This window comes from Lontra canadensis, unplaced genomic scaffold (assembly GCF_010015895.1).
Source record: "Lontra canadensis isolate GAN:19392208 unplaced genomic scaffold, GSC_riverotter_1.0 scaffold21, whole genome shotgun sequence".
NCBI classification, from domain to species: Eukaryota; Metazoa; Chordata; class Mammalia; order Carnivora; family Mustelidae; genus Lontra; species Lontra canadensis.
In genome coordinates, this window is record NW_022631015.1 from 10,365,022 (window position 1) to 10,437,110 (window position 72,089).

General features: G+C 39.5%; 1 protein-coding gene across 3 annotated transcripts; it reads right to left on the reverse strand.

Annotated features, from left to right (window-relative positions):
- Nucleotides 1–4,012: 4,012 nt before the first annotated feature.
- On the reverse strand, nt 4,013–55,452 carry MAK (male germ cell associated kinase). 3 transcript variants are annotated; one of them, XM_032861559.1, is made up of 14 exons: nt 55,271–55,452; nt 43,582–43,636; nt 42,760–42,881; nt 38,945–39,024; nt 35,917–36,049; nt 32,379–32,550; nt 31,314–31,481; nt 27,453–27,764; nt 22,569–22,741; nt 19,631–19,779; nt 12,794–12,925; nt 11,037–11,111; nt 8,504–8,623; nt 4,013–4,481 (listed from the first exon to the last, which is right to left on the reverse strand). In XM_032861559.1, exons 1-14 carry the CDS (start codon nt 55,369–55,371, stop codon nt 4,327–4,329), a joined length of 1,947 nt encoding a protein of 648 aa, XP_032717450.1. In that variant the 5' UTR covers nt 55,372–55,452; the 3' UTR covers nt 4,013–4,326. The 3 variants fall into 3 exon arrangements, 2 of the variants coding, with proteins under 2 accessions (XP_032717450.1, XP_032717451.1); XM_032861560.1 differs by lacking the exon at nt 11,037–11,111; XR_004383153.1 differs by lacking the exons at nt 4,013–4,481; nt 11,037–11,111 and adding an exon at nt 12,095–12,212 and having other exon boundaries at nt 8,577–8,623.
- Between the last annotated feature and the right edge of the window lie 16,637 nt (nt 55,453–72,089).

Here is a 72,089-nt window from a genome sequence, read left to right on the forward strand (position 1 = left end):
TCTTTTCCATCTCCACTTTAAGTCTGCATGTGTCTTTAGATCTGAACTGAGTCTCTTGTAGACAGTATGATGGGTCTTGGTTTTTTTTTTTTTTTAATCCATTCAGCCACCCTGTGTGGTTTTTGTTGTTGTTGTTGTTGTTGTTGTTTTAAATCTTTTCACCCTGTGTGTTTTGATTGGAGCATTAAGGCCAATTAAAGTAACTTAAAGTAATTATTGATACATCCTTGTTACCATTTTGTACATTGTTTTCTGGTTGTTAGTTTTGTTTCTAATGTCTTCATATTTTAGAGTTACATTCATTTAGTTTTTTGTATTTCTGTTAAGATTGTAGGGTATTTGAGCTTTTGTTACTATGATGAATGGAACCTTTTTCATACGTATTTTTAAATTAGGTAACAGTCTGAGCAAATTTAATTTGACAGTAATATAAGTACTTTTTGACTCACAAGAGCATATTATGTGCCTTAGGTTCTTATTAGCTACCATTTATTTAGTCTTGTGGCTTTATGTTAAAGTTAAAAATAATCATATATTTGCTGCTACCGACAAGATCAACATTGTTCTAGAGACACCAGACAAAACAATAAAACATGAGAAATAAATAAGTATAAATGCTGGAAAAATCAAGAAATTAAACATTTTAAACAGTTAATATATTTATCTATCTAGAAAACCCAAGACAAGCAGTTAAAAGCATACTGAAGAAAGTTCTGTAAAGCAGCAAGAAAGAGTAACACTAAGACCCAGTAGCTTTCTATTAACAGTCATACTTACTCTGCTCCATATAATTGCCAATACATAAGTCTAAGCCTCACCATTTTTTAATTTTCTAGTAGGACTCCTTGTTTTCATGGTTTGGCTCAACAATTCTTTCTCTACCCAGCAGGTGAGGCATATTTCAAGTATATTTTGACTCTTACACTTAAAACCATTCAGTTGTCTCTCAACATTTAGATTTCTTCTTTAGTCTCCCTAATGTCCTGCTTTTTTTTTCTTAACCCCATCATACTTTGCCAGTATACAATGTCATATGTGTTTGTTTAATGTCTACCTCCAGAATATTTGTTCTATGAGGTCAGAGAAAATGACATTTTGTCACTACTATATATACTATACTTAGTACTTAGTAGGCATTTAGTAAATATTGCTGGATTTATAAATTGATCAAATCTTCTTTTTAAAAATACACTTTTTAGGACCATTTTGAGAAGACAGTACAGAGTTCCCACATACCCCACACCTAGTTTTCCCTATCATTAATACCTTAGTTTAGCATGAAATAATTGTTAGAACTTATGAATCAATATTGGTAAATTAATTGAAGTCCGTATTTTATTCAGATTTTCTAAGTTCTTAAAAACTGATACTGTTTTTCTTTTATGGGATCTCACCTAAGATCCCATGTTACAATTACATGTCATGTCTCCTTAAGCTCTCTTGGCTATGACTGTTTCTCAGATTTGCCTTGTTTTTGATGACTCTGATAGTTTTGAGGAGTACAGACCACGTCTTTCGTAGAATGCTTTTCTGTTAGAATTTGTCTAGTGTTTCCCTTATGGTTAGTCTGGAGTTAGGAAATTGTAGGAGGAAGACCACAGAGTTAAAATGCTGTTTTCATCACAGAATATTAAGGTGACACATATGACCGAGGTATTATTGCTGTTGACCTTGATCATCTGGCTTCAGGTAGTATTCAGACTTCCCCACTGTGAAGTTATTCCTCTCCCCCCCTTCCCATACTGTACTCTTTGAAAGGAAGTCACTGTGCACATTCTGTACTTAAGGACTAGGGAGTTGAACTCTTCCTCCTTGAGGGCAGAGTGTATAAATTATTTGGGATTCTGCATAGGAGATTTGTCTCTTTTCCCTACTCAGTTATTTACTTATTTATATCAGTATGGACTCCAGGATATGTATTTCCCACTTTGGGTTATAATACAATTACTTCTTCATTTTCTTTCTCAAATTGTTGCAGTTTGGGCCATTAGAAGCTCTTCCGTTAGGAGCTCCTCTGTCTTTTACCTAGACTATCAGTGTGGGCTGCTTCTGCTTGTTGGCTTTTTGGTTTTGTTTTTTGTACTTTCTGACACTATAAGATCTCCAGTATCAGCTTGTTTATTTCACGCTCAGTACTAGAAGCAGCCATCTCTCCAGAAAGCCCTGGTTCCTTTTACTGGACGGTGGTACTAGAATTCAAGATCTGGATGCTAGATTGCTACTGGGGTGAGCGGCTTTATTCATAATTGCCCAGACTTCAAAACAAGGTGTTCTTCAGTGGGTGAATGGATAAACAAACTGTGGTGCATATATACCATGAAATACTAGTTAGAAATAAACAGACATGAGCTATCGAGCTAAGAAAAGACGTGGAAAAAACTTAAATGCGTCTTGCTAAATGAAAGAAGCTGGTGTATGATTCCAGCTATGTGACATTCTGGAACAGGAGCCCAGTGGAGATGAAAAGATTGGTGGGTTGTTAAAGGTTTGGGGGGTGGGAGAGAAGGATGAATGGGTGGAACATGGGATTTTTAGGACAATGAAACTAATTTCTAGGATACTGTAATGGTGGATACATGCCATGTATTTTGTCAAAACCCACAGAATATACAACACAAAGCATGAACCTTACTGTCAACTGTGAACTAAAGTTGTACTGATACTGGCTCATCAGTTCCAGCAAATGTCCCACACTAGTGCAAGATGTTAATAATAGGGAAAATTTGGGGAGGGGCCTGAAGGGGGGTATATGGAAACTCTGTACTTTGCAGAGAATTTTTCCATAAACCTAAAACTGCTAGAAAAACAAAAGTCAATAATGAAAATGACATATAGCCCTCAGAGTATAAGTATAAAGTTTTTAAAAGTATAAAGAAAACATACCAGTTAACCATATTTATTTTAATATCTCTTGAGAAGTATAAAAGCTTCCCAGTAACACAAAATAATTTTTTAGCTTTGAGACATTAATTAGAACTGTACAAATATATATAACCATTACCATCAACATAAATAACTCTTCAGATTTTAACATTTTTCAACAAGGTGAGCTGCATCTTCTATACAAAAATAACCATATTACTGTCATTTTATGATGTCTTTGGATAACGTCCACAAGATGATACCAATTACATTAGGATTTGTTACAAAGTCAGAAAATACATAAATAATAATAACATTATTATTCTTTAAAAAGAATATACAGTACTAATGTCCAGTCCATAAAATGGCAGGTTTAAATAGAGTAGTCCCGAGTTCAAAATGTGTATTTTAAGTACCAGTTTAGAAACTAAAGGGAAAACAAAATTGTACTAAGTGAAATCACCGCTATAGCAACTGAATGCATTTGCTCCTCAGAGTTAATGTCAAGGTCAGAGCCAGGTCAGTGATCTGCAGCAGCAGCAGTTTGCTTCGGGGGACAAGCTGGCCCACCTCATTTTTGTGTCTAGTAGGAACATGGAAGCAAAGTATTTTGAAAGTGAACTTTCAAATATATATGAATATATGAAATATATGAAAAAAGCTTTCAAAGTATGGTGAACATACATCACAGTTTCAAGAACGTTCTTAATGATGTGAAGATGAGAGAACCTTGACTTGGTTGATCTGGGAGTCTTCAAGCCATTGGGTTTGATAGTCACCATGAGTTCATAGGAGTTGTGTTGGTCAAAATCAAACAACAGACTCTCCACTAAAATTGGGTGACATAATTTTGAGATCTTTGTTATTAAAGGTAAATTTATTCCTAGGAAAGATATCCTGCTCAAGATGGAATTAACCATCGCTTCCATAATTTCAAAGTAGAAAAGCATATGATAAATGAGCGTCTTTTGCCATTGCCAGACTGGTAGGGTAGAGCCTTAGCCAGATAAGAACCATAACTGACAGCCCACAGAAGTCCACCTAATTGCTATTAAAAAAAAATCCTTTGAGGCCAACTGAGGAAATTTTAAATTAGTTTAGCAAAAACAGATGAAACACTCTAAACACTTTCTGAAGGCCTTTTTTAAAAAAAAAAAAAGGATTCTTACCATACTTAGTAACTATTAATTTGTAGATCAAATACTTGATACTTTGGCAAATACTTTATTCAATACTTTGTAAAGTCCTACCCGTATATGAGCACTGTGGGCAACCAATGCTAAGAATATGCATTTCATTTCTAGGAAAGAAAATAGGAGATGGTTTTTGCTCTTCAAAGTACCCACTACTGCATATTCCTTCCAGAACTCAGTAGAAATAGACATGACATCTGTAGACATTTCCTAGGGTCAGGGGACTTGCAGGGCTCCTTGGAGCAGTGCTGCGGGGCTTCACACGAGACTCCTACCGGTGGCCGCCATACTTGGCCACCCAGTCTGTCCTTCCATGCACCGAGGGAACCGGCTGTGCACGGTTCACAATATTTAGATTCTTGGCCGTAGGATTGTAAGTACGTCCTGAAAACTGCCCCCGACCAGGTTTTGTGTTCCAGGTATATTCTGGAAGAAATAAGAATTGGAAGTTGGAATTTTATTCATTTCATTAACAAATTTAAAATCAGGGAATTTATCTTTTTTATTTGATGGGGGAATCCAGAGTTTATCTTTAAAAGATTAGTTCAGTGGTCTCTAATATTTTTTTCTAAATATCACAACTAAAAATTCTAGTATACTCTGCTGTTGATACAGAATTCTTAGTAGCTTAAGAGCCAATATTTCTGGTTTACAGTTCTGATACTGCTGCCGCTTCTTTTTTGGGTTTACTCAAATGCCTTAACACATTTAGGTAGGCAACATCAACCAGGATGACCAAGAAATTCTGGGTCAGGTTCAACAGGTAGTACCCACAGTGCCAGTGACTTTGTAAAGTCACACAGTGGTTACATCTGACTAATACTCAAATGTAATACCCACTACAGAAAATTTATTTGTAATTATGAATCCTCTAAGTCTCTGGCTTCATGGAGCTACAGGGATGGGATCGCATTGTAGATTTCTTTTAAACATGAAAATGGGGTCTTTAGAGGCAAGAAACTTTTTTAATTGGGAAAATGATGGATGAAAACAATTCCTTTAAAAGGTGAGCCATTCCTAAGATCCCAAACCTTCGTGCAATTTTAATTTGTTAAATATTTGTTGTTACCTGAACAATTTACAAGCTAAACTCGCTTAAACATCTCAGTGACAAAGCAGTAAATCATTTTGTAGAGAACTTCAATCTCGTCCCCAGTCCTTCACTCACCCGCCCTCACTTCACATTTACAGCGGATTGTCAGGTGTTCTCAGCTCTCAAAAGGATGTTTGATCTGTCCATTTGAGATTTAAGTATCTTCACACTGTGTGGTGGCTGTCGCACTTGGATTAAACTCCTAAGTGTCAATTTTGAAATGAGTCTAACCCTTTTGTACACCTAGCACTATACCATATTCACGTACATGGTTTCCCTGTTTTTGTTGTTGCTTATATCTATACTTTCTCTAAACCTGGTAGTAGAGGGAACATTATAGGAGCAGTATGGGTCCATTGTCCCTCTGACCTCCGCTCAACGGGGAATAGCATTAAGTGAGGAACTGCCCAGGGAACACCCTGTCCTGTCCTCTCACTCTTACCAGGTTTAAAGTTCTCTGGGTTGAAGCTAATAGAAAGCTACCTAATGAAGCAGGGACAGAGTGTTTAGAAGAGCCAATCAACCCTTAACTGTTAAGGAAAAACTGATGAAACCACTAACCAAGTTTTCCAGGAATGGCCCTTTACTTCTAACCCACGGGAGTGTAGAAAAGCGCCATTGTGTTAAATTTGTGAACCCAAACCTGAGGTCTATAGGCCAAAATGGTACTGGGCATGGATGATAGCACTGGTGGGGAGGGTAGGAGGGGAGAGAGACAGGCCATAAGCCCTGGTGATTCAGAGAAACCCTTCGGCTAATAGGGTGAGGCCCTTGGGGTACAAAATGAGGGATTTGGGGAGTAACAGCTTTTTCTCCAGGTCATGACATAGCTGCGTCAAGTCCTAAATGAATTTGAAACCCTGTCCAGGCAGATACTTTTGAAACCTTCTTGGAAGAGGGGATTGTTTTGCCAAGAAGTATATAGTGTTGACATTTAGATTCCTATCTGAAAGATAATAGTTTTAGGATTCAAGCACCTGTTGCTGAAGAACTTAGGCCCTAACAAAGGATCCGAGATCTCGTGGGAGGGCAGGAAATGCTTTTGTGTCTTTGCCAGACCAGACCCGGAAGTCCTGAGCATAGGGCAGAGAAGCCTCTAAGGTTTGCTGTGCATTTAAGAACCACATGTGTCCTATCAGGGGCATTTAACTTCTTGTAAAAATAATGTGTGCTGAAGGAAAGATGTTCACCTGTAGTTAAGAATTTAATCAGTGCCACCACTGTGTCACTTTTAGCAAGAAGCAGAACCTCTAAAACAGATCATGATAATAGTACTTTCCGTAGTCAAGTTAATGAATGAAGTGCACTTAGATCAGGGTCCTCCCTGCCCTTGTAAAGGGTGGCTGTCCAGGAAAGAAGTCCCTCCTTAAAGTCCTTGTTACCATCAGAGCAAGGGGAGGTGGCGGCGTTAGGAAGTCTGGGATGAGAGATTACATGGGAAAGCTGGAAGCAATTAATTTGCATTTTCTTCTCAAAACATGAGAGTGAGGACAAGGAGGAGCAGAGAGGGAGGCAGGCTACATGAGAAGGGGAAATAGTTGAGTAAAAAAGGTAATGACCTGGTTTTGTTTTCTTGTGGGAAACTGCCACCCGGGTGGGAGTGCTGGAGGACTCATCTCTTACAGAACAGTGGTTTCCTAAGCATTTGCCTTGACCACGAGAATGATTAATATTTACTTCTTTTTTTTTACCTATCCTCCTACCACCATCTGTAGGAAAATCTGATGAGCAGAGTAAATGAAGAGATAAAAAGTTATGAGAGCATTTACTAAAAAAAATGTAGATAGGACTATGCATGCTAATGTGACAGAATACTTAACATGTAAAGGCCTTCAGTATCTTATAAAAATAGTCTTTTTAAAAAAAAATATTTTATTTATTTATTTGTCAGAGAGAAGGAGAGAGAGAGAGAGCACACAAGCAGGCAGAGGCGGAGAGAGAAGCAGGTTCCCTGCCGAGCAAGGAGCCCATGCGGGACTCCATCCCAGGACCCTGGGATCATGACTTGAGCCGAAGGCTGACGCTTAACCCACTAAGCTACCCAGGCGTCCCTAAAAATAGTCTTAAAGACACCTACTTTCACTTTGTAAGAGCAGGTACTCAGATAACAAAATAATTTGATACATTATGATTTTCTGCTTTTATTTTAAAATTGCTATTAAGCCATGGCTGGTGACTTACCATAAGGTTGGCTTAAAATACCTGAGGCTTTGAACAAAAAAAGCAACAACAACATAGCTGTATATCGAGTGTTCACTTAACATATTTTGTTTCAGCAGAGGGATAAGGAAGCAATTCTTCACAGATAAGGTAACTAAGTACTATTTATTTCTACTCTGTGTTAAGGGAGAGTAAATTATAGACGTCCAGTGCTTTTTACAGTTTAGCTCCAACAGTGTGACCTTTAAAGACTGGCAGCTTGGATCAGGAGTTCTAACATAAGCCCCTGGCTAGGACACAACCCAAGATTACTTTTCAAGTGAACTTCGCTATTACACTACAACTTTGTATCTTACCAAACTTCTATCTGCCTTCGCCTTTAGGCACTTTCATGAGGACCTCTATTTTAGATTAGAATAATTTCGAGAATTATTGTGAACAGCCAGATCTAGTCAAGCTCAAGTACAGAATCATGACCCTGGTCTCTGGCCATACCACCCTGAACGCACCCCATCTCGTCTAATCTTGGAAGCTAAGCAGGGTCGGGCCTGGTTAGTACTTGGATGGGAGAATCACGACCCTGATGATCGAGGGCATACCCCTGAACGTGGCTGTCCTGCCACGCTACCGAGGAATCAACCCTTCACCACTCACTGTTGCAAAGCCAGTGTGGTGTGGAAGTCCGGCCACCATTCGGTTCAGTACAGTGGAACTGCAGAGGAAATGGCACACGGACAGTGTCTCAGCATTGGTTAAACTTCCCCTCTGGGCTAGGTGCCAGGTGGGAAGCTCTGAAGGATGCCACCTTCCGTCTCGTTGGCTAGCACAGCATGTTCCTTGGAATTACCCAGACCCAGTTGCTGTCCCGGCCGCACCGTTGACCAGCTGTGTGACCCTAGGTAAACTGCTTCATGTCAGTTTCCTCCTCTGTAGAAGGGCTCCCTCGTCCAGTCTTGTGAAGAGTAAACGGCATAATGTGCGCCTGGCAGAGAGGAGCCATTTAGGCAGAGGGAGCACTTAGGACAGACCCTCAGACCACAGCTTCAGAAGAAGAAAGGACATTTTGCCAAAAACGATTAGAACTGTGTTAATGAGACTGATTTAAGAGTCTTCACTTGGGGCAAGTGATGGTATAAACTTCAAAAGAGCTCCTTTCTGATCAGAAATCTCAAAAACTATGTAAAGTCGTTCTTACCTGATGTTGTTGCAGTGAGAGGTGCTAAGTGTATCCTCTGGCCAGCTGAGCCCACTTCTTTTTTGAGAAAGGAAGGAATATATCCTGACTGATTGTAAGTAGCATAGCTTCCAAGATTTCCTGGTGACGCATCATAAAGTTTCATAGTCAGAAGGTGAATATTTTAAAGCACCAGGGAGTAACGAATACTACACCCCTCCCAATTCTGGATTCCGTTTTTCGAGTATTGACTCTATTTCAAGCGCTGCACAATAGCTTTACAGATAATCCTGCTGAGTCCGTATAATGCCCCTTCACATGCCTATTTTATCCACACGTTGTGGCTCTTAGAACCTGCTTAAATGATCACCGTAAGTGACCAAGCTAGAATGTGAACCCAAGGCTGTCTGCCCTGAACATACCAGGTTTTTTTTTGTTGTTTTTTTTTTTTATGACTTCTTTCTTAACCTGAGTGTGTTTCCTGCCAGGAGGCCCCCGGCCCTCCTGTGCTCTCTGCTTTTCTTCATTCTGTAAAATCACTATAGTAACTGTACCTGTTCTCATAGGGTTGCTGTAGAGAGTGAATGAAATGTATGCAAAGCACTTAGCATAGAATCTGGTGTTCAGTAAATGTCAGCTGTCATCAACCTCATCCTCATCACTGTTAGTGAATGATCGGCCTTGGGGCAGTAGATGATGGGCTGAAGGGGGAAAAGCTAAAGGCAGAAGACAGGAGGTCACTGCTCGAGCTGAAATGAGAGTCTGAACTAAGGGAGTCACAAAGGCAATGGAGAAGAGAACTAAGTGGGTGTATGGGGTAGGCAGGGTAGGGAAAGAGGAATACAAACCCCTCAGTTTGTATCTTAGGTGACTAAGAACAGCAACAGGTTTGTTGGAAAGATATGGTGCCTGTGGGATACCGGAGTTGTGGTTAAACCGGCCTGGAGACAGAATTAGCCAGGGATGGCGGTTACGGGGCTATGGCTTGGAGGAGCCAGCTCGGAGGGCTTGTGGGCTATGCAAAGGTCCAGAACAGAGGCCCAGGGAACACCAGCATTAAGAGACAGGAAAGAAGAGGACCTGCAGAGGAGAGGGAAGAGAGAGGGTGGTCGATGATAGGACGAGCAGGATCTGAACGTCCAGGAGCACACAGTGTGTGAAGAAAGGAGGAAGACCGAAGGAGGCAGCGATCTGATGGGATTAGCCTGGCTGGGGGATCTGGCCACTAGGATCATGTCAGGACCTGGCAGGAGCGGTTTCAGTGGCCTGAGTCCAGGTGAGGACAGACCACAGTGAGCTGAGAAGCAAACTGGAAATAAGAGGAAAAGGAATATAATTTTCTTTCAAGGAGCCTTCCTATGCAGGAAAGAAGACACATTTGTCAGCAAGGAGGTAGACCAGGACTCTGACGGTGATGGTGAGCTATGACTGAAGCATCTCTTACAGCGCTACTGGTTCACACGTCTGGCCTCTGAACCTCTTGTCTCTGACGTCTCTCACAGCGCTCTGCACAGGAGGCCCTCAGTAAGTGTGTGCTCTTGAACCAACAAATGCCAGGCAGCAGTGTCACCGCAGAAGGGAGACTTTAGACAGTGAACACGTCGGTTTGTACAGTTTTTAGCACTACAGAATTCTGCATATGCACAACTGCCTAATTTGACCTTTCTTTTAGCTCTTGAGTACCCATTTCTAAATCACTCATCAGCCTTTTACATCAAAAGATGTTTGAAAGGCAGTTCACGGCAGTGATCCCATTCAGCGGCAGCTCCGGCTCTCCGCCTCCTCAGAGTAGACGCTACATGCTTACGGTGACAAAAATCCTAGGGATGGCTACATAGTAATAACCTTGGTAAATATCATGTCCTTCATTTGCTACACAGGGAAACTGACTTAGGGAGCCTAATTGACTTGTCCACAATCACAAGGCTACTGAGTGACAGAATGGGGATGGGATAGGTCAGATTCTAAAAGCCATGAGCTGAGCAGGTAATGGGCTGTAGGGAGAAAGTTGCAAGGAAAAATGAACAAAAAATTCATTATTTTGGCTTATTTAGAAGTACCTTGTGAGCTTCAAAGTTTCAGGCTGAAGCCAATAGTTAGCACTGTTTAAACCAGCAACAGTGAATCTCTAGGAAATCCACCATTTCTATTAACCTGGTTAACTTTTAAGTGATTGTTAATGCGTAAGAAATGAGTTTCAGAACTTTAAAAAAGATTTTCCAGGAATACTGATTACAAATTAGAAAATATTCTTTTAATTTTTACTCTCAGTAGATTTGCTTCATTTATATAAAGTGTCATTATTAATTTAAGAAGATGAGCTTAGAGCTTTAAGAGCAAGTTAGTTTAGAATCCTGACTGCTAAAGAACGGTGTTCTTGAGGACGTGGAGTGCTTTTCTTTCTCCCAGCTCTGATCTAACTTCTAAAAGCAGGCAACCTTGATTGGCCTTCATAGTGGCCTTGTATGACAGGATTCAGGGCAAATGTGGAAAAGAAAATTGGACAAGATATTCAAAGAACAAGTTGTACTCATCTACAATGGCCAGAAATTACCTTGTGAGTCCTCTAATTTTTCAGGAAAACTTTCATTGCATGATAGTTTTTCAATTGGTTTAATTATGCTTTCCTCTGATGAGAAGGCAAGTGGAAAGAAAGAATGAAGAAGAAGAATGTTTTAGGAAAAGCAGAGAAACAATGGTTAGATGATTAATGAAAAAAATCAGGAAGGACATAAGAAACTGTTCTCACATGTGGTCACAGCTTTCCTTTGATGCCAGCCAATTCTGTATTCCCCCGAGACGCAAAGTTGTAGTGGGATCATTTAAACTCGTGTACTTAACCAGCTGGTTCAGTGAATATTATTTTAAAATAGTGGAAAAATATAAGTAAATTAGTGCTGCAGTGTCTGATACCTCAGCACTATTAAACAGATAAATTGAGTCCTCAGAGCATCTGGAAAACTTAAAATGTCCAGAGTGTGTTGTCACATCTCAGAACACCCCAGTAGACTACTCACTTGCTGCATCAGTGATCTCAGATATTTTTGGATCCAGTTCTCTATCTGTCTATATTAAGAACTCTACTTCTTCATACACTTTAAACTGTTGTGTAAAATTTTTCATTGTAAGTTTTATAGTTCGTAAAGTTGTCATTTGTGGGATATTATAGACATTTTAAAATAAAACTATTACATCTCTAACTTAACGTTAAGCAATGGGATTTAAATACCATGGTGATTTTATGCCTACCAATACTGACTTACAAAATACATAAATACATTTCTTTTAACCATTGGAAATTTCACTTTAATCTCATTTCTCTCTAAAATTTTATTTTCATTCATGTCAGCTCCCAAATTTTATCCAAATATAGTTTTAGGCTTAAAAGTCTTTAAGTTGACCGCTGAAAAGTATGTGTAAATTGAAACCTTAAAGAAATTTTTTTATAGCCATAAGTATGTTAAAATACCTTTTCCTAGATTAGGTTCATTATAATTACAATAATTCATTGCATATAATTAATCAAAAAAGATGGATACTATAAATTTTGATTACTGAACATTGAAAGGTATTATTTTTTGGAGAAATTCATCTCACTGAGAAAGATGGCACCTTTTCAGGCTGTCCTTGTATCCACAAATGAGTATTGCTTATTGCTAAAATCAGGTTTCAGCACCAGTTCTCTTCCTTTTTCTCTTGTTCCTTTTTGGAGATGGAAGCACTGAGAAACCTTGTTTAACGTAAACAGATAGTTGGGAATGAAAGGTGTTCTGTTATAGCTTTGTCACAACAGTCTTTGAACTCTATTCAGAGTTCTAGACCAAAAATCATACAGTGATTTTGAAAATGAGTTTTCATTATCTGTCAGCTGATAATTCAATTAGGCTAAGAACTGGAAGCCACATGACTTAAACAGGATTTGTTCCCCAGTCATCAAGAGTTACTCACTTTATCAACATTGATCCCAACATATGAAACTGTGTCTTTGACTGGCACCCCAGAGATTTTTATTCTTTGGGGAAATAGGAAACATACCCTAGTAAACAGAATTTGTCTTTTCTTTTGTAAAGTCAGAGAATAGAGACCCATTGTTCAGGAAGATGCATTTTTTTAGGACAGAATCCATATGGAAGTTGAGATCTAGCAAATGATTGCCTTTAAATGATCTGTGCTAAAGTACCAGTTAGAAAGCTTTTGTGTACCCCCAAAATCATCTCCATTGGAAGAAGGCAGCTTGCAATGTAGTTAAAAGTAAAAATCTGCAGAAGAAAAACAATGTAAAATTATACTTTAAATGTATTTTTGCTTTACCTGCATTACTCCTTTTGAAAGCAAGTTCTGCCCCCACGTGTCCCAATGACTTAGGAAATAACTGAGTACTCCAAGTATATGGTTTTATATCCTTTCCACTGGCTACCAAGGACACATTCTTGGGATTTACACCTTAGAAGAGCAAAATAGTCATTTCAGAGGTTAGCATGTGATCATTAACTTGAAGGAAAAATATATAATACATTTCAGATAAAGACCAGAAATAACATGGAGAAGGAGAATGGAAATAAATTTATGTTGCAATGTAGCAGATAATTGCCTTAACCTGAAATACTTCCAATAACCTGGAATCCTCACAGTGTATTTTATAAACATAAGATGTTTTCTGTCATACAAGAAATAATAGGTTAAACATAGCCAAATGTCTTACAAAAATGGAGATGGTAACAACATTTTCTTCAAAAAGATACTTCCTTGTCATTTACTTGTTTTCAGTATGAACTCTGGGCCAGACCCTGGAGGAACACTTAGTGTGGCCAGGAAAACAGACGTGTGACCAAGAACTCAAGGGAATTTAAAGTTTGGAAGCAGATATGTCAGCATCTATCTATGAAGCTTATTTGTATATGAGACCTAGTAAAATTTAAACAAAGTAGTTCTGATTTTCTGAAATCTGTGAAACGTGGAGTCAACTTTGGACTCTGGTACTAGTGGTCAAAGGGTGGTGTTTCAACTTTTTAAGATATTTGAAAGTTTTCTGAACTTGCTTTCTTTTTACTGACCATAAGTTGGATGTAACATACGGGACGGTAAAGACCTCACACCATCAAAGCCTCTGGGTTGGACATGAGTGTTTTCTTCAGCTAATACAAGAAAAATCCTCACTGGGAACTACCAATAATATAGGAAATTAGCAATTTTTTTCCAGGTGGGACAATCTCTTGCTTTTCAGAATGAACTCCTTAGCAAAGTTTCCCATTTATGAGGCATGTAATAATATCCCTAGTTCTGAAGACAGAAAAAAACCAGGTTGCTTTGTACCTCAAGGTTACTGGTCACCAGTTCTCTAATGAAACACTCTGCCAGGTAAATAATTTGCCTTTCTTATGGCATATAGCTCCATATGGATTTTGGTTTCTTTTTCTTTTTTTTTTTTTTTAAAGATTTTATTTATTTAATTATTTGACAGACAGAGATCACAAGCTGGCAGAGAGACAGGCAGAGAGAGAGGAAACGAAGCAGGTACCCCGCTGAGCAGAGAGCCTGATGCGGGGCTCGATCCCAGGATCCTGGAATCATGACCTGAGCCAAAGGTAGAGGCTTTAACCCACTGAGCCACCCAGGTGCCCCCGGATTTTGGTTTCTAATAAAAACACTTAAAAATTGAACTATAGCAGGCAATTACCTGACAATAAAGAAGATGCACTTTCTAAAGAAGATAGCAATAACTCGTGAAAAAATCTTCACACACACACACAAAACTTTTTTTTTGGTAGGGGGACAAATTAAAAATCACCTTAAATGAACTGTTTTCATAAGTGTAGTTCAAAAAGAATGGGCTCTTGAGTACCTCAATTATTTTTTTAATCAAGTTAGTCTTGTGATATCCCTGATTTTTTTTTTAAAGATTTTATTTATTTATTTGAAAGAGAGGCAGTGAGAGAGAGCATGAGCGAGGAGAAGGTCAGAGGGAGAAGCAGACTCCCCGTGGAGCCGGGAGCCCGATGCGGGACTCGATCCCGGGACTCCGAGATCATGACCTGAGCCGAAAGCAGTCGTCCAACCAACTGAGCCACCCAGGCGTCCCCCTAGTTTTTTTTTTAAGTAAATATATCCATTAGCAAAGAAAATTGCTTTACTGCTGTCTTTTTGAAGATTCCAGATTTCTTGGAAATAGACACAATCTAGACTGTTAAGTCATTTACATCTTAGTTCACAAGCTTTTACTTGGCACCTTCTATATAGCAAACACTGGGATAGAGGTAGAAATGAACATACCATCATCCCTTGCCTCAGAGGAGATTAAATCAGTTAGCAAATATTTAGTGAGCACCTATCACATGCCAGGCAGTGTATATGGCATTGGACAAAATGTGGTGAACACAGCACACTAGTTTCTACTCTTGTGGCTCTTATAATTTAATGGGAAGGGAGACATTAAAAGTTATAAATAGATAATTAGTGGTATATAAATTGTTTAAAAGAATCTGGTGCTGAGGGGGGCAGGTAAATAACAGAAGCAAGTTTCTTTAAAAGGTCTATCACTCTTTCTTTAAAAAAATAGGAATTTTAAGGTGAACTGTGAATCTGATTGGGGGTCAGGAGAGGCCACAGTGTAGGCTGGGGACCCGAGATGGGGAAGCCCTGGGAGAGAGTCCGTGGACAAAGGAAGACCAGGGACTGGCACAAAATGAGGCTGGAGAGGGGAGTAGGGGTCAAGTCACATAGGGATGTGTGGGTCCTGTGAAGACATTTAAAACACGGTAGGAAAGGCAAGTGTAGAAATGGCATGGGACATTGAAGACAAGGCCAGGGGAGCAGGAAGGAGGAACAGAAGTAATAAAGGGACTCGGGAAGGAGCAGGGTTTCAAATGCGCTGTGGAGGGAGCCGGTCTCTGGGCCAGCGTGGCTGCATCCATGCATGCGGGCTGGAGTCCTGGTGCTGGGAGCAGGACGGGAGACCAGAAGGCACCTCCGAGAGATGCTTTGCGCTTGCATCGCACGCTCTACTGCAACTACCTTGCTATCATTAAATACGTAAGGCTTACAGGGTGAGCTGAGCGATGACTGCAGTCCCATTGTAAGTAACAGAAAACAGAATCTCAAAGTCTTGCTCCAGTACACAGCCGGTCAGTAGCAGGTCAGTAACTATGACTCTTGCGTCTCTCTCCCTGAAGGCCAGTGTCACAGATCTGCCAATTCTTGTATAATGTCATGCTGCCCTGAAAGTATATGGTACATTTCTGGAGCTCTCATGATCCTAAAAAAGTTGATGCTTAATAAAACCTTTTATGTTTGGATTTATAATTAAAAAAAAAAGAAAGGACCCCCAAAGATACATATTTTTTTAATCCTGAAGATACTCAGTTATAAAAATAACTTTGGATCACATATGTCAAGGATCACTTCTTATTACAGTTTCTATCCTTTGCAGTTGCTGGGTCATGATAGGTGCTCAATAAATGTTTGTCCAGGTAACTGAACTGAGCTCAGTTCTAGTTTCAAATCTCATCCAGCTCTAGAGGGGCATCCTCAAGACAAAAAAGGCCAACAGGGGAATAGTAAAGCTCAAATTGAGATTTCATGCACTTCTAATTTCAAGTCTGTTTATTAAGTTTCGGTTATAGCCATGCTTATGAACCACAGTAATTTGCGAAACTGTTACATCTCTCTTTTAAGAAGGAAGTGATCTGACCAGTCTCAGATACCCAAAATATGTCCCAGAAATCCACTTTAGGGAGCAGAAATATGAAAACAAGGTACCTTGCATCCCTTTATCCTAACAAAAATTTACAGTTGCCTTTCCCACCACCAGAGGGCTTCCTTGTATAGATAAAAATACCAATTTGCTGAGTGATTTTTGTTTTTTAACCCAAACGGAAGAGTATCCCCCATGAATTTGTGTTCTGGGAACTTTGCTACATTCCTACTTTTGCAGTCAGATCAGAACTCCCGCACAGTACCAACACCAACATTTACAAACCTCCAGGTATCTAGATAGAGATTACAAGGGAAGTGCCTTTGTTGCTTTCAAAAGTGCCGCCCCCCATGTTTTATGGTCTTAATTCCAACTCTTCTCCCCTCCTAAGGACTTCAGTCCCTCAGGCATCCCCCTCCCCTCCGGCATGATTAATGCCTCCCTCTGTAAACCATCATTCCTGTCCACATGTAGATGAGCTCCAAAGACCCAGAATCCCCACCATTGATGTGCTCCCTGAGCCGGCTCCAGTATGGCTCTGTTTTCTAAGCTCCTCTTCGCAGCAGAACATCTCCAAAGAGTAGTATGCCTGTTCAGTCGCTACTTTCTCACTTCTCATCGCTTTTCAACCCACTCATTTCAATCCCTCACCATTCCATACTGAAACTGCACGCCCAGGGTCATCAGGGACTTCTCCGTTGTCAAATGTGATTGGGCATTTCTCTCCCTTCTTATAAGCGCTCAGCAGTAAACTCTTTCAGGTAAACGCTCCCTTCTTGGCCTTTGGAAATCACCTGTGCCTGGTCTCCCCATCATCTGCCTGGCTCTTTCCTATTTCTCAGCTCCTTCTCCTCTACCGCTACCATGGTTCCCATTCCCAATCTCTCTACAGGTGATCCTAGTCAATCCATGGACTAAATACTGTCTGGGAGTTGCTGCGGACTCCTACATCTGTTCTCCTTTGCCCAGGTCCCTCCTCCGCATTCCTGGTTCTTCCCTCCTTCCATCGGAGTGGCCTCTCCACACCAACATGTTTCACAAGCATCTCAAAAACAACAGCCCACGCACAGGACTATCTACCTCTTCCCCACCCAGTTTTATTCCTCCTCACTCCCCCATCTCAGAGCACGGCACCACCACCCAGCTCGGATTCAAGCTCCAAACTCCCTTTTCCCTTCTTTTCTACCAACATCCATCAGCAAGTCCACTTCCAAAATCTATCAAGAGGTCGTCGTCATCTTTCCCCTGGAGGAGACTGCGGTAGCTTCCAGCTGGCCTCCTTGCATGTAGCCTTGCCCTGTTGCAATCCGTCCTTTACGCAGAGTCTAACACACGTGTCGTGTGTCACTCACCACCTGAGATTCCTTCAAAGGCCTCCATGGGACCTGGAACAAACCCCAAATTCCTTCCCCTGCCCTCAAGGTGCTCCCTCATCTGAGCCCTGCTGGCTCCCCCCTCCCCCACTGCTCTCCCCTCAGCCCTTTAAGCTCCAGATAGGCCGCTTGTTGATCTACTCAAGCCAGCGTCGTTCCCTCCACCTAAAACCCTTCTCTCAGCTCTCTGCTTGATCGCCTCCTCCTCCTCCTTCTGGCATCAAGTCAGAGGTGAAGGGATTGGGGAGTGCCCCCCACAGCCGCCCTCCAGGTCATCTCTCTGCTTCCACAACACTCATCACCATCTGTGAATTTGCCTTTTCTCTCTGCACTAGAACGTAAGCTTCCAGAGAGCACGCACCTTGTGTGTCTTGTTCAGTGCTATACAGATATCTCAGTGCCTCATTAAGTTCCTGGCACATACTAAGTGCTGCATATATATTGCTGAGTGAATGAATAAAACAAAGGAATGGACAGCATCCATGAATGAATGTGTGTGCTCTCCATGGGTCCCACAACGTCTTGCCCTTCCATCCACACAGAGAGACCTGCTGCTCATCCACTAACGACCAGCTGGGCCACCCCCTCTCTAAAGGCTGAAACAAAACAGACATTGAAGCCACAGATCTCCAAATACCCAGGGTTATAGTTTTAGCTCCTTCCTGGATAACTTCATACCAATCTCTTCAATCTCTCTTGGATAGGACAGTATCTTCCTTCTTAACTACTCAGCAGAGAAGTGCTGTCTGAACGCTGGCCTTGTTCTCCCTACCTTTATTTCAACTTCTTTGACACGTGTGTCTAAGCCTACACAGCCATCGTGCCTCTGTTTTCTCTCCTGTCCATTTCTAAAGCCCTTCTGTAATTTCATTTTTTTCCTTTCAATTATTGACAGTAGGAGTGGATCTCTACTGGATTCCTAAAACTGAAATTTATATGGTTGCCTAAAAGATAAATGGAAAAATGTTATGCCGCAATCTCTTGCTAACAATCCAGTTTCACCCTTGTCTTGTCTTCCTTATTCCTCCTTCCCAAATTCCTGGGAGATGAAACCATGGAAGACTTCCTCACATGAACCCAGTGGCCTTTTTACTATTCAGAAAGCTGTAAATAGCCATGCCCAGAGATGAAAACTTTATCTCTCCCTCTTTTTGGACTAAAGATATATCTATATAGATACATAGTCAATTAAAAATTGATTCCCTTTTAGACTTCATTAAATTTAAACTTCTCTTTTTAAAGTGGATTTTGAGGAGAAAAGTGCTGCTTGCAGGCACAACATAAATTCCCCACGATCTGTCTAGATCTTTCTCCCAAGCTCCAGGTTCATATATTCAGTCGTCTTAGATAGATCAACTCAGATGTTTGCTAGGCATCCCAGCCTCAACTCCAGTTTCTCCACTTCCATACCTCCTGTCCTCTCCTGATTTTCCTTTTCTCAGCTAAAGTCACCACCATCCCCCCCAGTCATTGCCACCAAAAACCCAGTAGCCAACATTAATTCCTGCTGTTTTCTATCATCATCCATGCTGGTCTGTGAGCAAGTCTTATCTTTCCACTATTGAAATACACTGAGCTTTTACCCATTTTTCTGTCTCCACGTTCGCCACTCCAGAGCAAGCCATTACCGTCTCTATCCAGACACATGCACTGGGCTCCTAACCAGCCTCCTTGCCCCTCTTGAGTGCATAGTATGCTCAACCCACCATGATCTTTCCAAACCATAATCCAGATCATTTAGGAAACAGTGTAAAATCCCACATTTTATGAAATGGTGTAACGGGGGTACAGAATTATTTTACCAAAATTTAGCACTTAAAGGCATAGCTTTGGTGGGCAAGAGTGGTATTTTTTTTGAAGCCTGTTCTCATCCTGATTTTTGACTAAGCATTTCTTGAGCAGACTTGACCGAGGCAAGAGACTGAGAAAAGTCCTTGGAGACAAGTACTGGCAAGGCAGAGCCGGCCAAGAGCACTGTGATTATACTTGTTATCTTACTGGTGCCCTTCCTACAAAAATATTCCAAGACACTTGAGCCTGACCTGTCTTCTGGTTGGCGGCAAACATTTCATTTCCACTGCTTACCTGGAAGGTATCTTGATTGCCTCAGGTAGTACTGTTTAGCTGTTGAGGCCGTTGACAGTTCAGGATCAGATTTTAGGGGAAAAGCAGCAGGTAAGCTCTTGTTTTCCCCTGCGGAGTGGTGGGAGCTGGAGGGGATGGAGTCTGGAAGCCTTGAAAATAATATAAGGCAGCATTACAATGTGAAAACATGTGACGATGACAGCTACTGTGTTCTCACCCACCCCCTGCTCATCTTTTCAAGGGCAAGGTCACCTCACTTAAATAGTTTCCATCAGAGTCCTTTTGCTGACAGGGACACTAAATGACAACTTCTCCCCCAACAGATACTGGGCTGTCCACACAATCCTTCTTAATACTAAACATTATGCAACAGAAAGCTTTATAACTGAGCAGCACACTGCCTGTGTGTAATGTTTCTAGCTTTCCGGCCACTGCTACAGTTGTGGATTTATAACAGGGGAGGACGGCACATTGAAAGGGAAGACAATCATAGCCCCCCTTACCTGTCTATGAAAGCAATGTCTGTCAGTAAGGTTGTCTGGGACTCCCTCGGACCAACCCTGTCTTGGTTGGCCCTTTGATCTTCTGGCTGCCCCAACCTGCTCTGGGGTAGCCCTAGACACAAGGAGGACCCTTTCATTAAAAACAGCCTCAATCATTTCTGGGTCCTTTCCCTCTCCCTCAGCCCACCATAGACCAACAACTGCTGAAATCCTACCCGTTTTCAAAAACTGCTCTTACCAAAAAGACTTTGCTCCTCCTCAAAGTGATCTGCCCATGAGCAGAACTCTGGAGCTCCTTAGAGCTCCTTTATTAGCAGAACCTAATACATGTTCTGTTCTTGTGTTATATATTTCCACTGTTACACATTTGATGGGATGAAGACAGACACATCCTGTTCCTACCTTTGCTTAATACCATCTAGGTGTTTAGTAACTGTCTATCGCGCATGCATACAAGTCTAAGTATAAATATCTTGTTTTTGTTTTGTTTGCTAAAAAAAATGACAGCCTAATAAATGAAAGTTTCACACTTTAGTATTTGATCCGTTGTATTTTTTTTTGAGTAAGCCTATGCAGAGAATAGCAGAGTGCATTCAATTCACCAAGTATTGTACAGGAGAGAGGCAGACATCTAGATAAGTTTTGAATTAGGCCTCATCTGACTTTAGGCTACCTGTTTATCCAACCTGACTCTCAGTATTCTGTTCTACACTATTTTTACTGGAACATGAAGATTACAAATTAAAATTTAGGTAGGTACTTAATATGTGGGAGTATATTAATAATAATCATTCTTATATGTCTAAATTATATAAAGCCATTTGAAGATACTAAAAAATAAAAATGGAAGAAATACAAGTTAAGAATTCATTGTCATACAGTTTTTCTAAAGACTTTCAAGAGAAAAGGAATAAATGTTACAGAAGACATTTACCAATTGTTCCCTTGCCAGAATTAAGTATATGGACTACAAACTTGATTTTAACTATAGATTTTGATTCAAATCTCTTCACCTAACACATGATAAAATTCAGCTGGAATTGAGATTACATAGGTTTAAAAAAAGTTTTCAAGTCATCTACATAGTATATCAATGCAGATGCAAATAATTATTTAAGAAAAAAGCAACTATGTAGCTCTCTATCTTTAACTTGACATCTATAAGTTTTAATCATAAATTAAATCATTTTCTTATTTCTTAATAGTATATAGAAAACTGAATAATTCATAAGATGAAATATGAAGATGAACTGTAATTGGAGTATTTCATGGTGCGAGTTGATAAAGTTCTAAGCACCTTATTCCATAAAACACTGAATCTTCAAAAAATTATGTACAATGTATATCTGTAGGTTCTGAAAAAAGTCAACAGTTTCACAGAACATTCTAGTACATTTAAAAGAATAAGCATCATTAGGCTCTAGTGCTTTAGTGGTTCTGAATCCCCATGCTTTCCAACACTGGCTAACATACCCAATTTCTAATGTGGGGTTTTCTTTCCCCTAAGAGAAATACGTATAGGACAACAAAGCCTTCTGAGCTGAAGATGGCAGTCTTCTGACATCCCTTTGTCTAGCATCTCAAAGGTTGTTATGCATTCATGCCACTCCAGATTCGAAATGCTGAGAGGAGTGACCCTCTGGTATAAAGTGGGAGGGGGATTAAGCATGTTTGTTCTCAAGTTCGTGTACTTTATGGAAGAGTACCTATGGAACTTGAGCATCTGGAAACCTATTGACAAAGAATTATTCAAGTGTAAGTCCTCCTAACAGAACCTTCCATGTACTTCAGAGACATGTGTGTCCCAAAGTAAATGCCATATAGTTATTAGATAAAATTCCCTGCCTCCTGCCAATATTTTTCTCCCTCTTTTGTTCCAAAGAGAAAAAAAAAAGACAATATTTTTCCAAGCTTTTGTTCATAAAATTTAACCCACCCTCACCTCAAAGTTGAAAAGTGCGCTAATGATGACTTAACTTAGAAAAGGGACTGCTGGAGATAACGAAACTTCCAGAAAAAGTTTAAGAAATGATCAAAAGAGTTTAGAATAGCAAACAAATTAGTGAATCTGAGCACCATCAGAGGAAACCGTTACTTTTATAGATTGAGCTTTGCTTTTCTTCAAATAGGCATACAGATTTCAAATGGGAATGATGGCGATCATAATTCAGTAGGGCACACTAACAACTTCACAAGAACTCTTCCCCTCCCTCTGCCCCGCCGGACACACACAACACTCAGCCATTAATACTGAGAATCATTACCGCGAGAAGTCAAGATTCTTACTTTCCCAGAGGTATGCGTAGAGATCTGGGGTATGTGGAAGAAAACAATGGTAAGCTACTTATTGTCTTTTAACATCTTCAGTTATACGTAATGAGTAATATAAGTTGATGCATGATAAAAATATATTTTCCTGGAATGTGAAATCTTACCGAAATGGAGAATCTTTTTTCCTCTTTTCTTTGAATATGTTCATGCTTGGCTTCTTGGAATGGGAGGCTCCGAGATCACAGTCCTCAAATTCTTCCCAGCTATCTCCAGACTTGAACACAGTCTGACCCCAACGCCTCCTAGCACTTTTATGACCCAGTGTGCCATTTGGCTTCTGTGGTGGAAAATCAGACATCATCATCCGTAGCATTTGCTGAGTTCCTTTTATGCGTAAGCTATTCTAGTTGATACCAAAAGTACCCATTCTCAAGGAGGATTCCATAAAGTTAAGAAGATACATATATACAGGTTGAAAAGTACTAACAAAAACAGGTAGCACATGCTAAAAATATGATAGGAGTTCAGAGGGAGGAGAGATCTCTGGATTTGGGCTGGGGTGAGACTTGAATATTTAGGATCAGAATTGACTCCTCACTGATGTATAATTTGGAAAAGTGTCATGTGTGACTGTGTCTCTTTGGTCAAGTGACTTCTCAAAGCCTTGGTGGTTTCTTCCTCCTTAAATGGAGATATGCAGTATTTCTCTAATTAGTGTTTCTGAATTTAATATAAAATATCTTGAAAGTCCTTAGGATATGGCCTAACATATAACAAGAGTTATACTAAGGTTAGGTGGTATGGTTGTTATTACTATTGTTCCAGAGTTTGGAAGAGGAAATATACAGAGTATGACTTTCTAATAGAAAAGTGCCAGGGGCACCTGAGTGGCCCAGTCAGTGAACATTCAGCTTTTAATCTTAGCTCAGGTCTTGATCTCAGGGTTGTGAGTTTGAGCCCCATGTTGGGCTCCATGTTGGGCCATGGAGCCTACTTTAAAAAAAAAAAAAAAAAAAGAAGAAGAAAGAAAAAAGAGAAAAGTGCCAGCTTGTTCCAGGAAGAAAGTGTAGACCTAGCTTATCAAAGCAGATGGTTGGTGCTGGAAGTTGTGGAGGATGGGGTTGCAAAGACAGACTGATGACAGCGTTTGACGGCCTTCAGTATGTCTAATGAGTTGCAGCTCTCCTGTGGGCAGTAAAGAACACTGGATGTCTCTGAGCTAAAAAGTGGTGAGATAAAGGCAGCATTCTAAAAGGCCAAGCTCTTCAAATAGGAAGTCTTTACAGTTATACTGGTATGGTCATGAAAGAATACATTTGCTCTTAACAAGGAATAAAAGGACTGAACTTTGCATCTCCCTGAACAGAGGTCAGAGGAGAGTGTGGCACACACTGCCAGGTTACCCATTCAGTAGCCATTCTTCCCATCTTCCTTTCAATATACCTACTTAAAATACATGAAATCCCAGCCTCCTTCACAGCTCTATGTAGCCATGTGACACAATCTAGCCAATGAGTTGTCAGTTTAATTGTACAGGAGGGACTTCCAGGAGAGCTATTTTTGGACTCCCTTGGCATGCCAGTGGCTTTCACTCTTCCCTCTTCGAAAATCCAGACGCTATCCCAAAGGAGCGGCAGTCATCTTGTGGCCAGAGGAATGAAAGCAGCCTGCTAAGTATGGCAGAACAGGAAGACGGAAGCAGTCTGGTGGTTCCTTCTATAATCTGCACCAGCCCTGGTTTGGCCCACCATCTGACTTCTTGTTACTCAAGAAAAAACCCGTTATTGTTTGAGCCTCAGTGGTCCATTTTCCATCATAAGTCACAGAAGAATGTAATCCTAATGGATGCAGACAGGAAGGGCAGGGATGACTAAAAGTTTTAGCCTGCTTGTTTCAGGATGGTGGCTCTATTGATAAAAATAAGGAATGAGGAAGAAAACCTGCCATGGACCACACAGTGGTTTTATTCAAATTTATCTGGGGCAGTTGGGGGGTACATAAATGGAAAAATCCAAAAGGCAATTGAAAATCAGGGAATTTGGAAGCATATACAACTAAGTTTCAGGCAAGATGTTTAAAGAATAGATATGCTATTGCTTGGAGCCCATGGTGCCTTAGTGATGGCTGATGACAGAAATGGTGTTTGCTGACTTCTATTATACTGTTGTTTTCTTTGCCAGGGAAAATTAACTCTAGACTAAAGAGAATGAAACAATCTAAGATCCCAGATAAGCAGAGCTAATCAAAGGTTATAGTTAGCGGAGCGTGAGCCTCTTATTTCTGTTGAGTTATTCTTTGGGGCGCTGATGCTCTAGGCTGCTGAGCCATGTCAGTAATATCAAGATGTCTGAGAAGACTGGAAAGGGGCAAATATAAATAATGTTTATAAAGTAGAAGGTGGATTTTTGCAAATTACACTTTAATATGTTTGGTATAGGATAAGGGCAAAGATCTAAACTCAGTTATTAAAGGTAAAGTTTTTGAGCACTGAGGGAAAAAATGTGGGTAGATCGTATAGGCCACCATTTTTTCTACAAAGCAAACAATGAATGTATGTGGTCTCTGTGGCCTTCAACAGAGTAGCTGAACTAGTCTTTGATGCTGTCAGTGAAATGAAGTGACAAAAGGACAACAAAGGTGGGTCAGTACTGTTACAGACTCAATGTTTATTTTCCCCCAAAATTTATATGTTGAAATTTGTACACCCCCGCAAAATTTATACCCCAAATCTAATGTGATGGTATTTGGACAAGTGGCCTTTGGGAGGTAACTAGAGATTAGATGAGGTCACGAGGATGAGACCCTCATGATGGGATTAGGGCCCTCCTGAAAGAGATTGCAGAGAGCTTGCTTTTTCTCTCTGCCTTCCCTCTCTGCCCCGTAGGGACAAGGTGAGAAGGCATTTTATACAAACCAGGAAGAAGGCCCTCACTGGGAATCAAATTGGCTAACACTCTGATCTTGGACTTCCCAGCATCTAGAAAATAAATTTCCAGCTTAAAGCCTCCCAGTCTATGGTATTTTGTTATAGCAGCCCAAGCACACAAAGTACATTATTCAGTAGTCTGACCAAGAGTACTCTCAGTGGGTCAGTGTCACTGTACAAGAAGGTCCCAGTGGCCTGCCCAAGGGCTCATTGCCATTCTGTTCATCTTGAAGGTATAGGAGGAAAAAAAGCAAACGAACAACAAAAACAAGTGCATAGTTAGTGACATGCTAGGCAGAATGGTTGAACTGACAAGACAAAATAATTTAGAAATTGGAAGGGTAAAAGTAAGGTCTTGCAATTTTTTGAATCCTAGAGATCACACTTTGTAATTTGCAAAAATCCCCCACACAAGAAAGAAGTAAAGAATATGTGATTTAGCAAAAGCACTTGTAGAAAATAGACTTGGGAATTTTAGTTGACAGATGTTCAATCCCTTCTCTGGAACCTATTAGCTATCTAAAAATTGAGCACTAGGTTACTGGGTCGATAACTTAGTGAATGCATACAAGGCCTTAGCATAGTACATGGCACTTAGCAGATACTCAATAAATATTCATTTCTTTTCTTTTCCTCTCAGTATGAGTCAACATCTGATGTGCCTCCCAAGAGAAAAAAACAAACAAAAACGTAATCTTTGGTGACATGGTTCTGGAATGTTGGAGGTGATTCTCCCATGATTTATACGCCCTGCCTGTGGTTTGCCCCTACTATGGCAGCCTCTTTCTAAATGGGAAGCAGGATGGAGAGGGGACTCAAAGTCTCCTTCCTACACAGGAACCAAGGATTACTCAGTCATTGGTGAATGATGTCATGTGTGGAGTGTGAGGGAACTGGGGATGTTTCTTTTAAAGAAGAGGACAGGTAATATAAGGGCTATTTTTAGAGACCTGAATGGCTGCCTTTTGGGAAGAGTGATAAACTTTTATTAAAAGCTACAGAAGGGACATTGGGTGGCTCAGTCAGTTAAGCGTCTGCCTTTGGCTCAGGTCATGATCTCAGGGTCCTGGGATCGAGCCCCACATCAAGCTCCCTGGAGAGTGGGGTGTCTACTTCTCCCTCTGGCTCTCCCTCATGCTTGCATGTGCTCTCTCTCTCAAATAAATCTTAAAAAACAAAAAAAAAAAAAAGAAAGCTACAGAAAACCAGATGTTAGCTCAGTCTAAGAAAGAACTTCTGAATAGTCAGAAATGTCCCAAAGAGGGGGTGCCTGGGTGGTACAGTTGGTTAAGCATCCAGCTCTTGGTGTCGGCTCAGGTAGTGATCTCAAGGTTGTGAGATCTTGTGAGCCCCTGTGTTGGGCTTCACACTCAGTGCGGAGTCTGCTTGAGAATCTCTCTCCCTCTGCCCCTCCTGCTCATGTGCTCTCTCTCTCTCTAAAATAACTCAATCATATTAAAAAATAACGAAAAGAAATGCCCCTAGATGATGCAGACTCCTAGATTTAGTATGGACAATTAACTCATCTGTTCAACGGGTAAACTGAGAAGCCAACCACGTGCCAGGCACCATTCTGGGTTCAGGGCCTATATTGATAAACAGACGAACATTCCTGAGCTCTTGGAGCCTATATTCTATAGGAAGAGCCAGATAATAAACAGGACACACAAGAACGAGGCAATTAATAGTACAATAGAATAGGATTAGTGCTACAGGGAGCAGGGCCTGCTTATATAAGGACAGCGGGAGGGGATAAGGAATTAGACAGTATTCATTGAGATCTCTCAGTCCTTAAAGTGCCCATGATGCAAATGTATTTGGGAGTATATATCTTGAGGATACAACTCATGTGGCCCCTGACGGAGCTCCCCGAACCGAACAAAAGAAGTAGGAAGAGAAAGTCTTAGACGATGCCTGATACTTAAAAAACTCATTCTGTTCATGTTCATTAGTATTTAAAAACAGTATAACATTACTGTTCAAATCCTTAAGATTTAGGATCATCTCTCTTGAGTCCCAGATTCTATTAAATTCTTTGAGTTCTTTTGCATCTGAGTAACTGTTAAAGAAAGTCTGTAGCCTGGAAACTATTGCATCCAAAGTGTCGTCATGGGCTACTTACGGTCGGCATGGTTCGGACAATACTTGGAAACAGTGTTTGCGGCTGTTTCTGCTGTCCCGGCTGCTTTGGCGCTGGCTGGACACTCGTGTTCTGGGGCGGCTGGATGGACTCCAGTGGCTGGTGGCTGTTCTTCGGTTGGGGCTGTCTGACCGTCTGGTCATTTATGTCTGGCAGGGGCTTCAATTCTAGATCCCCTAAAGATGGCTTTGATTCTAGTGGTTGCCCCTGCTTATTTAAAGATTGTTTCGATTCCAGATGATGTGAGGAAGGGCCTAGTACTTGACCAACTTGAAAATACGAGTGTTTCAATGCCTACAAAAGCATGGAAATAAGAAATGGAAAACAGTTGCACCTAAATTTACCGCACATAAATGACTGACTGACAGCAGGCTTGGCATACAGCACTAGCCTAGATCAGCTTCAAAGACTTAGAAAGCATCCAGTTTTCCCTTTCTGCTACCTTCAAAAAGGTAACCAGGATTTAATGATTTAGGACACAAATTTCATTGAAAAAATAGGTACAACATAGTAGGAAGAATGTAAAACTCATGGGTAATGTCCAGGCAAAGCAACTGTTGTATTTGTATGAAAATAAAATCCAGCTTATAAACACGGGCTAAATTTGATGTGATTAATTCAAACGAAAATGCTAGATACTGAGCATGGTTTTAGAGTCCCTCCAAAGCCATTCGGGAATGAGTTAAGAAAATCTTCTAAGGAGTTCATGTTAAATGATTAACTAGAATATAATATAAAATTCAGGGCCACTCTTAGCCTAAGGATAGCTACATGCCTACCAGCAGTAAGAAAAATTCTAGGAAAGGAGATTACAAGTGGATATGTGTTAAGAGCTTATTATAGTAATGTATCAGCAAAGAGAAGATATTTCTGGGAAGAAAATATAAAAATAATAAAAAACAATCACTGTTTGGGTTTTAACCAGATCAGCCAACCAGCTGCTGCTGCTGCATGGAGGTGGTGGGCTGGAGGGGAGGGCCCCTGACGACTGTCTGGCCGCACAGTCTACAGGAGTGGTTCTCCCGTGGGTGGGAGGTACAACTGGCATCTAGACATGCCCCTAAGGGTGCTGCTGAACATCTTACAATAACAGGATGGTCCTCACAACAAAGAAGGATCTAATCCAAATGTCACAATGGCCAAAGTTGATGAAAATTGGTCTAGGGTATGTCTGAAGCCTTCAGTGCAGCTCAGCTGTGGATACTGATCCCTCTACCCAGTCATCATACGCCTGGATTAAAGGAGGAAAGTTCCCAGTTCTGCAGTTTGTGTTTGTATGCATGGGGGGAGGATAAGGAGGGCACCTTAAGGTAGCCAAGTCCTATTACCCTGCATGTGCTGCACGAAGCCGGTTCCCACTGATGTGTGAGCACAGCTCTGACACACAGTTAACTGCAAGGGAAGTTTTTGGGGGACAGAAGTAGCCTTGTACATGGCTCCTGTATTCTGTAAGTTCACGTCTCCTAACTCAGTCTTCCTGTTTCCACTAAAAAGGAGGGCTATCTATGAAATAGTGGGCAAGAAAGAGGTTAAGGGTGGGAGGTATATTTCAGCAGATGTAGAAAGAACCTTTATTCTGAGATGTCCCCTACCACAACCGATGTATGTGTTAATTACACCGACGTTCCTAAGTGGAGCTCTACAAATACATCAGTACCTGGCGCACAGAAAGCACTCAATTTCCTAATTAAGTCCTATTAATTAGTATGTCAAAACTCCTAAATTAAAAATGTACTATTTTGGAGCTAGAAACTTTAAAAGTGTGATTTGCAATTTCAAGGCTTCATCTGTAACAACTTTTCCTCTTTAAGATATCAGCTACCATCCTTCAAGAAGAGGTGAGTCTTTAAGAAGGAACTTGTTTTTTCCTGTTTATTTGGGGAATATTTGATCATTGCATCAAGAAGAAATTAAAATAGTCTGCAATGCCAACACCAGGGAAAAAGTATTGCTCACATTTTGATGTTTTGCTTTTTTTGTACTTCTTTCTAGTCATGTAATATATATATATTTTTTTAAATAAAATCATGTTGTATGTATAATAGTCTAGCCTACATTTAAACTTAGTATTTGGGCTTGAGAAGTCTCCAAAATGGTTACTTTATTTTAAAAACTCCATTTTTAATGGGAGCAAAGTAGTCTATGTTAAGGATATATATATACCTCCAATGCACAGTTTTTAATTAGCTTTGAACATCTGTGGGCATAAATCATTATCCAACTTTCTGATTGTTTTCAACATTCTTATACTACATTGCAAAACTTTTTCCATTACTTAGAGAAATAGCCTTTAAGCTGTTTTTTGTTGGTTTGTTGTTGTTTTTGCATTTTACCATAATGAACAATGGCTGCACATTTAAAAAAATAGTTTTTGGTAATTTTTATTTCTTTTTCTGATTTTTAAAAAAATGTCTCATGCCCACTTCTTTTTTAGGTAAGAGTTAAAGACTTTTATTATATTTTTATTACAAAAGTTAACAAATATTTAGAAACATTAGAAAATACACTGTCTCATTTGTTGAAAAGAATTCTTGCTGCTTGTCTTCCAACCTTGGGATTTTTATAAGAGAAAAAAATTTAATTTTTATGTGAGCAAATCTGAGTTTTTCCTACAGAGAACAAACCGATGGTTACCAGAGGGGAGGTGGGTGGGAGTATGGGGGAAATGGGCAATGGGGCCTGAGGAGTACACTCACCATGATGAAAAAAAAAAATGTGAGTTTTCCCTTTGTGGTTTCTTCTGTTACTTTTATACTCATCTATTTCTTATCTTGAGATTAAATACTCACGTATACTTTCTTTAGTTCTTAATAGTTTAGTTCATCCTTCTTACTATTTAAACCTTCTGGGATTTACGAAAAGTATGGTAAGAAATAACCTAAATTTACTTTTTTCCTGAGAATTAACTAACTGTGCCAGTGACAGTCCCCCTCCCCCCAGTTTGTGATGCCATGTTTACCTACGCCTGACTTAGTTTAACAGCTTCTGCAAGTCGGGCTCTCTGTCAATTCTTATGCGAGTCCCTTCACTGTTGTAATCCTCTCACTTTACAGATTATTTTAATATCTGATCGGGCAAGCTGTTTGGCCCCTACCACTGTCCTCCATTTACTTATTCTTGTTCAAACCTGTCTTAACTATTCTTTCCTATTTGTTCTTCCACTTCACCTTCAGAAAATATTTCTCAAGTTAAATTTTTAAAAAGCCTCATAAATTTTTGGTACTTTTAATGCTGAACTTACATTTAAATAACAAGAATACAAGGAAGCTCATTATGACTTTTTCAAACCAAGCAAAGACAACCATGGCATTCTGTAGATGTTCGAGGGCTGGTCACAAAGGCGCTGAGGGAGGGCGCCACCTGCTGGCCCCTTGTGGGAGCTGGAGCGTGACCAGTACTCCAGTCCTACGGAGGCTTGATACCATTGCGTAGCGTGAACAAGAACCCACCTCTAAACCATGGGAGAACACAGAAAGTCTCCTATGTTGCACAGTTGAAGAGATGCCCTGTCACTCCAGGTGACAAGTTTCCTCCTAATTAGCTGTCATATGCGTGAATTTTTATCATTAAAGAAATTAATTCCTTTCAGCCTCAACCTCATTTGAACCACAAGACACAGAAAATCATGGGAGTGGCTGTTTTCTCAATTCTCCCAGGGATGTTTATAGGCCTAGACATGAATTCATGACATATTGGATGCCTCACATTTTCAAGCTTATTTACAGGTTGGTAAAACCCTGGTTGAGAACAGACCTGCTTTGTAAACGAAAATATCCCTGGTATTGTAAAATCTCAAAAACAAAGCAAAGAAAAAACCCACTGTACCAGAGGGATTCCTCTTACCTGACTTGCTGTTGGTCGCTTCTTCGGATCCCAATTCAACATTTCAGTCATAAGCTGAATCGCTTCATTACTGGCATTGGGAATAAGAGTTTTTAGGTTTATAGGAACACACTGGGGAAAACGGAAGTTCATAGAGGATGCAAGCTGGTACCCTTCTGGCCAGTCACTCTGTTTAAGGCATATATAAGTGGGTGGGACAGGAGAGCAAAAAGGAAATGGTTTTTAGTGATCAATTTAAAAACACAGGTATAATATAACAATCACTGGTGATTTAGTGTTGATTTATAGAAACAGAATGAAATAGCAGACCTACAACTCAGTGCTATATAAAGTATAGAAAGAATATTAAACTCTTGTCCGTTTTTTAGATCTTAATGATGATACCCAGCCAACTTAGAATAAATAAGGCACAAGTGGTGTATGCAAACCGCTGATCATTCCAAAGACCCTCATTATGTTAGACATTGTATCCACTGTTAGAAACTGCACATAGTTAGGAAATAACAAATTACACGAAGCCTTAATAACTACGTTTACGTGTCTAATTTTAACTACAAGGCACATACTAACATAATTAGGCTGTAATTATACGTACTTATTAAGTACGTATCAGAAAGTAAGGTCTGGCTGAATGCGGTAGTTAATTGAGAAGTACTCAGGTCAAGGAATCAAATACCCAAGGCAGAAGTATGTAAAATGAAACAGGAAAGGTTAAGAGGAAATGGTCCAGGAACCTGGGATTCTAGAATTGATGCCAATGCATATTCGCAGAGTAAATGGGAAAGAGTCTAAGCGAGGATGGCCATGAGGTCATCAACTGCTCATGAACCCGAAGTAAATCTACAGAATTCTAAATAGAGAGAATGTTCCATTAAGTTCTTAAAGGTAAGAACCCTTTTTTCTTCAGTCTTGAAGGATTCTGGCTTCTCATCCCACCCAATTAAAAAAAAAAAGGATAAGAAAAATAACCATTAAAGCATAAGCCTATTTGAAAATGAAAATATCAGATAGCTAGGTAAAAATCATAATCAAAAGTTATAACAACTTAAGGACAAGAGTACTCACTTTTTTGGGAGTCCCTAAAACTTGGCAAATCTTAAAGATTTCATCGACCTCACTTGTCCCTGGGAAAAGTGGTCTTAATGTATATAGTTCAGCCATTATACTCCCAACAGCCCATATATCAATGGGAGAGCTGTACACTGAAGATCTTAATAAAACTTCAGGGGCACGATACCTATGGAAATAGAAAACAAAACAAAACGGGCCATTTTGGTTGGAGTTGGAAAGATGGAGAAATGGTGGGGTTTGGTTATACATTTCAATCAAGGAACCGGTACTAAGTGCCTTCTACGTATTTGGCATTTGCATAGCATGTTGGGGCTCAGTTGGACATAACACATTTTCCCTGACTACAAACAGCTGGTGGAGTTGGAGACAAACATAAATGAAATGTCCAAGTGGCCTAACTTAGGAACTCAAATGAATAAATATGGAAGTAAGTACTGTAAGACAGGGTTGGGGAGGAACTCTGAACAGAAGCAGCAGTATTCTGAATGAGAACTGTAGCACAATTTTATAAAATATATCCGTGATGTATTTATATGAAGGACAGAAAACAAAAGATGAACAAAGACTATCTTTTAAGTACTGGGGTTTTCCTCTTCTTTTTACTCATCAGATTGAAAGTGCTAATTCCTTCAGTGGACTCAGTTCCCCCAACTGACAATATATTTAATGGTGGAAAAGTAGTCTCAATTCTAACTTCTTTTTTTCACATTGAAATGTGTAGATTTAGCAGCCCAAATATTTCACAGTATGTCTTTTTGCTTCTGTTCCGAGTACCTTTCTTTGACAGGTCTATTGAGCTAAAATTTGAATAACACACAACTCATCCATTTAGAAGCGTATGACTCAGGGGCTTTAAATATATTCATATTTAAATAAATATGAATAAATACAACAATATAAAATATATAATATAATAAATATTAATAAATAAAAAATAAATATTTAAATAAATATGAGTGTGTAATCCATTATCACAATCAATTTTGAATATTTTCATTGGCCTCAAAGAAACTTCACACCTCTCCAATATCCCTGGATCCCCAGCACTAGTCTACTTTCTGTCTCTAGAGATTTGCCGTTGTGTGTACTTTATACCAGTGGAACCATATTCTATCCAATCGTTGTGGACTGGCTTCTTTCACTCAACATGTTGTTGTTGTTGTTTTTAAGATTTTATTTATTTATTTGACAGAGAGCGCACAAATAGGCAGAGGGGCAGGCAGAGAGAGAGAGAGGGAAGCAGGTTCCCTGCTGAGCAGAGAGCCTGATGTGGGACTCGATCCCAGGACTCTGGGGTCTGACCTGAGCCGAAGGCCATCCAGGCGCCCCACTTAACGTTTTTTCTAGGTGCATCCACGTTGTACTGTAGCACCTTCGGTACTTCATTCTTTTTACCACCAAATAATATTCCATTATATGGCTATCGCACACTTTAGTTATCCATTCATCAGTGGATGGGCACTTGGGTTGTTTCCAATTTTTGGCTATTATAAGGAATGCTGTTGTGAACATTCATTTATAAGTTTTTGTGTGGGTGGGTGTTTTCCTTTCTCTGAGGTGCGGAGGTATGGAATTTCAGATCCCATGGGAACTATATGCTAAACCACTGAGGAACTATGGACTCTCCTGTGCATTTTACATTCACCCCAGCAGCGTATGATGGATCCAGTTTCTCTGTGTCCTTGCCAATACTTGTTACTATATTTTGATATTTTTAGGAGATAAAATAGTTTTGAAAGTCTTGCCAAGTTTAGATGTTGAAAAAAAGTCTTTTCAATTACATTCCATTTCAGTATAGTGGTTAAATTTACCCAGTTGAGAATAGATACTCAACCAAAAACGGAACTGTGCTTCTTCCCCCCGGAAGCTCCCCAGTATTCCCCATCTCAATCAGTGCTGACACCATCCTTCCAGCTGCTCAGTAAACAAAGCAAAACAAAACAAAAACCCCCTTAGAATCATCGACTCCTTTATCTTATACCGCACATCTATTCATCAGGAAATCATGGCTGCCCTTCTTTAAAAATAGCACCTCCATGGCCACCAGATCCAAGTCACTGTCATTCCCTGCCAGTGTAACAGTCTCCCTGCTTCTTCCCTTGCTCTTCTAAAATCTGTTTTTAACCTAGCAGTGAGAATGATACTTTTAAGTCCTGGCAGACCCCATCGCACCTCTTCTCAGCATTTTCCAGGGGCTCCCCAGTTCACTAAGATTAACAAGCCATCACAGTCCTTACGATGACCTATAAGGACCTGAGATCTTGCCCCATTTCCTTCGGCAGAATTTACACATGGCTTTCCTGTCTCAAGGCCTCTACACTCAGCATTTTCTCTGCCTGAAAGCTCCATGCCTTGGTATCTCCTTCTCAGAGAGACCCTCTGTTTAAAATAGCAGCATGCCCTTTCCCTCCCCTAACCCTCCTACTCCCTGTCCATTTCCATATTTTATTCTTCTCCATAATAATGTATCATCATCTGATATACAGATATTCTTGTTTTTATTGGAATGTAATACACATGCAGAAAAATGCATGTATTGTAAGAGGACAACTTGCTGAATTGTCACAAATAGAATATACCCATTGACCCAGCGCCAAGATCAAGAAACTGGGTGTTATCAGCATCCCAGGAGGCCAATCTCCTGCACTCTGGCAGTCACTAGTCAAGTAACTGCTACCCTGACTTCTAACAGCAGAGATTTGTTTTCTGTTTTTGTACTTTGTAAAAATGGAATCATACCATATGTACTTTTTTTTGTCTACTTGGCCTCTTACTCTCAGCATTATATCTTTGAGACTCGGTCATATTGTTGCATGAAGTGACTTTGGTTCGCTTTGCTGTAAGGCATCCCACTGGATGAATATATTATGCTGCATGTGATGGACATTTGGGTAGTTTGGAGTTTGAGACATGAGCACATGTCTTTTGATGAACATGTGAATGTCTTTCTGTAACTCATGATATTTTTAGCTTATTTGGGTTTTTTTTTTGTTTTATTTTGTTTTAATATTTTATTTATTTATTTGACAGACAGAGAGAGAGAGAGAGCACAACCAGGGGAGCAGCAGGCAAAGGGAGAGGGAGAAGTAGGCTCCCCACTGAGCAGGGAGCCCGATGTAGGGGTCGGTCCCAGGACCCTGGGATCATGACCTGAGCCAAAGGCAGACGCTTAATGACTGAGCCACCCAGGTGCCCTAACTTGCTTATTTATATATGGGATGTCATGTAAGCAGCATGAGATCGACGGTTTTTCTGTTTCGTTCACTTCTGTGTTCCGCATGCCTGAAATAGTGCCTAGCACATAGTAGGTGTTCCACAAGTGTTTGTTGAATGAATGAATGAATGAAATCTCTTTTCCTTCAGAATAGTTGTGACCCAGTCCTTCTCTCTCCACAGAATGCAAAATTCAGTTCAATATTTTGTTTTAAATACTCAAAATGGAACCTCCAGAAAGCTATGTTAATGACACACTGTAGTAAAGCTTTAACATAGACTTACTTCTGCCTCTACAGAGTTGCATAAAGGTACTCACCATCTGGTAGATACATAATCAGTATATGGTGGCTGTGATCTTAATTCTCTTGCAAGTCCAAAATCAGCAATTTTCACAAGTTCTGGACCCATACAAAGCAAGTTTTCTGGTTTCATATCCCTATGAAAAAAACCTTGGTAACGTAGAGAGGAAAAACAGTAATTGAGCATTATGTCTAAACATAATTGACTTCTCAACAAAATATAACTGAGCCTCTCTGTTGTAATTAGGGAGGTGAACTTGGGAAGAAAAATCCATATTAATTATCTAAAAACTGATGGAGGTGGGGACCCTGCTTTCAAAATTTGATAAGGAAGTTCACACTGTATATGAGGCCGTTTAAAATACCCACTTAACACATATTTCTGTTTGTGAATCCAGTAAGTTCAAGCACTTGGGCTACATACTGCCACATTCCAATTATCTCCAGTAATTTGCACACTTGAAAAAGGTATTATGGTCACTATTGTGTAGTAAATGAGGAGGGAGAAGCCCAGAGAGAAGGAACCTAATTAAAGCCTGAGCAAAGCTACATAATCAGGCTTATGTCACTTATTTGAAAAGTCCATTAAACAAAAATAGAACTCCACACATTTTATCCAGTTCCTTCATTTACAATTACTTTATATAATAGCTCAGTTCTCCCCTGGCAGCTGCCTTATTGAAAAATCCAATTATTTACCAATTCAGTATGTAAAATAAGTGGTTACTGAAGCTGAGAGGCAGGGCAATGAAACTGAGGCAGAAAAGGCAGCAAGAACAACATGAAAGCCCTCTTGTACATTTCTTTCTTTTTTTTTTTTTAAAGATTTTATTTATGTATTTGACAGAGATCACAAGTAGGCAGAGCAGCAGGCAGAGAGAGGGAGGAAAGCAGGCTCCCCGCTGAGCAGAGAGCCCGATGCGGGGCTCAATCCCAGGACCCTGAGATTATGACCTGAGCCAAAGGCAGACGCTTAACCCACTGAACCACCCAGATGCCCCTCTTCATACGTTTCTAAGGGGGATCTAAAGCTTGCTGGCTGTAGACAGATGGCCTGTCTTCCAATGACCTTGCAAGGTGAGAGAATCCAGAAGGGTCCTGGTCATCAGTTGTAGTCATCGTCGTGAGGGGGTTTTCATGTAGCTGTAGCCTAAAGTTTTTAAGTCATATTTTAAGCCCGAGCTTTTTGATTCCTGCTAAGCCTATGTGGGCTCTATGTATGTGACATCTACAACAGTTTTGTACTCAATTTATCTGGGACTTCTTACTCAAACTAGTTGTTGAGATCCATTTCACGAACTTTCAAGGGAAATACACTGCACTTTCGTAACATGAAGACCAGAACAGGAGCACACATGGAGGTGAGTAAAGCAACATAAAATCATACAGAATGACACCAATTGTGTATCTGTACAGTTGACATTTCCCCCATTCTCACAAATATATCAGTAACTTGGTCCTTATTCTAACTAAAATAATAGTCTTGTTTTTAGTTAGCTACTATTTTAAAAATATTTACTCAAAGTATTACATCTGAGATCTTCTCCACTACAGCAAGAATAATGTAGCATTCGTAACAATTGTTCTTGGGATCTGGTATCCCCAATCACTGCGTCATCGGGTTGTATAACCAACCATACGTTATGCATATTATTTACTTGTAGCAGCAGTTTTTAACCCCCAAACTAACTTCTTCCTTCAACCACTTTCATTCTGAAGTTGCTGGTAGTTCATATATGTATATCCAAGGAATGGAAACCAGTTTTACTACTAACCTGAAAAATACCAATTATCACAAGGCTGTTTCCAAAATCAAATAATTCATAATGCTTTTGATTTTTCCATACCACACTTGTTTCTACTGGCATAAATTAACTCAGGCAAATATCATGAGTTACCATGCTGGCCAGTGTTTGAAAATAGGCTGAATATCAAAAATTCATTATGAACAATTAAAATAGAATATATCTTTGTTTCCATGTAATTAATAAATGACTTTAATCAATGGATTGTAGTGTATCATCATAGGCTTTAGACTTTTTATTTTTAACATCTTCCTTTTTTCTTTTTTAAAACTTAAATTCAATTAGCCAACATATAGTAGTACATCATTAGTTTCAGATGTAGAATTCCATAATTCATCGGTTGCTTATAATATCCAGTGCTCATCACATCTCGTGCCCTTCTTAATTAGGGTTTAGACTTTTAAAGGACAAAAAAGTGGGGTTCAGGAATATTCTGACAATGGTTATATGGAACAAATGATAGAGTTTTTAGAAAATAAATTACTTCCTGTAATAGTTAAAGGGAAAAGGAGAAAATACAAAATATGGGATGAAACATGAAAAGACGCTAACGATGGGGATTTTCAAATGCCTCTGTTCATAATATAGCGGTAGTCTGGCACAAACTCTTCCCCTTTAATATCTAAACATCTAGGGATTCTAAACAAATGTTTGCCAAATATTTTCATAATAATCATGTTAACTTTTTGGATGAATTATTTTGGCTTGATAGATACAAAAAAAACTATAAATGAAGATCACATAAATAGAATTTCATAGAAACAAGAACAAGCACTTTAATTTCACTCAAAGAACAGAAACTAAATGTAAATACTAAGAAAACTATAAAATACCATAGCACTGATGCTTTAAACTGTTTAAATGTTGATAAGTGTTCATGTGATCAAAGCATTCCAGTCTTTTCCAAAAGAAGGGCATTTTGTTTGTTTTGTTTTCATTTCCATGGTAAAATTGGGGAATGAGGTTGTGGGATGGATGTATGATAACTGAGAGCAAAGGCTGATGATCAAAATGTTAACAAATTCTGCTGTAGAGGAAGATAGTTAAAGAGTACAGAAATTCTGTGTTATATGGAATTATAGAAATTCTAGGTTTTTTAAAATAAAATTGTCAGTGTGTGCAGCCCCATACTCCAAATCTGTAGTTACTCAGTATAACACTATTTAACAGATTATATATGATTTCTGTGCATGACCTTGACAGTAATCTAAAGAGGCAGGGAAAGGAAATTTAAACTTACCATGTTTATGGATAAATGCCAGCCCCTGCAATATTTGATACATAATATTTCTGATGACTGACTCAGGGAACAGCTTGTTTCTGTAAAGACAGGAACAAATAAACAGTCATGTAATTCTGTTAACCAACCAACCAAAACAAGAAGGCAGATGTCCCTTTTCCCTTGGAACCCCTGTTGGTTTCATGATCATGGTTAAGGGTGTGATTTATAGCTTTATAGTTGTTAAGGTTATACATTTAAAACATGACAATTAGAATTTTTATCTGTTTTGATGTTTGATAAAAACTCAAATCCAATAATGGATGTGTTGCACAGATACTCAGCTAAATTTTAAACTGTCCTGAGAGGAGTAAAGTAAATTGGAAAACTGATATCCGTCAGATACGCCAAGTGTGCAAATATATAAAATGTAGGCTTTAAGAGTTTTAGGGGCCTAACTGCTTCAGTTCTATATTGTCTACTGGTACTGTCCAGTGGAAATATAGTAAGAGCCACAAATGAGAACCACTTACGTATTTAAATTTTCTCTAGGAGCCACATTAAAAAAACAAATGAAATGTGAAATTAATTTTTAACAATATATTTTATTTAATATATACCAGATATTATTTCAACATGTGATCAATATAAAAATTAATGAATTTCCTTTTTTTGTACCAAGTTTTCAAAGTCTGATGTGTATTTTAATTTTACATTTAAAACACATCTCAATCCAGACTAGCCACATTTTTAAGAGTTCAAGAGTCCCACGTGACTAGTAGCTACTGTACTGGACAGAGGGGCTTTATATGGAATTTATATGAAGTTTAAAGTAAGAGCCTAATAGGGACTAAATTAAGACAAACATTAATTGCTAACATGCCACAAATTAATGTGATGGACACATTAATTTTTTGACCCTGAATTAATTCTTTGACCCTGAAACCATGCTATTTTGGAAGTAATCATTTTAAACTTTGAAAGCTCATCATAATTTCAACATTTTTAGTATCTTTATTACAGCATGATTGATTAGATTAGGGTGTTTATTCAAAATGTTCTCAACATGTAGAAAATGGCTTATTTCTGAATATCGTTAACTATATTATATGCTTATGTAATATTTTAAAATATCCCACTAAATGGGCTAAGAACACACAACAGACAAGAAAGATAAATTCTGGGCTTATATCAAAATTGAAAATAATATTGATCACATATTATTGAAATATTTTTAAAACTCATTTTCATAAAAAATAAATTTTAAAAGAAACTAAATATTTTTATGCTTGCCAACAATTTAAATTTATAAAAAGAATGCAGTAAATTACAGTTATAGCATTGAAGAAAATATTTATATATATTGGCCTTCAGGTAAAATACATAAAAAAGTTTACTTAGGGGCGCCTGGATGGCTCAGTGGGTTAAGCCTCTGCCTTCCCTTGAGGTCATAATCTCAGAGTCCTGGGATCAAGCCCTGAATTGGGCTCTCTGCTTCCTCTTCTCTCTCTGCCTGCCTACTTGTGATCTCTCTCTCTATGAAATAAATAAAATCTTTTTAAAAAAAGTTTACTTGAATAAAAAAGACTTTTAAATTAATCTTCAACCTTAAAATAATGTTCGGGAAGTTAAGCTACCAAAAACAAGGTGTAAAAATACCACTTAACCTCAGATAGCTCTTTACCATGTGCCATTGTTAATTGTTAACAATTGTTAAATTTATACCTTTGACATTAAATAATATTCAAACAATATCATTTTTAGTTCCACTTAATTTAGAAATCTGGAATTGAATCATGAAGTTCCAAAGTTGATTCTTTTTAATGTTCATTTACTATTGCATTAACCACTTCCAATAACAGATACAGATATAGATATCTATATCTATATCTATATCTATATATCTATATCTATATATCTTTAGGAAAACACACACACACACACACACACACATATATAAGTAATCTCTACATCCAGTGTAGGGCTCTAACTCACAACCCTGAGATCAAGCTCTACTGACTGAGCTAGCCAGGTGCCCCTTATATAGTTTTTAAATCAGATGAAAGTATAACATTTCAAATATTTATATTTACTTAATTTCTTTTTCATCAACACATATATCTTAATATATCACGCATAGGTTTATCACTCCATACATTTTATTTATTTATTTTATGTTTTTAAAGATTTTATTTATTTTTTTGACAGAGAGAGACAGAGAACAAGCAGGGGGAGCAGCAGGGAGAGGGAGAAGCTGACTGCCCATCCAGCAGGGAGCCCGGGATCATGACCTGAGCCAAAGGCAGCCACTTAGCTGACTAAGCCACCCACATGCTCCACTCCATACATTTTAAAGAGCATAATTATTAGAAGCCAAAAATTTAAGATTGCCCATCACCTGATTAAGAAACTATTCAGATTTTTCAGTATTCTAATCCAGTCCTAATCTATTTACATGTATAACTTTTATATTAAGTATCAGTGTCGCATAATTACAATTTTGATTTCTGTTTTTTATCCACTTGGGCATTTTCATAATTTTCATAACTATCATCTTTAATGGCAACAAAATAATTCCATCAATATTATAAACTATAATTACAATCTATTCTCCTAACAGTTATTTCTTTTAAGAAGTTTAGAGAGATAAGTGAAGCATGCTATAGTCATTTAGCAGAACATACTAACTATAGTAACTGTGAAGATTATATATCAGCACAACAAAATGCTTATAAGTGAATCAATCAAATAAAAATGATCACCATTAAAATTGCAACTATGTAAAGAAACAGGCATGACTGGTTCCAAGGGCCAGAAAGAACTGTAGAAAAACAAACAGTGATTTGAGGGGTAGAAATTATTTTTACTTTTAACTATTAATGTTATAATGATAGCTTGTGGAACCTAACAGGCATTCAGTAAGTATTTTTTGAAAGAAGGAAAAAATGTGATTAAAGAAAACTTCACTCACCATCCCTAAGGATTTCCTTGAGTGTGTATATAATGTGTATATGAAAGAAATACAGAGAAAGCAGTCATCATTCTACTGCGAAGTTTATTTCTAAAGTATTTTAGGATCTTCTGTTGAACAACTCTGGCTTTAAAAGCAGGTAAAATGGTCATTAATCTCCCACATGTGACCATCAGTTACCACCAAAATATTAGCCTCCCCAAGCTTAAGGCAGATACCTGAAGCTCTCTCTCTTTAGAGATTCTGTTCATGGGTTTAAAAATGAAAATGAGAATTTCTTTGAGATTGGTAACACATTAAGTTTTATTGTTCACTTAAACATTCTAACAAATAAACTTATTCGATCCCTTCATGAAAAATGCCTCATTCCCTTCCTCCCTTTTTTCATTCACCTTTCACAATTTGCTTGCGAGAGCAATGAAGGTAATCTCAATTTTGTTCAATCTGGCTTTATTAGTATTAAAACTATAGAAAGATTTTGGGGGTGCCTGATTGGCTCATTTGGTTTAAGGGTCTGACTCTTGATCTCAGCTCAGATCTTCATCTCAGGGTCATGAGTTCAAGCCCCATGTTGGGCTCCACTGGGCATAGAGCCTACTTAAAAAAACAAACCAATAAGCCAAACTATAGATAGATTTTGTTTCAAAAGTATAGATAGATAATGTGTGTTTACATCAGAAAAATGGTGACTATGTCATAGCTCATTCTTCTTCAAGGTTATAAAGGTAACAGCTAATTAATTTACATCCACCTCTTGGGGTGATAAATCTGTACACTGTTAAGTGTAACATATTGAAGGGATCCAAGGAACTCACAGAGGAGATAACAGGGAAAACATTATAGTTTTTATAAAATAAAGACATACCTGTCTTTCATTAATTGATAGAGGTTTTCTTTCATATATTCAAATATAAAATAGAGATGGTCATTTTCTCTGATAACTTCTTTAAGTTTAATCACATTGGCATGATTGAGTTTCTTCAGAGACTGTAACACAGCAAATCAGCATTAAAATTCTTAAAACAAAGTTATTGAAGTTGGCAAAATCTCATCAATCTCTATGATAATTACCTTAAGTAATCTTCCATTTCTTCTGCATTCATGAGTGAATTAAGTCTTAATGTCTATAGAACATTAAGTCTTAATGTCTATAGAAAATCTTAGAATACCAATTTTAAAGTAAGCAGTAATTGTTTTAAGTAATGAATGTAAGTACAGAAAGAAACCAAGCCAATAATACCTGCTAAACATTTCAATCTGTCACTTTTTTTCCTCAGTCTATTCACTAGACCTAAGTTTTTTCTGACTTAACTATGTGAAGTTCCATACAAAGGTATCCAGAAATGTATGCATATACAATATACAAAAATATACAGCATAAAATAGAAATGGTATGTAGTAATTAAAAGTTGTCTTTCCTTTGATAACATGAATTAAAACACTCTTTTAAAAGTGAGTATACATTGAAATATGAGTGTATAGTTTTTTCTGTTGTCCTCTACTGACATTTGGGTAAGAAATGAGAAATTACTTAGGAAGATAAAGAAAAAAACATAAGAAATACAATTATCTTTGGAACGTTTCCTACAAAGAACAGAACAATCCCTTTAGCTACCGTCCTCATAAATGAGACAGGGTGAGGCACAGCAAAGGCCTCCTAGGGTTCTTTACACCTGTAGGATCTTACCTTAACTTCTCTCAAGTTCATACATTCATCCCAAGAATAGAACTTTCTCTTCATTCTGAAATCAAACAAGAAAAGTTTAATGTACAGGGACAGAGGATTTGAAACACAACTTACACTGTTGGCTTTCTTACTCTAGTATTCACTTTGGGTAACTGTGATCTCCCCTCCTCTTTAAAAGGAAGTCCCCTCCCTTCTGTATATCTCAAGGCAGTTTGGTACAGGTGCACGATTATGTTCTATCTGAAATTCTGCTTTAAACACAATGGTGAAAGGATTACTATTAATCTTCCTTTCTGGGTACCTTCTCATATTTTCCTCATCAGTTTAATTGTGCTTTTCTAAAAGGACCTCTTCTGAATTTTCTCTTTCTAGAACTTAACAGTTATAGAATATGAAACACTAAAGTGGAGAAGGGAAGAAAATCACAAATGTTGGTAGCAAATTTCGTGATGTAACTTGAACTGAGGACTTTATATCACTACCTCTGCTTTAGACAAGAAGTCCATAAAGTTAAGTGATTCAGGTCAACAAAAATTTAGAAGCAACCAAACTTTAGAAATAGCTTTCTTTTTAAATTTTTTTTCTTAATTTTTATTATTGAAGTTTAGCTGACGTACAATGTTACATTAGTTTTAGGTATATAACATAGTGATTCAACAGTTATGTACATTATGAAATGCTCGCCATGATAAGTGTAGTCACCATCTGATATTATTAAAATATTATTTACTCTATTCCCTTTGTTCTACTTTTTATCTCTGTGACTTAGGTATTTTACAACTGGAAGTTTGTACCTCATAATCCCCTTTATCTATTTCTCTCATCTGCCGCACCCCCCCCAACCCCACAACCACCAGTTTGTTCCCTCTGTTTATGAGTCTGGTTTTTTGTTCATTTGTTTTTTTTTACTTTTTAGATTCCACATACACATGAAAGCATACGGTATTTGTTCTTCTCTGACTTGTTTCATGTAGCATAGTACTCTAGACGCATCCATGTTATCATAAATAGCAAGATTTCATTCTTTTTTATAGCTGGATAATATTCCATTGTATATATATACCAGATCTTCATCATCTTTTTTTTTTTAAGTTTTTTTTTTTTTAAAGATTTTATTTATTTATTTGACAGAGAGATCACAAGTAGGCAGGCAGAGAGAGAGAAGGAAGCAGGCTTCCCGCTGAGCAGAGAGCCCGATGCGGGGCTCGATCCCAGGACCCTGGGATCATGACCTGAGCTGAAGGCAGAGGATTAACCCACTGAGCCACCCAGGCGCCCCTTTTTTTAAGTTTTTATTTAAATTACAGTTAGTTAACAAATAGAGCATGTTAGTTGCAGGTGTACAGTATAGTGATTCAATGCTTCCATACAACACCCAGTGCTCATCATGACAAGCACCCTCCTTAATCACCCCCATCATCGTTTCCCCCACCCCCCACCCACCCCCTCTTTGGTAACCATCAGTTTGTTCTCTTTAGTTAAGAGTCTGTTTCTTGGTTTGCCTCTCCCTGTCTTTTTCCCCCCTGTTGCTTGTTTGTTTCTTAAATTCTACATATGAGTGAAATCATATGGTATTTGTCCTTTCTCTGACTGACTTATTTCACTTAGCAGAATACTCTCTATTCTGATAGAGAATACTCTCCATCCATGTCATTGCAAATGGCAAGATTTCATTCTTTTATGGCTCAGTAATATTCCTTTATATGTGTCCTTTATACACCTACACACACACACACACACACACACACACACACATCTTCTTTACCCATTCATCTATTAATGGATACTTTAATTGCTTTCATATCTTGGATATTGTAAATAATGCTGCAGTGAATATAGGGGTGCATATATCTTGTCAAATTAGTGTTTTTTTCATTTTGGGGGAGTAAATAGCCAGTAATAGAATTCCTAGATCATATGACAATTCTATTTTTAATTTTTTGAAGAACGTCCATACTGTTTTCCACAATAGTTGTGCCAATTTACATTCCCAGTGCACAAGGGTCCCCTTTTCTCCACATCCTTACCAACGCTTGTCTTTTTAATTTTAGTTATTCTGACAAATGTGAGGTGATATCTCATTATGTATTTGATTCCCATTTCCCTGATGATTAGTGACATGGTACATCTTTTCATGTGTCCGCCATATGTATTTCTCTTTGGAAAAATGTCTGTTCAGGTCCTCATCCATTTTTTAATTGGATTATTTGTGTTTTTTGGTATTGAGTTGTATAAGTTCTTTATATATTTTGGATATTAATCCCCCATCAGATATATTATTTGCAAATATCTTCTTCCATTTAGGAGGTTGCTTTCCTGAATTTTGTTCTCTATTTTCCCTCTTTGATCCCAATGTTACCATTAGAGATAAATATACCAAAAGTAATAAAGGTAACAAAATAATTCCACTATAAACACCACAGATAGAGGGGTTTTTTTTAATGAACATTTTTTTAGTCACCATGCAAAATGAGAGACAAGAAAAAAGAGGATTTATGTTCTAAAAAATATTTTTTCAAGTATAGAAATTACAAAGCTGGATTATGAAAACAAGGACCCTAGGAGCACCTGGGTGACTCAGTCAGTTAAGCATCTGACTCGTGATTTCTGCTCAGGTCATGATCTCAGGGTGGTGGGATCTAGCCCTGCCTCAGGCTGCACACTCAGTAGGAGTGTGCTTGAAATCCTCTTTCTCTCATTCTCCTCCCTTCCCCCCATCACATCCTCTCTCTCTCTCTCTCTCAAATGAGCAAATACATCTTAAAAATTAAAAAAAAAAACCCGTATGTGCCCTACTGTTTTCATTTAGTAGTATACTTTCCTATTGAGGGGTTCTAGAAGATTCTCAGGAAGCTTAAAGTTATCTTTATTGATTAAACTAATTCCTATAGGAATTACTCAGAGTCCCTTCAACAGTGTAATACACAAGGGTAAGGAAATGAGTAAAGGAATGGCAGCACAAAGAATTCGCAGCATGCCATGGTCGTTAACAATGTGGGCTGTGGAACTGTCCTGCTGGCTCCAAATCCTTGCTCAGTGACTCACTGATGTATGACCTTGTACAGGTTCCCCATTGACCATTCTGTACCTCAAATTCCATAGCTACAAGCAGAAATTACTGCATATGAAAAGCCTATTGCAAATTGCTTAGTTCAGCGCTCAGTAAATACTGGATGTTCTTGTTTTTATCAGTATCATTGATCAGCTATGACAGACATGAAGGGCATCACTGCTATTATTTCTAAAGCATCCTTAGTGAATCAGAATTTCATTTATTCTCATTAAGGTGCTAGAAATTTATGGAGGTTTAAGAAATTGATGGTTTACAAGTCACTTACCAAAAGATACATTTCCATACTATAGATTTATAAATATATTGCTAATATGATAAGGCAAATCTAGCACAATGTTAAATTTAAAAGTCAATTAAAAAAAAAGTCAATTCAAATACAGTATATAAGAGAAGTTTAAGAAAATGATCAAATCAGGGTGCCTGGTTGGCTCAGTGGGTTAAATAAAGCCTCTGCCTTCGGCTCAGGTCATGATCCCAGGGTCCTGGGATGGAGCCCCACATCAGGCTCTCTGCTCAGCAGGAAGCCTGCTTCTTCCTCTCTCATTCTCTGCCTACCTCTCTGCCTACTTGTGATCTCTGTCTGTCAAATAAATAAATAAAATCTTAAAAAAAAAAAGAAAAAGAAAATGATCAAATCCATCCAAAACTGCACATATAATGTTATTATTCTTAAAAATTATGATTTTTAAAAATCCATTTTGAGACACTAGGTAATATATTCCTTTTTCAATTTTGTAAAGATTGGAATTTTTATTCTATTTGAAACTCTGTACTAGCTGGATCCACATCTCCTAATATGTTCATTTCTTTCCATCAATTACTACGACTCATCAGTACTGCCCTAGGGCAATGTAGGTGTCTATATGCAACAAATACTGAAGTTTCCTTATAAAACAATTACCCAATTTCTTCAACCAATGTGAAGAACTTAATTTTAAGAAATTAAGCCAATTTGTTAGAATGATAGGAAAAGGCACCTCCATTTAGATTCCCTGCCTTTTTCTCTTTCATTTGTTCATTCATTCAACACCTACTACATGCCAGGGCAAGGCACAAACGAGAACCAGAGAGAGTTATCATGGCACCTCCCATTTAACACAAAATAGGCTTTAGACTAGTGAACACAAAACAGACAAATTAGTTACAAGGACCATGAGGTAAGGGGCTCTTTTTAAAAAATTTAATGGCCCGGCCTTTTTGGTAAGGCAGTATGTCAGCTGTGACCTGAAAGACAGAAGGTACCAGAAGGTGAAAAACTGAAAGACGGAAAAAACAGAAGTTTCAAGGAGACAGACAGAGCTAGAAAGAGCTGACTGGTCAAAGGAAATAAAAGACCATTCAGGCTGATCCTTATTAGTAATGCCCTGAGCTAATTTTCCTGCCCATTCCCAGCTAGTCATCTGAAGAAAAGGATAGTACTTTCCTACATCACTGTTTCTGCTCTGCTTTTTCTCCATAGCACTTACCATCTCTAACATCCTCCCCCTCCTCAAATGTAAGCTCCTTGAAGACACTCCCACATGCCTACATCAATTTTTGGCATACAGTAAGTCCTCAGTAAGTATTTACTAAATGACAGGATGAATTTCTGTACCCACAGTGGGGCTCATGAGGAACCATCCCACAAACAGGAGACCCTCCAAAATAGAACTGTCTTCCAAGTCCTTAAAGAGCAGAGAGCTTAATAAATATTTTAAATTTAATGAGATGAGGATCTTACTACCATCTTCTAGAAATGAATTGTTACAGCCTTTTTTTGTTTGTTTTTGATGGCAGCAGATACGAGGTTTCTTGCCAGAGATCTAAATTAAAATTTCCCAAAGAAAATTTTCAAAAAGGTACCTTTTATCTTGTTCTTTATAGTGTTCTCCCAACTTCTAACCACTCATCTGCCAACTCATCCTAGCCAGTTTGAGGGCATTTCAAGACTGCTCAAAAGGCTTGCCCACTGCTTACTGAATCAAGTACAGACTTTCTTCCCATGTTCATGTCTCAAATTATTACACTCTGACATCTACCAGCTGCCATGCCACACCCTGGTTTCTCCTGGTTCTCTCCCTACTGCGCTAGCACTCAGACTCTCCTCCACTTCCCTCCTCAAACATCATTCTCCTGATTCTTCTGCCTAAAAGGCTTTCAGAATGAAAAATACCTTTGTCCAGATAATGTTTCCCTTCAAGAGGACATGCTTCTTGCTCACTTTGAAGATACAGCAGCTCTTCATCTGCTACAGAAAATGTATTCAACATGGAATTTATTTAGGATTCTTCATCCAACTTGGATGGATTTAAAGTGTTATTCCTACAGTATTTGTGGCCTGAATTTGCAGTGCCTAAAGTTTTATGCCACGAAGCACAAGATGATGGTCCTGATCAGATATTATGGAATGTAGGTTGTTTTGGTAACGAATAGGGATACATTGAGAATGGAGAATACGGGGTCTAATACTTCAAGCCAAGTTTATTGCTTTGCCTCAGACTCGAGAGAAATGGCATTGTCTTCTGTATGACTCTTGCAGGCCAAAAACCATCCTAAGATTATGTCTGGTCAAGAATTTTAGGAGTAGGGAGGCCTGGGTGGCTAAGTGGGTTAAGCAGCTGCCTTCGGCTCACGTCATGATCCCAGGGTTCTGGGATCGAGTCCCACATTGGGCTCCTTGCTTGGCAGGGATCCTGCTTCTCTCTCTGCCTCTGCCTGCCTCTCTGCCTGCTTGTGTGCTCTCTCTCTTTCTCTCTGACAAATAAATAAATAAATAAAATCTTTTAAAAAAAATTTTAGGAGTAATGAGTGAACATTCATATTGATAATCCTGCTGGTAGCCTGTCTTCATAGTTCTTCACTCCAAAGAGCTGCTCCCTTCTATGATGCCATGGGCACTCATAAACACCTTGCTGTCATGAGGAATGGTTCTACCCTCTAAGATCTCAGCCTTTCAAAATTCACACTCTGACCACATCCTCCTGTCTTTTCTCCATCATTACCATTGGATAAAATGTATGTGTCTACTTGTTCCACACTTGGCTTTGCCTGCCTCCTCCTCTAGCTTGGATCCCATGGTCAGCCTTCCCACTCACTGTCACCCTCAAGAGCACCTATATATTCTGATGCCCCCCTCTCCCATTCTACTACTCCTGCCCTGCCATCCTTCAGTCTCTGCTCTCCATACAAATCCGTGAAGACTCTGTACAAAGTCACGTACACGCTGCCAGTAGCTCTATTTTAGTATTCATCGCATGTACTCGGGGATTCTGAGAGTGGGTTCTTTTTTTTTTTTTTTTTGATTTTTTATTTATTTATTTGACAGGCAGAGATCACAAGTAGGCAGAGAGGCAGGCAGAGAGAGAGAGAGAGAGAGAGGAGGAAGCAGACTCCTGGCTGAGCAGAGAGCCCGACATGGGGCTCGATCCCAGGACTCTGGGATCATGACCTGAGCCGAAGGCAGAGGCTTTAACCCACTGAGCCACCCAGGCGCCCTGAGAGTAGATTTTGAGAGTACTGAGAAAAGCCTTCTGTGACTTTTTTTTAGCAACTAAGTGACACGTACTCCATGACTATTCAAAGTTTAGTGCCTCTACTACCCCTCTTTTTACTACTCCTAGCCCTACTGCAATCTGGCTTATCTCCTCTTCGATTTCACTAGGACAGCTCTCACCACAGCCACTAATTATACCATGTTCTCCAAGTCCAAAGAACACCAGTATTGGTTTGGGTACCAGAAAGCCATTTCTAGCTTCCTCCCTTTTGCCTCCCAGTGTAGAAGCTGGAAGAGTAGATTCTCACCTCTCTTGTACATAAGGGAGACCATCTGATCCATTTCTAGCCAATAAGATGTAAGGGGAAGTCATTATGGGGCTTCTGGGAAACAAGCTTACTTAGAATTTGAGAGAAGGGTTTGCTGGTATCATTCTCCCTTCTTCGCACTCTGAACCACAGATGTAATGCCTGGAAATGAAGTAGTCATAATGTGGCCATTAAGTGACATGCTTGAGGGCAAACAAATGCTAACAGCACAGTATGAAGAAGATAGAAAAGACCTAGATACAGTTCACTGGAGTCATCAAAATCCAGATTTCCTGATATGGAAGAAAAATAATCTACTTATTTAAGCCATTGGTTCTATCACTTGCTATTAATTTACATACTTGTCACTTAAAGCAAGAAAGATTCCTAACTAATCTAAATGCTTTTCAGTCATTAGTTTTTAGTTGTCTTCTAGTTGAGCACTTCTTTATATTTTTCCCTTGGTTCCATATATTTTCTACACTCTCCTGGTTTTCTCCCTAGTTCTCTGGTGGCTCTTTTTCAGGCTTCTCTACAAGTACCTACCTCTTCCAAGGCCCATTTCTTTTTTCTTTTTTTTTTTTTCCAAGACCCATTTTTATATGATGGGATTTCTTAGTGCTCCCTATGAAGAGCTCTTTTCTTTTCCTTCTATATATATATAGCTTCAATTAGCATCTGTAGACTAACAATTCCTAAATCACCAGCCCAGACCTGTTTTGAATGCAAATATTCAGTTACCTGTAGGCCTCTTAAAGTCATCATTTCCAAAAGTGAACCCAGCTTTACCCCTAAGCCTGGGATCTCCCCTGTCATGGTAAATGGCGCCACCAACATGCATTTAAGAATCCCAGGAGTTAGCCTGCACTCTTGCACATGCTTTACTCCTTTCCCTCCAAGTCCAATGACCAGTCCCTCCAGAGCCTATCTCCGAAATGTCCCTTGAGTACTTTCACTTATATCCATACTCAGTGCTGTTTTTCTAGATTAGGTCACTGCCACCTCTAACCAAGATGGCTGCTTCAGTCTCCTGGCTGGTCACCTTTGATCAAGTATCCACTCTTTTGCTAAAGAGACCATTCTGAAGCAATATTTGATCACATCAACTCTCCTGCTTAAAATCCTTCATCACCTTCTAGTCAAGATAGACAAACTCTTTAACCTGGCTTCATGGCTTCACCCTTTGGCATCAGGCTTCATGGCTTCACCCTTTGGCATCAGGTCCTTCCTCCGCCCCACTCAGAATCTACACTCCAGCCCCTACTTCAGTTCCTCAGTCCCAGGCAAGCCTTTACATTCTCTCACATTCTTCACACTCTCTCATCCAGGTCTTCATACCTATTATCCTTGCTGCTTAGAACATTCTTCTCCATCCTTTTTTTTTTTTAATTAAAAAAAAAATCTTATTTATTTATTGGAGGGGAGGGGCAGAGGGATGGAGAGACTCTCAAGCAGACTCTACGCTGAGTGCAGAGCCAGACTCGGGGCTCAGTCCCATGACCCTGACATGACCTGAGTGGAAACCAAGAGTTGGATGCTCAACCAGCTGAGCCACCAGGTGCCCCACCTCCTCTTTTTCTTGATATTCTTTTCTCATTCTTGAGATCTCTCATTCTATGGGAAGTCTTCCAGCATACTTCTTCGGCATAATTTCTCTGTGCTCCACTAGGACCGTTATTGCCCCATCAGAGGACTTAACGGTATTTTGTATTGTAACTTGTCTAATTTGTCAGTCTTCCTCACCACATTGTAATTCCTCTGTCTCCTTCCCATTTTTGTCCTGAGCACTGTGTGGGAGCTTCACACGTGTGCGCTGAATGAATACTGAAATTTTCTTCAAGTCTTCCCCATGATCCCTCCCCTTCTCATTCATTTTTGCCGTGTCCTTCCTGAAGTTAGGAACGCCATATGGCAGACACTGAGTTGACTGTCCAAAGCCACTCTTCTCTTTGTCTTTATTATCCCAGCTTCTCTACAGGGATACAAACACCCAGCTAAGTACTCAGTCTCCCAGCCTCCCTTATAGCCAGGTGAGCTGTGTGACACACTTCCAGCCAATGACAAGTAACCAGAAGTCTTCTGGAGAGGGGTGAGGCAACTATGTTTTGAAGACAGAAGAACCTAGGTCTGTGTTAACAGCATGGACAAGGTACTGGCCCTGGGCTGCCTCTTTCAAGACTTCTTATGTGAGAAAAATCCCTGTCTAAGTAACTTTTGGTTTGGTTTTCTATTTCACATACCAAAGCATTCCTAAATTATATACTTATGGCTTCTTCTCAGCCCTCAGACCTCTTATAGTTTTGGCTCTTCAATGCTTTCAAGGCTTTATCTAGGTCTATGCTGTGTGAGACTCAATTCCCTGTCTTGTGAAATGGAACAGTGAAACAAACACATGATTTTGCCATCCACAAGGAATAAAGATCATTTTGTTAAGTAAAACAGAACAGTGGTAATAACCTTACATAATTCCACCAGGCCTAACCTCATTCTCATTTTTTTACCCCCTCCCCAGAAGCCACAGCTTTCATGAATTATATGTGCATCTTTCTAGTTCTTTAAAAACATTTATATATAGTGCTTGCTTCAGCAACATATATACTAAAAATATTTATATGTATACATTTATTTATACATAATGAAGTATTTGCATGAGTTTATACAATGATTTAATCTGTAAATAAGGATGGTTTCATCTCATTTTGGCTAATACTGATGCCTCCTTTTTTTTCTCTTATTGCACTCATTAGGATCACCAAAGTAATCTTAATTAGTAGGAATATAGCAGGCAGTCTGGTCTTAAAACCAACTTTACCAGCAGTCCTTCTAATATTTCACATAAAGATGATGAATTGTTTAAGTCTTACCAGGTTAGGGAAGTTTCTTTTTATTCCTATTTGCTAAGAGCATTCTTCCCCCAGTCATGAGTGGGTATTGAATTTTATTAAGCCCATTCAGTAAATACTTCATTTCAGTTATGGCACATTGTACATTTATTTGACAATAATGGCTATTGACAATATTTTATAAAGTTATTTCCTTGTATGTGTAATGCTTTAGATCATATTTCAAAGTTTTTAACATTTGAAGAGCATTTGTTAAAGCATTTTCAATTTTAGACTGTCATCATTTGGTTGATGTGGTAATCAGTCTCCAGGACTCATTCTGGAGGAATCCGACTGCCATGTCGTGAGAGGACTCACACAACCCTCTGTAGAAGCCCTTGTGAACAGGCCACTTGTCAACCATGTGAGTGAGTGTTGTGTTGTGGGCTAACCTGTGTCCCCCCCCCCAACTACACACATAAATTCATATGCTGAAGTCCTAACCCCCAGTACCTCAGAATGCGACCTAATTTAGAGACAGGGTCTTTACAGGGGCAGTGAAGTTAAAATGAAATTAAGGTGAACCTGAATCCAGTATGACTGTTCTTATAAAAAGGGCAAATTTGGATGCAGAGGGAAGACCATGTAGAAGAGATATGGAGAGAAAATGCCATTCATCAGCCAAGGAGTAAGACCTAGAACAGATCCGCGGAAGGAACCCACCGTGCTGACACCTTGATCTTAGACTTCTAGCCTCCAGAACTGTAGATCTGTAAGTCGGCCTGGTTGAAACCACACACAGTCTGTGGCTGAAACCTCGTTAGAGCAGCCTGTTCTTGGCTAAACTGCCCCCACCAAATCCATACGTTGAAGTTATAAACATCCGAGTGTGATTATATTTAGAGACAGACTCTAAAGAATCAGTTAAGGTTCGTGAGGTCTTTAGGGTGGGTCCTAATCCTGTATTACTAGTGTCCTTAAAGAAGAAGAGATTAGGCCACAGACTAGCACACAGCAGAAGATCCTGTGAGGACACAGGGAGAAGACAGCCATCTACGAGTCACAGAGAGAGGCCGCAGAAGAAACTGCCCCTGCTGAAAGCGTCATCTGTGACCACGAACCTGTCAGAACCGTGAAGAAAGAAATCTCTGTTTAAGCCACCCACCTGTGGTACTTCATTACAGCAGCCCAAGTCCACTAACCCAGGGAGCCACCTTCCAGGGGATGCTGCGGTCCCCGGCCAGCCTGCAGCTGACTGCCACCTCAGCAGACACTTGGAGCCAGAACCATCCGTCTGAGCTACTCCTAAATTCCTGACCACCCAGAAATTGTGAATTCAGAATGGTTTGTTTCCGTTTTAAATCACGGGGGGGACACCTGGGTGGCTCAGTGGGTTAAGCCACTGCCTTCGGCTCAGGTTATGATCCCAGGGATCTGGGATCGAGTCCCGTATCGGGCTCCTTGCTCGGCAGGGAGCCTGCTTCTCTCTCAGCGTCTGCCTGCCTCTCTGCCTGCTTGTGTGCTCTCTCTCTCTCCTTTTCTCTGACAAATAAATAAAATCTTAAATCAGCAAGCCTTGGGGTAATTTATTAATGTATAATAGATAGCAAATACTGTAGATTCAGAAGAAGTAACTAAGTTAATAAGAGTTAATTCTATTTCATTGGTAAGCTTAGGAGAACAGCACATACCCTTCAGAACTCCGTTTCATATATGAACGCCATCTGATTCTGAGGCCTGTCGTTTTAAGGAAATAATAAACTCTACTCTGCACTCAACTTCAAATTCTAAACAATTTCCAAACATGAGCTTCAGGTTTGGCTCCTAATTGTAGAGCCGGACAAACCAGAAAACTCAATCCATGTACGTGGGGATAAGCAGAACTCCCTTCTGGCAGCATCCCTCCAGAATGGCATTCCCCCATCAGCTAACCAAGCGCGGGGGCTACACCAGAACTCTTTCTAAAGGAAAGGAAAGATCAGAGCTCCAAGCTCGGCAGCGTCGCACACGGTACCTTTTGATGGCCACCAGCTCCCCAGATTCGTTACTCTTGCCCATCAGCACGCTCCCGTAGGTGCCGTCCCCCAGCTGTCTCATGGTTGTGTATCGGTTCATCTTGGAAACACAGTGCACCAGAGGTTGTCGGTTGAAATGACTTCTTTGTTGAATATAAATGTAAACGCTTCTTTATTTTCGTTTTTTGTTGTTGTTGTTTCTTCCCCTCAGACTGCTGTTGCTACACCAGTGACAGGTTTGTCATCCTTAGACACAGGCTCTTCCCCAGGATTACAAAGGTTCATGAGATAGAGTGATATGGAATCTGGCAAGGAAACAGCGCTTCCATTCCTATGAACACCCTATTTAAAAAAAAACAAAAAACAAAAAAACAAAAAAAAAACAGAACAAGAAGAAAGAATTTCATTAAAGAAATTTCATTTCATTAACTGGTAACCTAAGCGCAGGGAAGAATTGTAATATACATACCGGTGGGTTAAACATTTGTCAGTAAGTCCTTTGTGCTATGTGGAATGGGGTTCACATATAACAGACTGATAATGTTCATTTATGACTGCTTCATTTACATGGTGCCGTGCTATTTATGCCATTATATTCAGTAAATACAGGCTTAATGATTTGTAGGATTCCTTTTATACTGAATATAATCTGTATTATTCCAAGTCAGACATTGGAGAATCAGACAACTATAATATCCATTCCTTGAATCACTTTTTGCATTACGTTTAATTTGGCCCATGATCCCTTATGTGAAACCCCTGGGCCAGATGTGTTTGGAATCCAGGAATCCGTACATTTTAGAAAAGTAATATGGTGGATATAGCATAGATCATGTAACACCTCCCAAGCAGCATCTTAATGTAGCTGCAGAAAACTGATCAAAGTCCACAAAGTAAAATAAAATTAAGGAAAGTCCACAAAGTAAAAAATAAACGCTGACATCACAGCATGCAGTTCATGTTAAGTTGCAATGTTGCACAAATTTATTTTAAAATGTTCATTGTTCAGAGCTTTGTGAATTTTGAAACCGCAGCTGAGGGACTGTGGGTCCATATGTATTAGAAAGGTACAGGTTTCAGTAGGTCCTGATTGTATTACCGCAGTTGAAGAAAAACAAAACAGAGCGCTGGCTTTCCTGTGTACCCCATTATGACATTCAGTAGTTTCCTCCCGTTATTCCCTTCTACTTCTGTTTCAAGGAGCTGCTTCTCATTTCATTCTTACATTGCTTTTAAACATCTCTGTCATTCTGTTACAAGGCTTTATGCTGAGTTCCAGATGGTAACAAAATGCTTGGCACGATTCAAATAATTTGTTTTCAAATGCCTTTTATAATTTGATGCTTCATTCAAAGATTGCTTTGCCTTCACTGTAGTACTGTTTCATTGCCACCAAATAAAATTATCGAAATTGTTTCTCTGGGCGCCTGGGTGGCTCAGTGGGTTAAAGCCTCTGCCTTCGGCTCAGGTCATGATCTCAGGGTCCTGGGATGGAGCCCCACATCCGGCTCTCTGCTCAGCAGGGAGCCTGCATCCTCCTCTCTCTCTGCCTGCCTCTCTGCCTACTTGGGATCTCTCTCTGTCAAATAAATAAATAAAATCTTTAAAAAAAATTGTTTCTCTATTATATGCAGAAATTCCGGACCCACAGGACATCAAAGTACCTATGACTTCCAAAAGCAGGCTTTCAGGAGGAAGAAGCAAAAGTGCAAGGAAGGACAATAAAACTGTGTTGTTTCCTATTACGGGAATGTGTTCGTCCACAGGAAAGGTGGGAGGAACCCTGTGGGACTTTTAAGGAACAGGGTTGGGGTGTATTAGGGTATTGCTTATTTTACTTCATATAGATAATACCCCCTTGAAAGTCATGTGTGAATTAATTTAGGCTGTGCTAACTATGGCCAGGATCTTAAAAAAGAGATCACAATAGTAGATTCCGTATCTATTTAGGTTTTCTTTTTCAGCTTAAATCTAAGCAACGGATGCCAGCAAATGATTCCCCATTTGCCTGAAAATGGAGTTTTCTGTAAGTGATCTTTACAATATACATACACATGGAATTGAAATATTAAGGCATTTATAGAAAGGAAGTCAGCACCCCTCCCCCATGGTTCCTGACCCACACATGTATTTGTTTTTCTTAATTTTTTCCTTTATCTGCATAAGGAAATTTATTTTTGAAAGATCTTTTGGGTTTTGTTTTTTTCTTTAGATTTTATTTTTAAACAATCTCTACATCCAACATGGGGCCTGAACTCATGACTCCATGAGGTCACGTGCTCTTCCAACTGGGCACCTCTGTGTTGTTTTTTGTACTATGTATTATGATTAAACAAAACATGGACTAAAATGCACTTATCCTTATCATTTAGAATTTTATTAAATCAATATTTTGCAATTTGTTATCGACGTGTTAAATTGTTTGACCTCTTTTCTAGCTTGTCTCACTTAAGATGGCATACACCTCCCTTTTAAGGAAAAGTGCTGTCTACAGGTTTACTGATCCCTTTTGGTTAAGTAACAATATAGAGAATATATTTGTCCATAAGACCACAGTGTTCATCCTATCAGTAGGATTGTAATCTATAATATAACGTGTGGATAATCAATCAGAGAATCAATGATGGAGTCAGTCTATTACCTGCATTAGGTTTGAGGCTGCTTGTTTTTTGTAGGGTAGTCCCCAACTTCTAAAGAACCCATTCTAACTGGCTTTTACAATCACTGATGAAAAAGGAACTGCCCCCCAACCCCCATTTTCCTTCAAAACCATGCAGAGTCTGCCCCACAATGAAACCTACCCACCCCCACCTCCACTTAAAGATTCCTAACCCATTTCCTTACCCTAAAATACCAAAATGCTAATGACCAAATGGAAATTGCGACTGGTACTCCTTACGCCTACTAGACCCCGAGGCTGCATATGGCTCTATACCCAGGACACTATAAAAATAATAGGCCAGAAACAGTGGAGGGGAAGAAAGTAGTGCAGGAGGAAGGGAGGAAGTAGAGCTAAGACAACTAATTTCTTAATTCAGAAATTCAGTGGGATAATAGCATCATCTTTCCTTTCATGTTAATACCTAACTGAGGACTACCACTGAGGGTCTGATAGGCAGGAAGTAATGTAGGCAATTCTGGAAAAGGACCTTTTGCTTGAGAAGGGAATGAAAGAGGGAGCTGGCCAGGTGGGAACCCAAAGGCAGAGGTGACAGGGTGCAAGAAACAGTCCAATTTTACCTCGCAGTGACTTTGCCTCTAAAAGTGGAATTATCTCTTTATCTTCCACTATTAGGACCCTCAAGCACCACCATCACCAGTATTATCAGCACTACAGATCATTCACTCATTGGTGACTTTCTGCATTGGCCTGGAAACCCAACCATTTTTGGAGAGGAAATTGTAGAAACTTCATGCCAAGCCTAACCAACCACTTTCCAAATAAACCTGGAAACACAGTTTGTTTCAAGTGAGGGTGACTACAGCATAGGGTCTACTTATATCCAGGAAAGAATAAACAGGGGACCCAGCCATTTCTCAGCTTGTGTCATTTAAGGGGTGGAGTGATGAAGATTATGGATATGACATAGATTTTAAAAAGGTCTAATTGGGGGCTCTCAGAGAATCTGTCCAGTTTAAGCCTACCTAACCTTTAAGTAAAATAAGTTTACATACTATACTCCCAAACAAAAACCTTAGAGAGGACTCTTTTGAGTCATATTAATTACAAAACAGTTTTCCAGGGTTAGAAGCTGACGATTTCAGCTGTCCCTGTATCTTCTTGAAAATATAAAGACAACAGCCTCATGTAAAGAGGCACAGATATCCAGGTGAAGACTTTGTTTTTTAATCATAATTCCCATGTTTCTATTCACTGATGGCACATAAACAACTACTTTAACTGGTGTAAACTGCTAAACTAATTACTAGTCCAAAGCAATAGATGTAAGTTAAGAAAACAGAGGCTGCCTATGGGTCCTCAGTTCACACACAATAATATTTCTCTACAGGTTACATTTATTCTTCTCTGTTGATCTACAGAAGACAAATTATGACAAACAGAGATGTAGTAACATGACCTCTTATGTATGTGAATATTTCCATCTCTATAGCTGACTCTCGAACAACATGGGCTTCAACTGTACAGGTCCTTTTATATGCAGATTTTTTTCTGAACAATACCAGACAGTACTGTAAATGTATTTTCTCTCTGATTTTCTTAATAACATGTTCTTTTGTCTAGCTTACTTTATTGGAAGAATACAGCACATAATACATATACAGAATATGTGTTAATTAACCGTTTATGCCATCAGTAAGGTTTCTGGTGGACAATGGGCTATTGGGTTTTTGGTGAGTCAAAAATTATACTAGAATTTTTGACTATGTGGAGGTTCACACCCCTAATCCCTGCGTTGTTCAAGGGTCAACTGTCTATTTCCATTTATATGTACATACATGCAACAAGGCAAGACACAAGTAAATGTAATACAACTATGATCTTTAATTTAGCAGAACTGTTAGGAACTTGGAATTTTCTACAATTAACCTACAATATTTAGTGACTCTCCTACGGCTAAACAACATTATAGTTTGATTTAAAGAAAAGAGATTTATAGCCTCAATTATAGACCTACATTAAACAAATACCCTTATAATTTCTCTCCCATTATAGTTTTCTTATTTTTATCTAAGTGCACGATTACCATACATTTAAATGTGCAATTACGGTAAACTTAAGCTGTATTCTCAAGGGCTTCTGCCAGCTAAAAGGGATTTAGACAGGATTTAAGAAGATTAACACAGAGGACAAATGGAGGGTAAAACTTGCCTCTGCCAATCACTGAACAGATAGCCTTTGGAACTCTTCAGCTTGTGTTTGCAGATCCTACTGGAACGGTATCACTCCAACGCTGGAGTTGGAGTTTTTATTATTTTTTTAAAAAATAATAACGTTTTAAAAATCACTAAGTTGCTTAAGAGCAAAACAAAAAAAGGTCTCAAAGTCACCAAGACACATGTTTTACGGAAATTGAAAGGAGAGCTTTTCGAGTGGAACAACAAAGATTGCGTGTTTAAAAAAATAGCGGCATTGTGCTTCGTGCTAACATTCACACATTATTCTGAAACTAAACAAAATAAAAAACCACCCCAACGAAGAGATCAAACAACCTTGCGCAAGGCCAGCTTTGCACACACAGTTAAGGGACTGCCTTGGGGGGTGGTGGTTTGGGGGGTTCTCCCTTCCCCAGACGCTGCGGTGAATTGGGGGATGGTGGACGTAAAGTCCGAAGCCTGGAGAGTAATTTGTGACTTTGGTTCAAAGAATTTCGTTATCATTAGGACAGATGTCTGCTCTTTCCAAAATGATTATTTAAATATAATTAATCTCCTTAAGAACTGAAATTATAAGACCCTAAAATCAGTTTTATTGCTCCCCACTCCCCTGCCCCCTCCAGGCTCTGTCCCTAAATTAAAATATCTTATCTGCGGTAAGAAAGTTTTCATCACGCCGGCTGTCTCATCCTTTTTCGCCAACTAAGGTCCTTTAAAAGACTCCTGGGGCCGGGGTCTTGCCGATGTACCGGAACGGGTCGTCCCTGGGCCCTGTGGGTCCGGCCGCCGGCGGGTGATCCCCTGGCACCCCGGCAGCCGGCTTAGCGGGGTTACTGCTGGGAGTCCCTCAAGGCCATCCTGCGCTGGGATTCCTTTGGGAGTCATTTGGGATGCACGAATGAGGGCAGAATTTAGACCCAGTTTTCTTTCTTCTCCTGCCTTTTTTATTTTGCAGTAGTTCTCAACTCAATTCCGCTACCTTCCCGAGACGCGATCCCGCTTCTGACTCCTCACTCCTAAAGTAGTTTCTCCCTCACTCCAGTCACTACCAACTCCCGGCCGTAGAGCAAGCGGTGGACGTGAGGGTGGAGGGGAAAGGGTTAGGGGCGTAGGGGGATCAAAACGGAGAGGTTCCGGGGCGGGGGTCCTCGCACGGAGGGACGCCCGCCGGCTTCCTCCCGCCCGGAATCTACCCTACGGTCAAGGAACACGGAAAAGTGGCCCAGGAGACGTCGGAGAGCAAGGAACGAGGTAGGCGCAGAAGGACCCTCCCCACGCTTCGCCCTCGCTCCCCGGGTCCTTCTCCCTCCCGTCCGTCCCCCTACCAGTGTCCAGGGCCCTTCTCTCGGCGGAGGTTGGCCCTGGTAGCACGCGGCACCGAGGGAACATGCCGGGCGGGCCTCTCAGGACAGGCTCGGGCTGGATCGGACGGAGGGTGGCAGCCCCGCAGCCCGCTCGCGATTACCCGCCCAGCACCGGCCGCTTACCTCTTTCGCTCCCTTGTGAAGCTCTGGCGTCGTGTGTGTTTCGTCTCCCAGGAAACGGCGGGGGCGTGCGCGGGCTTCCGCGCTTCCTGCCCGCTTACACCCCGCCCACAGGGGGCGTGGTCAACCCGGACATATCCCGCCCCGTTCCGCAAGCCCCGCCTCCCTCGGGGCAGGGCTTCCGTTGACACCCGGGCGCCTAGAGAGCTGGCGTTCTTTGTATTTGAGGCTTGGGAAAGTCTTGGTTACCTTTACAGATTTCTTACCGGAAGTTGGTTTGTTTGCCCTTTATTCTGTTTTGGTTTTGCTTGGATTCGTTCTACAAAAGAATTTGATTCGTTAAATCTGGTTTGCAGACTTGGAAAGGACAGAAGAAAGATACAGGTTGACCTGTACTTAATTTGCTTATGCATATACCACCTGGGGGAAATTTGCTCTCGGATTGCAGTCCCTTGTGTCAGTCAACTGTTCAGGTATGTGTTACCTCCTAGGCCACACTTCTAAGTTTGTTTTCATTTATTCATTCAGAGAACCTACTAAGTACCAGTTAGTTGGTAATTCCAAGATAAACTAATGTGTTTGTGTAAATAAATGAGTAAATAGTAACTAGTCTAGAGTTGTGAGAGGAGGAAAAAACTTGTATTACTGAAAAAAAAAAATGTCCAGATTGCGTAGCAAGAGGGTCCATGAATCAGAAGCATGAGAGATGAGGCAATGATGTATCCGTTTAGTAATCATCTATGAGGTATCCGCCCCAGGCTTGGCACCAGAATAATGCCAAAGTAAACAAGACAGTTATGCTCATGGCGCTCTTGCAGTATAAAGAAGAATAGGCAGAAAAGTAAAAAGCTTTTAAAGTTACATCATGGAGGTCTTATATGCCTAATTATGAAGTCTAGGACTTACCATGCATTGATGGGGGAACTGATGAGATTTTCCACAGAGGAGTGACGTGTTCATATCTGTATTTCAGAAGATCACAAAAGCAACAGTGGGCAGGGCAAATTTCAGCAGCGAATCTGGAGGCAAGAGAAGGAAAGGCAGGTGATGGCAATTGATCAGGAAGAAATGATGAGGTTCTGACAGCAGCAGGGATGGTGGAAACAGAAGAGAAAGGGACAGAATTTAAGGGATATTTAGGGTTTTTTTGTTTTTTGGTTTTTTTGTTTTTTGTTTTTTGTTTTTTTTGACAGGCCCATCCAGCTTAGGTGAGTGGTGGACAGTGGTGTCCAAAACTGAGTTGGGAAATGTTGGAAGAGAAGCAGATTTGTAGGTGCTGTATGGGAGAGATCATAAGGGAACTTGTGAAAATTTTGAATTTGAGGAAAATCCAAATGGAGGTTAAGAGAGGGTAATTTGAAACAGATTTATAATTTAGGATTGGAAGGGCTGGAAACACTGGAACTATAGCTAAAGTCCAAGGGTGTGGGTGAGATAAACTAAGAAGAAGGGAAAACTGGGATTCTGGAAAACTCTTTAAATACTTTAAAATACTTTAAAGGGTGGTAAAGAAAAATGGAGATGTGGGAGAGAGAAGAACTGGAAAAGAAAATTCAGAGAAGTAGCAGAACAGTCCTGGGTGGGGGGGGAAGATATTTCAGAATGAAAACAGGTAGGTTAAAAAAAAAAAAAAGCAGAGAGGAAAGCAAGAAGAGGATATAATGGTAGACTAGATCCTTTGAAGAGCCCTTTAGATTTGAAACAACTCCATCATGCTTAAGGCAAGGTTTTTAAACTCGTTGTTGCATTAGGAAGAACAGATCTCCAAACACTCCCAACTCCTTCTAAAAGGTACCTGATACACACATAGGAACAGTAAACATAGTGAAAGGCAAAACTGGCCCAAAGGCAAATCTACCTTCAGCACAGCAACAAGAAGACAAAGCCCTGGACCAGTGACCATGGGGCTGAGCTGAACCAGAAACTAGAATATTAACCAGAGAAACTGGGAAGGGACCAGAATGGTCTCAGGGCAGTGTCGCCATCCACATCCCAGAATAACAGAAATCATCTCTGGAGAAAGCATCTTCAATTTAGGCACCCAGGTTTGCCACAAAATATCAGCTCATAACCACATGAAAAATGAACCCCCTCAAATGAGAATCAGCAGAAAAAGCAATAATATGTTTAGACTTTTGAGGGTTTCAGAAATTGGCAATATCAGCTTGAATATAAAATAATTACGTATGAAAAGTATACAAGAAAGGATATAGAATCACAAAAATGAACAAAAATTGATGAGGAATATTAGAAAAAACTCTTGAAAATGAACATAATAATCATGAATGTACATTATTAAAAGAAGCAAATAAGTTCAACAGTGTATCAGAACTAAAGAAAGAATTGGGAAACTGGCATGAAATCTGCAAAAATCACTCAGAATGTAGCACAAAGACATGAGATAGATGTTAATGACAGACTAAGAGATATGATGGAAAGGACAAGAAAGTCTAATATATATTTAAGTAGAGTCTAAGAAGTAGAGAATGAAGAGATTGAAGGAGAGGCAATTTTTGCAAAATCATGGCTGAGTACTTTCCACGATGGATTAAAGATAAAAATCCACAGATAAAGAAGAGACAATGAATGCCAAGCAGGGCAAGTTAAAAGACAATCACATTGAGACATAAAGTAGCAAAACTGCAGAATGCCAAAGACAAAGCAAACTTAAAAGCAGTCAGGGAGAAAAGAGAAATGACCTACAAAAGAAGAGTAGTTAGACTGAGGGCAGACCCGTCCATATTAAAAATGAAAAGGGTGCCTGGGTGCCCAGTGGGTTAAAGCCTCTGCTTTCGGTTCAGGTCATAATCCCAGGGTCCTGGGATCTAGCCCCGCAACCCCGCAGGGAGCCTGCTTCCCTTCCTTTCTCTGCCTGCCTCTCTGCCTACCTGTGATCTCTGTCAAATAGATAAATAAAAATCTAGAAAAAAAAAAATGAAAGCTGGAAGAGCACATGAAAATTCCCCTGCAAGGGACGCCTGGGTGGCTCTGTCTGACTTTTGATTTCAGCTCAGGTCATGATCTCGGGGTCATGAGATCAAGCCCTGCCTTCTGCTCTGCACTTAGTGGGGAATCTACTTGAGATTCTCTCTCTCTCCCTCCCTCTGCCCCTCCCCCTGCTTGTGCTCTTGCTCTCTCTAAAATTAAATAAATAAATCTTTGTTGTTTTTTTTAAAGATTTTATTTATTTATTCAAGCGAGTGAGCGATAGAGAGAGAAAACATGAGAAGAGGGAGGGACAGAGGGAGAGGCAGACTCCCTGCTGAGCAGGGAGCCTGATGTGGGACTCAATCCTGGGACTCCAGGGTCATGACCTGAGCCAAAGGCAGTCGCTTATCCACACAGGCATCCCTTTCCACTTTATTTTTAAAGCAAAAGCTTTATTATAGAATAAAAGCTGGTATCAGTGAAAAACCAGTTCTGAAACAGTTTCCACTCTAAACGAAGAAAACTGCTCTGTATAAGTATTTTCCACAAAAGCAAGAATATGTGTGAGTTGTGATTTTTGTTTTTTTGTTGTTGTTTTGGTTTGGGTTGTTTTCTTTCAGGCGTGTTGGTTTTTACCAACATTGACCACTTGTAGCTTTTTACCAAGGAAGGATATCAGTGTTCCTCGGTGTTAACAACAGCATCTTGGTTAAGCGCGATCCCCATGCTGGGACCCTTTGCACCTTCCTCAGGGAGGTCCCAGAGGTTTGAAGGGAGGGTCCATATCTAGGAGATCAAAAGACATTAAACACAAACACTGGATTGGAGCTTCAGACGCAAACACCCCTGTGGGTGACGGGAACTGCCTTGAAGGGCCACAGGGCAGGGTCGGGAACTTTAGATCTGGCCAGTCTGTCAAGAAACAGTCACTGCACAGTGTTATGCTTAAACAAACTCTTCAGTTCACTTCATTTCTGTTGCAAATAAGTCTAGAGCCTGTCCTGCTTCGGAGGAAGTCATAAATTATATCACTTCAAGTATGTTTGCTTCTGTCAAGCTGACTCGTGGACCAGATCTTTATCAATATGTTTCTAGGTCCAGCAACTTTGTTTGTATGTTTTATTCACTGACTTAGAAGATTTTACTGTAAGATGATAGATCATCAAGGTCTTGCCCCAAATAAAGTTTAAAACCTCTGAAATAAAATCTTTAAAGTTCTAGTGGGACATCATCAAGACAAGCGACTATTGAAATTCCAAATTTCATTCCCAGCTTTTTTGATTTCTTAAGATGCATACTTCTTGATTTGGGTCACTTTTGGGGCAGATCATGTCCAAAAAAAAAAAAAAAAACCCTCAAGAAATCAATGCAGCTTTTTTTAGGCACAGGAGGTAAATTTAAGCTTCACAGTTTAAAAATAGCACACAAGTCTTTGGTAGTTTTTAATCAGCTTCCTGCAGAAATTTTAGAGGTTATTTATTTTGATATGTGTTTATTTAAGTTCTAAGACTTAGAGCTTTTTAATAGAAAGGGTTTTTTAGTTCTAAATCAAAAGTTAGACTTAGCCCAATCCACTTGGTATTTTATATACTGATTGATTGATTGATTGATTGATTTTTTACTGATTTATTTTTTAAAAAGGTTTTATTTGACAGTGAGCGCAAGAGATTATAGCAGGGGGAGCAGCAGAGGGAGAAGCACACTCCCCACTGAGCAGAAAGCCCGATGTGGGACTTGATCCCAGGAACCTGAGATCTTGACCTGGGCTGAAGGCAGAGACTTAACACGCTGAGCCACCCAGGTGCCCCTAAATCCGTGCTTTAGAAATATGGTAACACCAGAAGATAAACTTCAAAGATTTGAAAGTGGTGCCTCAGGATGGTGGCAACCAGATAGCCCATGGACTGTTAGGCTTCTTATATATGTTAAATATTAGTATATTAATATTGTATACATACTGGTATATATAATAAAGTAATATAATGCATAATATCATATACATAATATAGTATATATGATGTGTATTCTCTCTCCCTCTCTCTCTACATATATTTTATGTATTATACACATATTTTATATATACATATAAAATAACATGTATTTTAAAATATATATGTACATAAAATACATATACATAATATATAATATATACACATAAAAATACATATTTTTATATATGGAATATATAAAGAAAAAAGTACTTTGAGAAATAAATTAAAAGTAGTTTCAGTGTGAACTGTTTTCCCGGTCACATTGTCTATTTCAGTGGGGATTTGGTTATGTCAAAATACCAATTCTAAAAAAAAACAAAACAAGTCTAAGGAATTCTTTATTTGGTCTGCCTTCTTAGTGAATCGTCTTAGAGCCAGCTGGAATATGCTTGGATTTTGAAAACTGGAAATATTTGCTGCTGAACTAAGACTAAACTCTTTCTGCTCGCCAACCATGATTATACAATAAAGCAAAGATGGCCCACAATTACTTATGAGAAATGGCAGCTTTGAAAGCATGTTGCTGTTGTTTTTATTAGAAACGAAGAACGCAAACAGTTCAACAGCTCCCCCCTTCCCCACCTTGACAAACACAGTTCAGATTTTTAACTTTGAGGCAACTTGAAGTCTATCAACCATTGCTTCGTTTCCATGTTCACTTTGTAAATGGGGATTTAATTTATGCTTGAAGCCAAAGACAGGTTTGTTTTAGTTTTGCCATTAGTTTTAGGGGAAATGCTTTAGAACTAGGATATAACCTTTACTCCTTGTGGCCCTTGTAGGGTTTTGGTGAAAAGCCTAGTGTTTACCAGACCCTTCCAACTTGGTCAGATGCAAGCTCCAAATTTGGTCTCCCGTGCAGTGGACGGCAGAGAATTTACTGCTCAGCCTTTACAAGTTTCCAGCTACTGCTTTTTGTGGGTCCGCTTGCTGTCTTGTCTAGGCAAGCACAGTTCAGGGTTCAGGTGAGAATTTAATGTGAGTTTGTACAGATTTGGGGCATACTCTCTGTGGCTCCTGATTTTCCAAGACTCTGCCCTCGGTTTCCAGCTGCTTTGCCAGCCTCACACTCCATCCCCTGACAAGCCAAAAACACCACAGTGTTACCCTCTAGTTCTAGCTGCTCCTGGTCTTGGAGACTAGAATGTGCTTTTAGGAGAGGAGCTGTATTACCATGAACTACAGGCAGTGTGGTTCCTTTCTCTCAAGGGTCCAATGCCCTCCGATATCCGCCTAAAGTTGGTGACTTTCCAGGACCTTCAAATAATTAAACTTCATATTTGCCTGGAGTTTAGAACTGTTACCTGAAAGTGAGTCCAACACAAACCACTCCACTGTGTCCAGAGCAAGAAATTCAAGAATTTACATTTCAGTATTGCTACTTCAAAAATTTCAGAACAATATTGTATTTTCTGATCTCCAAATGTCTATTTGTATTTTTATGATTTGATTTGTAGATATCTAATAGCAAAATCACAAAATATGTATTTTGATCCTCAACTGAAATGAAGATTTCCATGATTATATAGAATCATTATTCTTGGAATTCCCCCATATACTCTCATCCTTGTGTTTTGCATTTTTGTTTCATCCTCAAATCATCTTTTCAATGGTTAAATCTTAGTAGAGGTTTCTTTCCATTCTTTTTATGGGCTAGAATGTTCAAAAGTGTGTACATTTTTAACTACCAGCATATTTCTTATCAAAGACTGGCGGCATATCCTTCGGTACGTGATTACTATCAAGACAATGGCTCATCGAGCAGCTTCATGCTTCTTTAAGACTGTGCATTTCACATTTGAGCTTTTCAGTCCCTAGGAAGATAAGGATTTTTGGAGAGGATGGCATTATGGGGCCATCTCAGAACTTCCAAGCTTGCAACTTGGAACTCAGAACTTCCAACTTGCAAGCCTAAAGCTAATTACGAATCTCTGAACCTCTTAATATTTAATTAAGATCAGCAATAAAGTAGTTGAGAAGTAGAGCAAGAAAAACTTAACACTTGCATATGCCCTGTTTTCCAGGAAGGAAAAAAAAAATAACTTTTAAAAAGTATCTTTGGTGATCCAAAGGAGTAGTGGGGCATTGCTGTTGTGTTATATTCATGAGTAATGGCTAGGTAACAATGCTGTATATTGAATAGCATTTTACAATCTATGAATGCCAAGTATTAGTATATGCTAACAATTCCCAAATTTGTCTCTCCAGCCCGTGCCTCCAGCCTTAACTCTAGGCTCATAGACCCAACTGCCTATTCACTGAGTCACTTAGAAACCTAAAAGCTGGAACTTAACATGTTCAAAACTGAGCTCCTGATACTCTCTCCTTTGACATTTGCCCAAAGTGCTCCTCCATCAGCCTTTCCCGTCTCAGCTAATAGAAACCCCATGATTTCAGTTGTCAAATTAAATAGTTGGTGTGTCATCCTCGAATCTTGTCTCCTCCCCTTCACAGAAAAATCCGTAGGCTTTACCTTTGTGATTTGCCCTGAACCTGACCATGTCTCACCACGCCCACTGCCCATAACCCTGGTCCAAACCGCCATCATCTCTCACCCATATCATCGCAATCACCCTCCAGCTGGTTTCCTCGCATCTACACTTACCCATCTTCAGTTTATTCCCAACACAACGGCCAGAGCAATTCTGCTAAAACATGGATTAGATGAAGAACCTCTGCTCAAAACCCTCTAGTGTTTTCTTCTGTCAATCCTATGTCACAGTTCTTATTAAGACCTACAAGGCCCTACCTTCTCTGTACTACCCTCCCCCTATTTATCCAGGTACAGCAAACATTCTGTTTCAAACACGCGGAACACTGGCTATTCCCTCTACTGGAATGTTCCTACCTCCTTTATCTACATGACTGGCTTTTGCATTTTCTTCAGATTTTAACCCAAAGGGCTCATTCTTAGTGGCCTCTCCATCTAAATGTGCATATATCCTACCAACACATGATTTTCGATCTTCTTTCTGCTCTGTTTCCTTGCTTAGCAGTTATCACTCTATGCCATACTGTATATTTTCTTTTAAATATTTTATTTATTTATTTGACAGAGTTCACAAGTAGGCAGAGAGGCAGGCAGAGAGAGAGAAGAGGAAGCAGGCTCCCCACGGAGCAGAGAGCCTGATGTGGGACTTGATCCCAGGATCCTGGGATCATGACCTGAGCCGAAGGCAGAGGCTTTAACCCACTGAGTCACCCAGGCGCCCCATACTGTATATTTAAGATCTCCTGCATCATCAGTCTCCATGACAGGAATGTAACCTCAGTGAGGGCAAGAATTTCAGCTAGTTGTTCTCTGCTCTATCTCCAGGGTCAAGGCAATGTCTAGCACAGTGGGATCTCCAAACATTTTTGTTGAATGAATATGCATAGCATTTCCATAGCTGATCCTTACAACAATTTTATCTCCATCGTACTGATGCAGAAAGTACGTTCAAGGTGATCACCTGACTCAATCTAAGGCACATTAGCCAATTTCAAAGACCATAATTATATACAGTTTTTTTTTTTTTTAATTCTGGGTTCAGAGGTAATTCCATAGCACTATACTGCTCCACGCCAAATTCGAGACCAGTGTACTACTTAATCATCTGAATCCAATGAGTAAATGTAGGTGTTGTTTTTATAAACCAATAAGAGAAAGATTTTTAGGTGTCTCTATTTCCATATTATTGTAATACCTCCTCTGAACTTGTAACACAGATTTTTAAAAAATTGAGCTGATATTTACGTAATATAAATTAGCCATTTTAAAGTAACAATTCAGTGGCATTTAATACATTCACAGTGTTATGCAACCACCACCTCTAGAAATACAAGATTTTAATCCTTCCTTCCTTCCTTCCTTCCTTCCTTCTGCAATCCCTCCTTCCCTCCCTCCCTCCCTTCTTCCCTTCCTCCTCTCCTCTCTCTTTCTCTATTTCTTTTTTTTTAAAGATTTTATTTATTTATTTGACAGACAGAGATCACATGTAGGCAGAGAGGCAGACAGAAAGAGAAAGCAGGCTCCCCGCTGAGCAGAGAGCTCGATGCGGGGCTTGATCCCAGGACCCTGAGATCATGACCTGAGCAGAAGGCAGAGGCTTTAACCCACTGAGCCACCAAGGCGCCCCATCTCTATTTCTTTTTTCAGATTGTGCTATGTCAAATGTAGAGAATAAAGTCAGAAGAAACTTAGAGAACCCAAATTATGTTCTGTGAATCAGTTTCTTCTTCTCTAAACACAGTTATTTTTCTATCGTGTTCACTGGACTATTGCTAGGCTCTAGTACTCTCAGGGCTTTAGAAGAAAAATATATAAATAACACAGTGATATACATAGATTTGATGTGTAGTTAGTTATTACTATTCACAGCATCTTCTTGATACTTATATTAGAATTACCCATAGAACTTAGTTCACATTATCTGATGTCTGCTAAGATCTGGGCTCTCTGTAGTCTGTAGGCTTTCTGTAAAACTTTAATTTTGCATTACAAAGTCTATTTTTATAATTTAATTAATTACACATTATATAACATATTGGGATTTTATATAAATACCATCTATTCTTATGAGTTTGTCTCAAGAACATGTCATGCTCTGTCCCATTTGGTGGCCTCTTAGGGGCTCACTTTTCCCGAAGGCTTTCTCTGTTCCATCTGTCAAATTCTCTCTACACCCCAAGGCCCAGGCTTCCTTCTTCTATGAGGTTCTTACCAGCAGCTCAAAGTGCCACTGATTTTCTCAGTCCTCTGAATTTGTTTTACTGCTCTTCTATTCCGTACCACATGTCACTCACACGTACTCAGTCACATTCTCTTCCATCTTGCTCATTATCATTTCATCACGGGCTAAGGTGGGGCCCCACTGCATTTTCCATCAACAGAGAGGATGAGACTGGGTGTCCTTGAAACTTTCTTCCAGCTCGGAAAATTCTGATTATGTGTCACAGTTTTTTTCTTCTTGGATTATCAACTTCTTGAGACAGGTACATATATTTTAAAACCCCACAATGTACAGTGCTCAGCATAGACAAGTACTGTGTAAATTTCTAGTCACCATCAAGAGGCGTGTTTCTGTGTATAGGAGTGTGATACGACTTCTAGATGTGCTAATGATCCATTAGGTCAAATTAATAGAGTTATAATGTGCAGGACTTGGAAGTGGCAGTCTCACTACTTATGCTGCTCACAACGTGCCCAGAATAACATGTCCCCCTCTGGCAGTCTTGCCTTAAGGAAGCAATCTTTCGTTTGGATACAAACAAATTCGGGGAGACTCTGGAAACCATACTATAGGAGGAACTGAAGGCATTTAGCCTGGATAGGAAACAATTAGTAGGAGCCAAAAATACTGTATTCAAATGCTTAAAGATACAGAATGAGAAACAGAATGATTTGGGGTGGTCTGAAAGATAAATCCAGGACAAATGGATGGCTTTTCATATAGAGGCAATTTCAGGTTAGCATTTAGTAACAACATTTTTGTTAAGTTTCTTATAAATTAGCTATTTAACCATAGAATGAGTTATGTGCCTCACTGCCTCTATTGATTAACTGTACAGATATTGACTGACTTCCTGCTCTATGCCAG

Coding starts and splice junctions, on each gene's coding strand:
- MAK (XM_032861559.1), bottom strand. CDS start 55,371: ATGAACCGATACACAACCATGAGACAGCTGGGGGACGGCACCTACGGG. Junction 39,025..42,759: donor TATCAATTAATGAAAGACAG/GTATGTCTTTAT, acceptor CTGTCTTTACAG/AAACAAGCTGTTCCCTGAGT. Junction 11,112..12,793: donor TTTCAAAAGGAGTAATGCAG/GTAAAGCAAAAA, acceptor CCTTCTCATCAG/AGGAAAGCATAATTAAACCA.